Source organism: Malus sylvestris, chromosome 8 (assembly GCF_916048215.2).
Source record: "Malus sylvestris chromosome 8, drMalSylv7.2, whole genome shotgun sequence".
Taxonomy (NCBI): Eukaryota; Viridiplantae; Streptophyta; class Magnoliopsida; order Rosales; family Rosaceae; genus Malus; species Malus sylvestris.
Window position 1 is genome coordinate 3,612,341 of NC_062267.1, and position 54,610 is coordinate 3,666,950.

Sequence of the window (54,610 nt, forward strand, 5' to 3'; positions counted from 1 at the left end):
GCTAATAGCCATATAATATTACAACTTGCTAGAATTATAATATTACAACTTGCTAGAATTATCTAGCTTATAATGCATGCCCACCGACATGCTTGCTAGAACTTTCTAGCAAAATCATGCTTTCATTCATAATTCCAAATGTGCTGGCCCTTAATTATTGGGCTGGTGTTGTATTTTTAACAATATGGCCGGGAGATTCTCTCTCTGTTCCCAAGGGATGTGAGATCCTAACAAATGGTAAGAAGTTGAGAATTGGAGTTCCTAAGAAGGCTGGTTATACTGAGTTTGTTCAGGTAACCAAGAATTCTCGCACTGACACAACGGAAATCACTGGGTTCAGTATTGATGTCTTCAAGGCTGTATTGGGTGTATTGCCATATGATCTTCCTTATGAATTCATTCCCTATGAAAACCCTGATGGGACCAGCGCTGGCAGTTATAACGATTTGCTCTCTCAAGTACATCTCAAGGTAAATTCAGTTGGCATTATAATTTCAGTTAAGATTTCATGCATTATATACTGTTCCTTAATTTAAAATTCTTTCTTTAGCTCAACTATACCTGATTGCATTGTTGGGTATTTGTTTCCCGATTTGATCATCTATCGTTTGCTGGACAGAACTTTGATGCGGTGGTGGGAGATACAACAATTAGAGCCAGTAGATCCTTGTATGTAGACTTCACAATGCCATACACAGAATCTGGTGTAGTGATGGTTGTGCCAACCAGAGACACGAGTAAAAAGGCATGGGTTTTCTTGAAACCTTTGACATGGGAACTATGGCTTACAACTCTTTGTTTCTTCATCTTCATTGGTTTTGTCATTTGGGTGCTTGAACATCGAATTAATGAAGATTTTCGTGGCCCTCCCTCGCATCAAATTGGCACAAGCTTCTGGTTCTCCTTCTCCACCATGGTTTTTTTCACATAGGAATTCTCCATCACCACTTCCTAGTTTCAGTTTATGAATTCCAAAGATTTCGACCGTTAAAATTTCTTCCATCAACCTATGCCTAGGTCGACACTTAATTTTGTTACTTTTTTCAGGGAAGAAAGTTGTGAGCAACTTGGCCAGATTCTTGATGATTATATGGGTATTTGTTGTGCTAGTACGCACACAAAGTTACACAGCTAATTTAGCATCATTATTAACAGTCCAACAGCTCCAACCAACGGTCACCGACGTAAAGGATCTTGTAAAAAATGGGGTTCATGTTGGTTACATGAATGGTTCTTTTGTTTACGAACTCCTGAAAGAAATCGGTTTTGAAGAGTCAAAGCTTAAGGCTGTTAATTCCATGGAAGAATCTGATGAAGCTCTTTCGAAAGGGAGTGGAAAGGGTGGTATTGCTGCTGTTATTGATGAAACCCCCAACATGAAGCTTTTTGTTGCAAAGTATTGTTCCAAATATACGATGATTGGTCCAATCTTCAAGACGGATGGCTTTGGTTTTGTAAGATCTTTCTCTCCTTTTGTACATAAATAAACAGCACGCGCATGCAGGCAAGAAAATGACTTCTTTGGTATGACATCATTGAAATTGAAAGCGAATGGTTTGGTCAAAAAAGCCATTGTGAAGATAATCCAAATGTCTCAAACAACAGTCTTGGGCTTGAAAGCTTTTGGGGTCTAATCCTCATCGCGGGGGCCGCTTCCATTCTTGCTCTCGTCATATTTGCAGTTTCATTTCTTTACAATAATAGGCATATCTTAAAGCATGCTGAACATTCACGAGCTTCGAAATGGGGAAGGGTTCGAGCCATGTTTGAAATTTTCAATGACAAGGATCTCAGCTCCTATAATTTTAAAAGCAATCAACAACGAGATGGAAGTGCTGGTGTTCGAGATGAAGTTAAGGCCTCACCTAATAGCAACTGGCCTGGCAGACCATTCAACTACTTCAACCACACAGATGAGGATTTCGGATTCTACGAAGGGCAACAATCTCCATGTACTACTATTAGTCATGCGTATGTAGAAATGCAGAGATCTAAGCTCCAAGGTCATCAATGGTGACAGTATGATCGAAGAAGTAGAGAGAGGTTTAGAGAGAGAGAGAGAGAGAGAGAGAGTAGAAATGAGATAATGCTTTGATATATTTCTTCACAGTTATGAATACAAGAGTAATCTTTCCTTTTATACTAGTTATGTTCCTTACTCCCTAAGCAACCTATTTCACAACAAACACAACTAACTTAACAGCTACACTGCCTAATCTACTAACACATGGCAGCATCTTGATCCTTGGTTGAAGCTTGATCATTGTCATCCTTACACCCCTCCTCAATCTCATGCTTGTTGGAACTGAGCATGAGATTGGAACAATGTTATTGAAACAACTAAATAGACAAGCCTTTGGTGAGTATATTAGCAAATTGTTCTTTGGAGGACACATGATGCACAACCAAATCACCTCGAATCACCCTCTCTCGAACAAAATGATAATCTATTTCAATATGTTTAATTCTAGAATGGAACACTGGATTGGATGACAAAGCCATTGCACTGATATAATCACAAAACATCAATAGAGGAGCATAAAGAGGCACATGAAGATCACATAGCAGTTGGGATATCAATAGAGGAGCTAAAGCTCGATATTCAGCCTCAGTGGAGGAACGAGAGACTGTATGTTGCTTCTTGGAAGCCCAAGAGATAAGACAAGAGCTAAGATAAACAATGTAACCATTGGGATATCCTGCCCAATCTGCATCACTATAAGCTTGCAGAGATAGTTTTCCAGGTTGAAAATGAATACCATAATGAAGTGTGCCACTCAGATATCTAAGAATTATCTTAACAGCTACAACATGAGAGTTCATAGGGTGATGCATAAGCACTGATTGACTACAAATGCAATATCAGGCCTTGTGAAGGTCAAATATTGCAAGGCGCCAGCTATGCTCCTATATTGATCTGGACTGTGATATGGTGCTCCATCTTCCTTAAACAGTGTGTGATATGGAAGGCAAGGTGTAGCACAGGGTTTGGAGTTGCTCATGTCCACTTTAGCTAACAAATCTCTGATATACTTTTGCTAAGAAACAAATAAGCCATTGTAATGATATGAAATCTGTAATCCCAAAAAATAATTTAACTGGCCCAAATCCTTCATGTCAAATGCTTTGGTCAACTCCAAAATGACTGCAACAATATTAGAAGAGCTATTCCCAGTAAGAATAATATCAACAACATAGAGCAACAGAACTACAATTCCAAGAGAGGTGTGTTTGACAAACAAAGATTGATCTGCAAGTGATGCCTGAAACCCTAAACCTGGTAGAAAACTGGTAAATTTTTCATTCTAGTCTCTTGGAGCCTGTTTAAGGCCATACAAAGACTTATTAAGCTTGCAGACAAAGTGAGAAGGATGGTGAGAACTGACAAAACCAAGTGGCTGTGACATATAGACTTCCTCAGTCAAATCACCATGCAAGAAGGCATTTTTAGCATCAAGTTGCCTTAAGGACCAATTGAATTGAGCTGCAAGGACTAAGATAAGTTTAACAGTAGTTGGCTTTACAACTGGACTGAATGTTTCACTGTAATCAATTCCTTCCTCTTGACTATACCCTTTGGCAACAAGCCTAGCTTTATACCTTTGCTATAGAGCCATCTAGATGCTTCTTGATCCTATAAACCCACTTACAACCAATCAAGTTCTTATCAGGTGGAAGAGGAGCCGAATCCCAAATGTGTTGAGTATGTAAAGCATCAATTTCATCTTGCATAGTTGCTTGCCATTCTGCAACCCTACTAGCAGCTTTGAATGATGTAGGTTCTCCAATTGAATTCTCAGAAATTGAAATAAAAGATGCAAAAGTTTTCTTCTTGATAATGCCACTTTTGGATCTTGTTTGCATTGGATGTAAACTCATAGATGGTACTGGAAGAACAACTATGAGATTTTCTAGTTGAAAATCAGAATCCATAGGGACTGTAGACTCTGTAGGTTCTAAAGAACTGAAGATATTGTTATGTGATGAACTTAAAGACTCTGAGGCACTAGATATAGGGTCTGGGATATGGGAAATGGAATGAGATAACTATGAGGCTCGAATTGGTGAATCCAAAAACTCTGAGGCACTAGTTGGTTCAGAAAAAGACTTTGAAGCTCTAGTGGGTTGAGTGTATATAAAAGATGCATGAGATGCAGGTGTGACATGAGAAAACAATGGCATTTTTGATTTGTGACTAGTGGTGAAACAAATGGTGATGTGACAGATGCAGAAGTAAAAGATTATGTAGATTTTGAAACTAAGACTTTATAAGGAAAATGAGTTTCATAAAAAATAACATGTCTTGAGACATAAAACCTACCTGAAATTGGTTTGAAACAAATATAACCTTTGTATTGACATGCATACCCTAAAAAGACACATTAAACTGTTTTGGACTGAAGTTTATTGGTATTGTAAGGCTTTAACAATGGATAATAGCTACAACCAAACACTTTTAAATGTATCAAAACATGAGGCTTATCAAATAGACAAGTGTATAGAGATTTCATAGACAACGTGTGACAAGGCATTCTATTCATCAAGTACACAGAGCTTGCACATGCGTGAAACCAGAATTGAGAAGGCAATTGTGCACTACTTAGTAGAGTTAATGAAGTTTCAACAATGTGCCTGTGTTTTCTTTCAGCAATATCATTTTGTTCAGGTGTATGGGGACATGATCTTTGATGTAAAATACCTTTCTCTAGCAAAAACTGTTGAAATTTAGTACTACAATATTCACCACCACCATTATTTTGAAGGATTTTAACAGTTGTAGAAAACCGGGTTGACAGAAAAGCATGAAAATGCACAAATGTTTGAAACACCTCACTTTTATTCATTAAAGGAAATATCCAGTTAAACCTGGTACATCCATTAAAATTTATAGCCTTCAACTGATACAACTGGTGATGGTCCCTACACATCACTATGTAAAACCACTAATGGTTGACAGTCTTATTTGCAGGAAAAGGAAATGAAAACTTAGTAAATTTGCCTTCTAGACAAGAGACACGCACATGCTTGGATTAATCAACAGAGAATGGTATATGTGATTGGTGCAATATTGTTGAAACAACAGCATTGGAAGGGTGCCCCAACTTGTTGTGCCACAGACTTGTATTAACTTGATGACCAAGAAAAAAATTGTTGTTTGAATGAGTGAGATGCTTTATATGCTTGAGTAAGTATATGATGAAGTATGTGATGTGAAATTCTGTCCCCAGAGTTCATTATTTAAAATTACATATCTCGTATTTCGTATTCATATTTGTAGTTTCGACGCGTTTATATTACGTTGTATAGTTTTTTTTCGATATGTTAAAATGACGAAATTGCCTCTATTATATTAAACGAGATCCTTCGTGGACATATTTGATCCTTTCATAATTTTATAGATTTCTTTATATATTTGGATAGTACTTGTCGATACGAACTCGTGAGCGCAAACGGATTGTAATTTGGGGGTATAACGAAAGAGTTATTAATAAATGAATTTGAGGGAAAAATGGTCATTTGACCACAAATCTGGAAGGCTCCAGATTTTGTTGGAGCAGTGCGATGGTGCCACGTGTGTGGCCAGGATGGTGGGTAATGAGAATTGGACGGAGGAGAGAAATGAGAAATGAGGGAATGGATGGGGGACTGACCAATCAAAAAGTAGGGAAATGAGGGGAACCTAACCGGTTCCCCCTTCGACCCGTGACCCAGTTATGACTGGTGAGTTTCTCCAATGAAATTCAACATTTTTTCCAACAAATTGGGTGGATCTACCACTCTCAATCATCATCTCGACCCTTCCTCTACCATTTCCACACCAAATTCGAGAAGATTGAGTTTGGGATTGTGGAGAATTGCACCGGTGGGTGCGACGGGCTTCGGTGCGGCGATCCTTCAAATCCGAAGGTAACTCCATCAACAACCACCACCAAAATGCTCCCTTCAACCTCAAGAACAAAGTCCAAGCAGTGGTGGAGGTGTTGGAGCTCGTTTTGAGGTCGAATCGAGCACACTCATTTCAAGGGTTTCTAGTGGATCAATGGTGTTTTCAGACGTTTCCCAGCCGAATTGGACTTCGGCCTAGGTATTAAAGTTCTTCCCCTTGTTGTGCTTTACATTCATACAAAATTTGGTAATTTTTGGAGTTAGGTGAATTTTTGGGTGAGTCGTGGTGGCTGGCCGCCGTTGTGGCCAGTGGGCCGACGATGCCTTTTTAAGTCAAATTCGATATCCTAATTTCAGATTTCATATCTGTTTGATGTGATTTGATTGTTTGTACCTCGTTTCATTAGGGTCTGCCACCTAACTATTGTAGAGAACGACGATCCGACTGTTTGATCGTCACCAAACTTTAATGTGTTATAGCACATAATATTTTAGGACAATAGAAACTTACAGATCGGGAATCCGATGTACGGATCTTCCCGAATTGAATTTCTAAGTTTGTAAAATCAAACGTTGACCGCTACTTAATCTTAGCAATTGGCGGAGATCCAACCGATGAATCGTAATGAAGTTTTAGAAGCATAATGTGGACTTTGGAAAGTTACGGATCAGAAATCTGATAGGCGGATCTTCCAATTTAGATTTCTAGGGTTGTGGTACTCTCAACCTTGATCGACGGTTAGCTTTTAGTTAACTAGCCCAAGTTCTTCTAGCATGTTGCTGATCTTAGAGTGTTGTTGAGATTCCATGGAGCTTACTGAGCATAGCATGATGATGTGTCTTCCTCGATTGACGTGCACCTCGATTTAGGTACTAATGGCATCACATTGGGTTATGCTTGTTTATTTTATGTGATTTGACTTGTGTATTGAACTTGTTGTGGAGTGTGGTTGATTTGTATGTTTGGCCTGATATGATGAAATGTGAAGGTTAGTAGTGGACCATGAACCCATTGTTATGGGGTTTGTTGCTTCGAGACTTGTTTCACATATCGTATCATTATTTCATTTCTCGTTTCGTTGAGCCATTCTAATTGTGTACCTTGTGCTTTGTTCCATTTCTTGTTTCATTGAGCTTTTGTATTTGAGTACTTGTTTCATGTCTTATTCTTCCAGCGTTGCTATATTCCTTGGACTTCCGCTCAGTTCTGTTAAGTGATCCGAAACTAGGTTTTCGCTGGGGTTCCGTTGAATGGTTCGGAATCCCTTATGATCCACGATTCCGTTGAGTGGTCCGGAATCGTATCCAGCTTGGATTTCATTGAGTGGTTCGATATGCATTATACTCTGCGATTCCATTGAGTGGTCCAGAATCATATCCACTCGGATTCTGTTGAGAGGTTCGGAATCCCTTCTACTCCGCGATTCCGTTGAGTGGTTCATAATCGTATCATGGTTTGGATTCCGTTAAGTGGTCTGGAATCCCACTTGGTGGTTTGGATTCCATTAATTTGATGCGAAAATTAACTTAACACACAAGTTAAACCCTCTTGTTGTCAATTGTAGTAAAGAATGTAAGAAGGGATCGCTCTAGGCCGGGGATTAGGAGGGATTGTTAAAACACTTGAAACTGACTTAAAAATGTAAAATTAAGTTTAAAACACCAAACTAGACTCAAAAGATGCAATACAAACTAAAAAGACTCAAAACTAGTTTAAAAGACTCAAAACAGCTTAAAACAATGAATTAGACTCTAAATTGACTCTAGGGATGGTTTTGAACGAAATTAGGTTCTAACTTGACTCAAGACACTTAAAAACACAAATCAAAACATATTTTGACTAATAAAACACTTTAAAGTAAATGGGGATTTGATTTTGACGAATTTGAAAACAAAACAAACAGATTGTAAACTAAAACAGATTTTGGACGAATTTGGGTAAACTATGGATGATGGGCTAGCTAGAGGGTTCTCTCCACACATGACACACTTGCACATAAACCAATTTTCAGTTGTTCTTTCGATAAATCATGAAACTCAACACCCCAGATTAATTAGGTTCGCTTAAATTAACCTTCAAGTTCTCCTTAAGTTATTGAATTGGATGGGAAAGCGCATACAACAATTCAAAGCATTCTTCAAAAGTCCTTTATGTGAACAACACAATAAAGATACAATCAAAGATCTTTAAGCATCATGAAAACTATAAGTATTGACGAGGCATTCGTTACTATAATGAGCATGAAACTCCTGCCAAAAATTCATTTAACGCGATCGTTTATAAGCGACCTCCACTACTTGTGAATATAAGTTTGTAACTATTAGGTGAAACTCCCTTATACTCTAGCATCATATTCATGCATGCAAACTAAGTGTGCACTCTTAATAAACATACATGAATAAGTTACCAATCAAGCAGTTAAACAAATTGAATTCACAACTTATGAAATCACAACTGAAGGTAATCAATTCATATTGTAAGTATGTTTATGGATTTGAATTCCCCCTAACTAAATAGGGGTTTAGCTACTCATAAATGCAACAAAATCAGAAAATAACAAAGTAGACATTGAAAGCAAGAATGAAGTACACCTAAAACGCTCCAAAGTTTCAAGCTTGAAACGCCAAGTACCTTCTTTTTCACCACCTTGTTGCAGCACAAGTATTAAGGATGTGTATGGATATATGGAAAGGTTATGAATGTATTTAGGTTGGATGGATGCCACGGCAAGGGGAAGGGAATGTATAGAATTGTGTTTGATTTTTGGTTGGATGAGTGCCACGGTAAGGGAATGGAATTGTATGTGTTTTTGGGATGTGGGAATATATGGATGAATGTAAGGTCTTTGGATGGATCCCCTTCGTTTTGGTGAAGGGTGGATGTATTTATAGGATAGGGAGAGGACCACCATCTAATTAAGGTGGTAGTTGTTTATGTTGTGGTAATAAGTGGATGTAATGGGTGTAGTGGATGAATGTTGTGGTAATGAGTGGATGTAATGGGTGTAGTGGGTGAATGTTATGGTAATGAGTGGATGTAATGAGTGTAGTGGATGGATGTTTAGGTAATGAGTGGATGTAATGGGTGTAGTGGGTGAGTGTTGTGGTAATGAGTGGATGTAATGGGTGTAGTGGGTGAGTGTTTAGGAAATGAGTGGATGTAATGGTAGGTGAATGTGTTGGGTGAAATGAGTGTGCTAAAATGGTTATTTATAGGGAGAAGATGATGCACAAACTTCAAATTTCGTCCATTCCTTTTGCTCCAAGCATATGCTATCAATTCCATGCCAAAAAATGCTCCAAAATGCACTTCTTTGCCACATTAACCCTTTGGACCTATAAACACACGAAAATAGCTTAAAATACTAAAATAACTACGAACTAACAGCATAAATGTCAAGAAACAAGCTAACTAAGTCACATAAATACGCTTCTATCAAATTCCCCCACACTTAGTTTTTGCTAGTCCTCGAGCAAAACAAAACAAACAAAACAAAACACAACCTAGACCTTCCAACAATTGCCTCAGGGATTTTTAATGAAACATGACATGTTAAAAATCATCATTCCCATAGATTTTGGTCATCCTTACATTTGAGTACTTAATTATAGTTACCACTTAAATGGTTCACATTTAACCAATTAAAACGATGTTTTGAAAGTAGTAACATGCCTTACAAGATACTCTCTATTTTCATACACATTTTCTGACTACACACCCTACACTACTTATATGTGAGAAGATTGATGTAAACATGAAAACGAACACTCACATATATGTATAATGAAGAAGGCAATTTTCTGGAGTTATTCAACATGTTTAGATATGATCTCATGAATGGAACGCTACTACTTAGATGCGAGAATCAGTGACACTATATACTCATACCAATTCCAAACTCCACATATTAAAACACATAACACTCAAGATGAAGTTAAGGGTTGTAATGGGGCTTGGGGGTAATAGCTAACAAAGAAAGGATAGGGATAACAAACGTTCTTCAAGTGATAGCAAGCAAAGTAATGAAATCGACACTTGGAATTCACTTTAGAATGCAAAAATCAACTTTTAAACACAAAGGGAAGATTCATGCAACACTTATGGTCGAATTCAATGCTTTGGACCATTTCTTCAACAATCAACACTTTAGAGCTCTTTCTCATATATTTTTCAACTCTTTTTCACTCTTTTCACAACTTTTTTTATTTTTTTATTTATTTTTATCCGTGCCTTATTACGGATTTTGGCACACACACACACACAAGAATTACTTCCCCCACACTTGCTTTATGTAATACATTGATAAAAAAGGAGTTCATTTTAAGTCATGTTTTACTATGCTTCAAGAACAAAGGTATGGATGGTCCTAAAACTAGGCTAGGTGAGGATAGTGTGGGTAACAAAGAACATAGGCTACACAAGGCTCAACGGGGTTAAACTTAAACTCATAATGAATGGGATAGGCTTTTTGGCTCTTGGCTCACTAAACAACTTCATCTTGAATATGTGTTATGCAAATCAATAACATGCTTTGAATAAAGTACGCATGAGTTCTAGCATTTTGAACTAAATGATGAAACGCCTTCTAAGTAGCAACCAAGCAAAGAATAATGAGATCATGCAACGACTTTAGAAAACAACAATGCATAGATTATTATCTCTCCAAATAAACGTTTTAGGCTCAAGTCTCACAAGGTTATAGCGTTACTTTGAGTTCCTTTCTTCAAGCATGTTACAAAAACTGATTTTTCCTTTATGATTGCATGTGAATTCATAAATTATAACCATAACCAAGCATAAACCAAAGAGTAAATCAAACTTCCATCCATGTTTATAATTCTCTTTAACATTCATGTAATTAAAAACCAAATCCTCATCATTGTGTTGGAAGGTACCCTAAGACACAAACAAACACACAAAAACAGCTCTTCTTGGGTTTTTCAAAACAATTTTTCAAATTTTTATGAGATTTTCGGATTTTTATGTCAAAACACACGAAAACACTCCAAAACAACATAAAAACACTTAAAAACAGCAAGGAACAACACTAGCAGTAATGGGTGGTAAACTCCCACGAATTTCATGCAAAACAACTTGGTTACCCCCATACTTAAATCAAACATTGTCCTCAATGTTTTAGGCATAAACTCACACAAAAACAAGCAAACAAGCAAACAGCGAATAAACATGACAACTATGGCAAAGTAAAAACCAGATAGAGTAGAGTTTAAGAACGCAAATCTGGTTATGAAGAGATGATCTTGTTGACTTTCCACAGCTTTGATCTCGAATTGGGCTAGGGAACTTCTTAGAAAGGAAAATGAGACTTGATTGGTGGTGGTGATTTGATGGCCTTATACGGCGAGGCTTTGCTCTTTGGCAATTGATGTGTCCATATGTTGTTGAAGCTTCTCAAGCTCTTGGTTTCAACTCGGACTCCTTCTGCTGGGTTGATTGAGTATGCAGGCTGCATTCTTCTCTGCTTGTTTCTTCTGCACGGCAGGTAGGCACGAGGTAGAGGTGATGGTATGTTTCTTTGTTCAATTTGTCCAAGTGCTGACCGATTGCTTTCTTTCTCCTTGTCCCGCAGGTAAGAGCAAGGGTAAAGGAAACATGCCATGAGATATCTTTGCCTGCGACTATGATGATATGAGATACTTTTGCTTTTGAAGAAGTATCTTTCCACAGATTTATTCTTGAACTGGGCTGGGGAACTTCTTAGCAAGGAAAATGAGACTTGATCTTGAAGATGAATTAGCACGTTATCTCCACATGCTTTAAGGTATCATTTTCACTTGCCTTATCTGTTCTCCAGGCAGATGTGGCATCTTCTTCAGAAGTACATCAGCAGTTGAAGATGATCACTCGAGAGCAATGTTAGGTAAGCAATCAGGAAGGAGTTCCAGGTAGTCAGTTCTTAGATCGGAAGATTGACACCAAGTGCTGGCTGATTGCCCCCTTTCTCCTTGTCACAAGGACAAGGAAAAGGACATGGAGAAAGCATGATATGAGATACTCTTGCTTTCAACCTTCATGATATGAAATACTTTTGCTTTTGATAACTTGTTTGCAGAGGTACCCCAAGGGATGAGGAACATTGAGTGACTCGAGAGGCTTCGTTGGGAATGCATTTTCGAAGATGAAGAAAGGTTGAGTATGTCTGACTTGCTATGAAGGTTGACATTTATATGGATTTCTTCATAACTGGTAGCGACACTGTTCTTTTATTCGTGTGGGCAATCGTTGGATGATTAAACAGTATGGCTTCACGTGTTTTCTTCTTCATCAGAAATCTTCAACAAATTGCCCGTAATTCCTGCAAAGGTGAGTGTGCATGTGACAAGTGCTGACGAGGCTGAAAAAAACTGGCGCCTCTTAGATATCTGAGATCGGCGCATCGACAAATTGACCGTGATTTCCGCAAAGCTGAATTTGTGTGTGACAGGTGTTGACGAGGCTGAAAAAGACTGGCGCCTCTTCAATATCTTAGATCGACGCTTCGACAAATTGACCGTGATTTTCACAAAGCTGAGTGTGCATGTGACAGGTGATGACACGTCTGAAAAAGTAAGTGCCTCTTCGATTTCTGAGATTGGCGCTTGGTTTCTGAGCAGCCCAACTTTTGAGAAAGCAAACGTCTCTTCGATTTATGAGCTCGCCTCTTTGATTTCTAAAGCTCCGTCGAGTGCTGATTTTTATAGAAAGGCACGCATCACATTCCAAAGCACACTTGAATTTATGCCTGTAGAAGCTCCATTCTTGTACTTCTAAAATCTTGATTTGTCCGACCTCTTTTTTTTCTTCACACATTCGAATATGTCTTGCCCTTCTAACTGTCACCTTAACTTGAATGTCGAGGAAGATAGTGACATATCTTCTCCAAACAACATTTGGCAGCCGTCCTTCGTATCTCCCAATGATCCTCTTACAGTTGGGGATTCTATGATGATGAACGATACAATCGCTTCGGTGGTGGCCAAAAATCTTCTCACTCCTAGAGACACTAGGATGCTTTCCAGGCGGTCCGACGAGCTGGCTGTTCAGGACTCTCTGGCCTACAGCGTCCGATGTGCAGGCTCAGTTTCAAACATGGGCCAACACCTTCTTGCTAATCTCGTCAGGTTGAGTCGTTGATGGCTGAGGTGGCCAGTCTTCGGCAAGAGGTCAGAGTGCTTAGGTACGAGAATAAAGAGTTGCACATGCTCGCAACTAATTACTCAACAAGCATGAAGAAGAAGCTTGACCAGCTGTAGGAATCCGAAGTTCGGATTCAGAGTGATCATCAGAGGTTTGTGGCAATACTCCAGCGGCAACTTCTGCCTTCGTCCTCTGGCGCTTCACCAAGTGTTGAGGCTTCGGATAATCAATCTCTGGTGCTTTGTCTTTCTGGAGCTCCGTCGAATGTTGAGGCACCTCCTGACCAATGAAGACTCCTTACTGTTTATTTGCACTTTCTTGTACTTTTCTACCTTTCTACCTAATGTTCCTCTTCCACAAAAATTAATGTAAAAATACTTTGTTTACTTGTCAAAGTTTCAAACATAAACCCACACCAAAAAACAATTAAACAAGCAACAAATAAACATGACAAACATGGCAAAATAAAACTGCAGAAAAGGGAAGGTTTTTAGGAACGCAAAACCAATCGTGGAGCAATTAAAAAATCTTCCTTATTTGAATACATGGGTTGCCTCCCAAGAAGCGCTTGCTTTAACGTCTTCCAGCCGAACGAAGAACACATTCACTCCCCATTGGAGCCCACGGCATGCAGGGATATGTCCTCCACGACATGCTCCTCAAAATACTCATACATTGGCTCTCTGAATAGAAGGGAATAGTAATCCTTCCTGATTGGGGCGTTGAGCATCCTAAAGTCAATGTATTCATTCCCACCAGCTTGGATTCGATTGGGGACCTGCAACATACAAGGTAACAACCTATTAGTTGAAATGGGAATCAAAATTGGAATAGGTGGCTTACCAATGTGTTACAATGAAGTGGCAGCACTATCAACAGATTTTCCAAATGTGCTTTCGGCCAAATTATGCATTTGGAGGTTAGTGGTGTGTTCTTTGTGCTCCACTCCAATTCCCTCTTCGTTGGTGGTTGGAAATTCATCCTTCTTGGTTGGTGCTGAAGGTTCTTGCCCTATATCTTTAATTACATCAATAGCAAAACAAGAACGAACATCAGTAAGATTCACATTAGATTCAGGAATTTTAAAGTGAATCATATCACCACCAAATGCCATTGTCAATGCTCCCTTAGCCACATCAATCTTGGTTTGAGCTGTTTTCATGAAAGGTCATCCAAGCAAGATTGATGATGGTGGAGAGTGGGCTGCATCCTCCTTGTCAAGTACATAGAAATCTGCAGGAAAAATTAAGTGGTCTATCTGCACCAACACATCTTCCAAAACTCCTTTCGGGTAGGCATTAGATCTATTGGCTAGTTGAATAACAACACCATCATGTTTAAGCTCTCCTTGATTCATAGATGCATAAACAGAATATGGCATGACATTAATTGATGCACCTAGATCTAGCATAGCATGTTCAAACCTTGTATTACCAATTACACAAGGAATTGTGAAACTACCCGGATCTTTGCATTTGGGTGGCAACTTTCTTTGTAACATTGCAGAGACATTCTCGCTTACATGTACCACTTCTTTCTCCCGAATACGTTTCCTTGTTGTACAAAGCTTCTTAAAAAACTTGGCGTACTTCGGGATTTGCTTTATAGCATCAAGGAGTGGGATATTGACATGCACATTTATAAACGTCTCCAGAACATCTTTTTCCTCCTCTTCATTCTTGGCTTGCAAAAATCTGTTAGGAAATGGTACATTGGGTGGAATATGGTTAGTATTAACCAAAATTGGAACTTCCTTACCTTTGTTGGCCCAATTGGATGGTTTAGGAGCATTTGGGGCCTGCGACAAAGGTGTTTCCACCCTTTTCGTGGGGGTGCTTTGTTCCTTCTCTTCAATTATCAACTTTTCAACCTTATTAGAACGTGATTTGGAAGGTTGGGGATCAGATCTAACTTGTTTTCCACTTCGCAAACTCATGGCTTTGGCAGATTCGAATCCTCCCTTTGGGTTGACAATGGTTGAACTAGGCAACTTACCTTGCTCTTTGAATTGTCCTACAAACTCCGCAATCTGCCCAATTTGCTTCTCCATTTGGTCCACCCTTTTGTCTTGGTTTTGCATTGTTTTGGCTTGATTTTCTTACCCCTGAGACAAATTGGTGAGTAACTTAAGAAGTGTCTCATTATCTAAAGATATACCTGAGGTGTTTTGGGCAGGTTGTTGTGGGGCTTGTGTTGGTGCGTATTGCTTGGTATAGAAGCCCGGAGGTTGCTGCCTAAAGCCTCCTTGTTGTTGGGGTTATTGGGGCTCCTTCCACCTGAAATTTGGATGGTCTCTCCAACTTGGATTGTACGTATTAGAATATGGATTGTTCCTTGGCTAGTTTTGGCCTTGAAATCCAATTGCATTGGCGTTTTCCCATCCACCATTTTCAATCAATTGAGGGCACTTTTCAGAGGCATGTCCTTGGATAGAACACACACCACATACACTTGGTTCTTTCATCCTCATTCCTTCGGCCATCTGAGACACAATGGAAGTAAGATTAGCTAATTGCGATTGAATGTCGGATGTGAAACTTACCTCATTCACTTGCTGCCGTGGGGTGTCCCTTTGACCAACGCCTTCATATTGTTGAGCATTCAATGCTCGGTTAGCAATTAAGGTATTGGCAGCCATGGGTGTTTTGTCCACCAAAGCTCCTCTCGCTAAGGTGTCTAGCATTTGGCGTTCAATTGGTAGAGCCCTTCGTAGAAATATTGAAGAAGAAGCTCCTCTTTCATCTGGTGCTGTGGACATGAAGCAACAAGGGTTTTAAAACGCTCATTGTAAGTGGGAAAGGATTCACCTTGGTTTTCCTGAATGCCACTAATCCTTTTGCGTAGTAGAATGACTCGAGAAGTTAGGAAAAACTTCTCCAAAAAAGCCCATTTCATACTCTCACATGATGTGACAACTAGCTCATACAACCAATCTTTAGCCTTTTCTAAGAGACAAGGGAAAGGCCTTCATCTTCAAAATGGTCCCATCAACATTCACGGGAGTCATACTCGAACAAACAACCTCAAACTCCTTCAAGTGTTTATTAGGATCTTCCATGGACATCCCGTGGAACTTAGGAATGTGATGCAACAAACTTGATTTCAATTCGAACTCGTCCGTCTTCCCTAAGGTAGCCATGGGGTATTGGATGCAAAGTGGTGCGGCATTGTCTAATCCCGAAGCAGAAAGCTCCTTGATTGTTCCATTGTCTGTTGCCATGTCTTGTACTTCTTAAAAAATCTGAGCCGGTTGAGGTCGTTGGGGTTCTGTTGATTCCTTGCTCGTCTCAAAATTTCAAAATCGTCGTCAAAGTCAAGGATGTGCTTATGAACAGGTTGAGAACTTCGAGTCATAAAATACCTAAAACAAGAAAACAAGTAAAGTCATCAACTAGGAACAAAAACACATGAAAATAAACAAAAAGAAATAACAAGGGATTAGCAAAATTGCTAATCCCCGGGAACGGCGCCAAAAATTTAATGCCATGGCAAGGGGAAGGGAATGTATAGAATTGTGTTTGATTTTTAGTTGGATGAGTGCCACGGCAAGGGAATAGAATTGTATGTGTTTTTGGGATGTGGGAATATATGGATGAATGTAAGGTCTTTGGATGGATCTCCCTCGTTATGGTGAAGGGTTGATGTATTTATAGGCTAGGGAGAGGACCACCATCTAATTAAGGTGGTAGTGGTCTATGTTGTGGTAATGAGTGGATGGATGTTGTGGTAATGAGTGGATGTAATGGGTGTATTGAGTGAATGTTGTGGTAATGAGTGGATGTAATAGGTGTAGTGGATGACTGTTGTGATAATGAGTGGATGTAATGGGTGTAGTGGGTGAATGTTGTGGTAATGAGTGGATGTAATGAATGTAGTGGATGAATGTTTAGGTAATGAGTGGATGTAATGGGTGTAGTGGGTGAATGTTGTGGTAATGAGTGGATGTAATGGGTGTAGTGGGTGAATGTTTAGGAAATGAGTGGATGTAGTGGTAGGTGTATGTGTTGGGTGAAATAAGTGTGCTAAAATGGTTATTTATAGGGAGAGGATGATGCACAAACTTCAAATTTTGTCCATTCCTTTTGCTCCAAGCATATGCTATCCATTCCATGCCAAAAAATGCTCCAAAATGCACTTCTTTGCCACATTAACCCTTTGGACCTACAAACATACGAAAATAGCTTAAAATACTAAAATAACTACGAACTAACAACATAAATGCCAAGAAACAAGCTAACTAAGTCGCATAAATACGCTCATATCAACTCACGATGCCTTTTTAAGTCAAATTCGATATCCTAATTTCATATTTCATATCTGTTTGATGTGATTTGATTGTTTGTAACTCATTTCATTAGGGTCCGCCACCTGACTATTGTAGGGAATGACGATCCGACTGTTTGATCGTCACCAAACTTTAATGTGTTATAGCACATAATATTTTAAGACAATAGAAACTTACAAATTGGGAATCCGATGTACGAATCTTCTCGAATTGAATTTATAAGTTTGTAAAATCAAACGTTGACCGCCACTTAATCTTAACAATTGGCGGAGATCCAACCGATGAATCGTAATGAAGTTTTAGAAGCATAATGTGGACTTTGGAAAGTTACGGATCAGAAATCTGATAGGCGGATCTTCCGGTTTAGATTTCTAGGGTTGTGGTACTCTCAACCTTGATCGACGGTTAGCTTTTAGTCAACTAGCCCAAATTCTTCTACCATGTTGCTGATTTTAGAGTGTTGTTGAGATTCCATGGAGCTTATTGAGCATAGCATTATGATGTGTCTTCCTCGATTGACGTGCACCTCGATTTACGTACTAATGGCATCACATTGGGTTATGCTTGTTTATTTTATGTGATTTGACTTGTGTATTGAACTTGTTGTGGAGTGTGTTTGATTTGTATGTTTGGCCTGATGTGATGAAATGTGAGGGTTAGTAGTGGACCATGAACCCATTGTTATGGGGTTTGTTGCTTCGAGGCTTGTTTCACATATCGTATCATTATTTCATTTCTCGTTTCGTTGAGCCATTCTAATTGTGTACCTTGTGCTTTGTTCCATTTCTTGTTTCATTGAGCTTTTGTATTTTAGTACTTGTTTCATGTCTTATTCTTCCAACGTTGCTATGTTCCTTGGACTTCTGCTCAGTTCTGTTAAGTGATCCGGAACTGGGTTTTTGCTGGGGTTCCGTTGAATGGTTCGGAATCCCTTATGATCCACGATTCTGTTGAGTGGTCCGGAATCGTATCCAGCTTGGATTTCATTGAGTGGTTCGATTTGCATTATACTCTGCGATTCCATTGAGTGGTCCAGAATCATATCCACTCGGATTCTGTTGAGAGGTTCGGAATCCCTTCTACTCCGCGATTCCGTTGAGTGGTTCATAATCGTATCATGGTTTGGATTTTGTTAAGTGGTCTGGAATCCCACTTGGTGTTTTGGTTCCGTTGAGTGGTCTGAAACCTGATGTTAATAGATTTCGTTGAGTGGTCCGAAATCCCGTTCTTCAGAGATGTAGGCTTTGACCGAACTATGTCGCTCTAACCCTGCATTTCAGTGTATAATATGTGTTATTGATTAATGTGATTGTGGAATGATGTTGGTTGTGTTTGTTGTCATTATGATTAGACTCATTGACCAATATGGATAGAGATTTATGTTGTGCTTAGTCGAATGTTCCTCATGCCTGTTGTGTGGTATTTTGTTGAGACCAAGGAAGAAAATATCGGTAATATCGGAAATATCGGTAGTCCGAAAACACGGAAATATCGATAGAAATATCGGTAAAATATCGATATCGATAAAAATTACATGGAAACCACGGAAATTGTAAGAAAAACTTGGAAATTTTTATTGAAACTTTGTAGGATGTTTATTTAGTCAATTATCTATTAGTTTATCACAAAAAATTGGAAGGAAATGCATTGCATGATGGATTTAACATTATCAAGTTGATTATATAGCGATCTGACAAATATTGTGAGTGTAGAAAATATGTAATAATTAATGAAAGAAGTCTAAACACACCATAATCATTTATATATAATGAATTAGTACAATATTTTACACTTTAGTACCACATAGAGTTCCTATGAGGTTCAAATTTTTCACTATCTTCATCATCTCTATGTGTAGAATGAGTGTATTGTGAAGAGTAGTTATCAAATGATAAATCCCCAAAATAGTTTTGCATGTAATTGTTAATATGCCACCCATATGGATCCGAGATTGGTTGAGGTTGTCCATAAGAAAAATCATTTGAAGATTGAGGCTGGGATTGTTTCCATGAGTCGCTCGATTCCATCCCAACAGGAATGGGATATGAAGGGTAGGGAAATGGTTGGTTATGAGTATAACCATAGTTACTACTTCCCAATCCAACAGAGTCTGAAGTTCTAGATAACGAGTCATCTTCTTGACTTGACAAAATCCCCTTGCCTCTTTCTCTGCGAGTATAGTCCTTCCCTATGGCACCAATTCCTGGTCCTGCCCGCCTACTGCCATGGTCATCATCCTGTGTTGCATGCGTGAAGTTTGCCTCACCAGTGAAGGGGCTCATATATCCGGGAGGTGGTGGTCCATAATAGTTTCCATATCCACCACCACTACCTCCAACTCCACTACCTCCAGCTCCACTATGTCCTTCATCATTCCCACCTCCGGTGGTAGGTGAGTCTCCTGATCTTGTACTAGAGCTATCATTAGTATCAGCACGATGTTGTGGTTGTGTAGGATTGGAAGAAGGTGGAATTCCAGTGTTTCTTGGTCTTGGGTGTAAAAGTTCTTCGAAAGAGTCAGAGCTGCTAGATCTCACCTCTTCCTCTAATACTCTTTCTACATTTATCCCTTCATTACGTGCTTCTTCAGCAACTCTGGGAGCTGGGTTGCCTTCATCATCATCTAAATGAAGAGGTCTAATCCATTGAAAAAGTTGGTTACCCTCCGTATTATCATCTTCACCAACAATATCAAACACATCTAGTGGGTCACCACGGTCGACATGATCGATTTCTGCTTCCTTATCTCGAATTTGAAGCTTCATGTTGTAGTAGCAATAAACTAATTTTTCCAAGCTACTATGAGCCAACTTATTTCTTTGCTTTGTGTGTATGAGTGCAAATGTGCTCCAATTTCTTTCACAAGCAGATGAGGAAGCTGTTTGTGATAATACTTTTATTGCTAACTTTCTCACAGTTGGTGCATCGGTCCCATACATGATCCACCATTCAGCTACAATGAAAAATAATGTTGATAAGCCTAATAACTCCAACAAATTCTATTATAAACTTATAATGAAATATGTTTATACTCACTAGGAGACATATTTGTTCGAGCAGCAACTGATGTTGGTTCTCCAAATGTTCTTCTTGCATCTTTAAACCATGTTAGCTGAATACAATAAATTGTGTTAGTTTAATCCAACAAAGTAATTATTATAATTTAAGTAATTGTGTACCTCATTTCCAAATTGGCCAACTGCTGGTGATGCAGGGTCTAACTTAGAGTATACATTATGTACAGCACGTATAAGGTCACCATCATCTCCAACACCGGGTCTGTATTGGTATCGGGGATTCAAATAATATGCTGTTCAAAGAAACACATACTCTAATAAGAGAAATAATACTTATGCAACTAAAGAAATGAATTGCAAATTATGACATAATTTATACCTGCTGCATGCAAATCGTGGTATAATGTTTTATACTATCGGTCTTCAATTATTTTTATGACCCACCTTGCACCATGTTTTCTTTCCAATTCATCCTTCACTACACGCATCAACTCATATACTGCCCCCATAGTAGGATACACTTCTGTGTCAACGATCCGTAAAACTTTGTAAAGAGGTTCAAACACTTGACACACATGTTCTGTTTGAGTCCAAAAAGCATGATCAAGCACTATACTTTCCACCATACGACCTGTATTTGAGCGGCTGAAATTGTGGTTGGCCCAATCGTCACTAGTGAATAGTTGCTTCAACCCTGCTTTCTTCTTGAGTAGGCTGTTTAATGCAATATAGTTGGTGGCGAATCGAGTGGTAGCTGGACGAATAATTTCTCCTTTGCAAAATTCACGCATCTTTGCCAACAACCAACCGTGATTGTAAATATAATTTGTGATCGTTCTAGCTCTTTTGACCACAGTAGCAACATTCTCTCTCTTCCCCATTGCCTCAAACATGAGATCAATACAATGTGCTGCACATGATGTCCAAAACACATTATGATGCTTCATTAACTTTTTTCTAGCTTTGACAAATGCAGAACTGTTGTCGGTCACGACTTGGACAACATTATGCTCTCCCACCTCCATGATTACATCCCTCAATAATTTGTAAATATACTTGTAATTCTTTATATGGTCAGAAGCATCAATAGACTTCAAAAAAATTGTCTTTCCCTTGGAGTATACCATGAAGTTGATGATAGATAATCTGGTCGGGCCGGTCCATCCGTCACACATGATTGTGCAACCATTAGTTTCCCACTTTGACCTCAACTTGTTAACATACTCGCCAATGTCTTTATACTCCATATCCAAATATTTGTTTCTTATCTCATAGGGAGTGGGAGGTTGTACTCTAACACCGGCCTGTTGACATCCCACTACCATATTTTTGAAATGATGTGATGATGCCTTCGCAGCAGGGACATTTTCATAGATAAAGAACTTGCTAATTAGACGCCCAATTCCCTCCTTCACATTACCTCCCTTGAAATAACTCTAAACACTCTTTTGACGTGCGTTGGATGACTTATATAAACTTGGGGCTATTGGTGGTGTTGGTTGTGATTCTCTAAGACTGCCTCCCCGTCTCATTTGTGCACCACCACTTGTCCCGGAACCTTGTCCCCTATTAGGAATTTTATGAAGGTGTTCTCTTTCCCAGGGTTCAACATGGCCAAAGAAATTCAAAATTCAAAATTCAAACCATGAGAAAACCCTACATGGAAAGTCTTTAAACTTCCACACAAGCTAGGGAGTTTTCAAATTTCAAACTTACAGCGCCCCCTCTCCCGTTCAAAAAGAAAAAAGAAAAAAAAAAGAGGAGATGAACACATTAGCTTCATCAAAATAGTTCAACCACAATTCTCAAAAGCTTCACACACTCTTGATCAAGACAATGTGAAGCAAAAACAAATTTATGGTGCCAACAAGAGCTTCATCAATGGAGAGCAACTACAATTCTCAAAAGCTTCACACACTCTTGATCAAGACAGTGTGAAGCAAAACCAATTTATGGTGCCAACAAGAGCTTCATCAATGGAGAGCAACTACAATTCTCAAAAGCTTCACACACTCTTGATCAAGACAGTGTGAAGCAAAACCAATTTATGGTGCCAACAAGAGCTTCATCAATGGAGGGCAACCACAATTCTCAAAAGCTTCACACATTCTTGATCAAGACAGTGTGAAGCAAAACCAATTTATAGTGCCAACAAGAGCTTCATCAATGGAGGGCAACCACAATTCTCAAAAGCTTCACATACTCTTGATCAAGACAATGTGAAGCAAAACCAATTTATAATGCCAACAAAAGCTTCATCAATGGAGGGCAACTACAATTCTCAAAAGCTTCACACACTTTTGATCAAGACAGTGTGAAGCAAAACCAATTTATGGTGCCAAAAAGAGCTTCATCAAAGGAGTTCAACCATAATTCTCAAAAGCTTCACACACTCTTGATCAAGACAGTGTGAAACAAAAACCAATTTATGGTGCCAACAAGAGCTTCATCAATAGAGGGCAACCACAATTCTCAAAAGCTTCACACACTCTTGATCAAGACAGTGTGAAGCAAAACTAATTTATAGTGCCAACAAAAGCTTCATCAATGGAGGGTAACTACAATTCTCAAAAGCTTCACACACTCTTGATCAAGACAGTGTGAAGCAAAATCAATTTATGGTGCCAACAAAAGCCTCATCAAAGGAGTTCAACCACAATTCTCAAAAGCTTCACTCTTGATCAAGACAGTGTGAAGCAATACCAATTTATGGTGCCAACAAAAGCTTCATCAATAGAGGGTAACTACAATTCTTAAAAGCTTCACACACTCTTGATTAAGACAGTGTGAAGTAAAACCAATTTATGGTGCCAACAAAAGCTTCACCTACAAAGCTTCAACACAAAAGTTTCATCTACAAAACTTCAACACAAAAGCTTCACCTACAAAGCTTCAACTCCAAAGCTTCACCTACAAAGCTTCACCTACAAAAGCTTCAACTCCAAAGCTTCACCTACAAAGCTTCAACACAAAAGCTTCACCTACAAAGCTTCAATACAAAAGCTTCATCTACAAAACTTCAACTCCAAAGTTTCACCTACAAAGCTTTAACTCCAAAACTTCACCTACAAAAGCTTCAACTCCAAAGCTTCACCTACAAAAGCTTCAACTCCAAAGCTTCACCTACAAAATCTTCAACTCCAAAGCTTCACCTACAAAGCTTCAACTCCAAAGTTTTACTTACAAAGCTTAACCCACAAAAGCTTCACCTACAAAAGCGTCACCCACAAAAGCTTCACACACTCTTGATCAAGATAGTGTGAAGCAAAATCAATTTATGGTTCCCAACAAAGCTTCAACACCAAAGCTTAAAAAATATATATATATATATATATTTTTTTTTTTTTCGAAAATTCGAAGAAAAAAAATTGCCTAGGCCTCATCTTCTGTGGGCCTAACAACTTTCATAACAAATATATATGAATGAGGAGTTTTGGGCTACCACTTAGAAAGGAAAATGGTGAAGTTTTGTTACTTTGAAAACTTGGCTACTAGCATGACACCTCCTTCGTCAACTCTCTCGACCGGAGACTTGAGGGACTCCTACAATATGCTACTGCACCTTGATACTCGGAAGTCTCACGACCACTCAATGACTTGGATTTTTCAAGTCTCCAACCGAGAAGTTTTCCTCATGCAGGAAATTAAGGGAGCACTACCTCAACATACATGCTTCACTCACAAAGCTTCAACATACAAGCTTCAATAAAAGAAAAAATTCAAAGAACTTAGTGAAAAAGGTGTTGGAGTGAGATTTCCTACAAGAAGAAATACCTCCACAGATTTGTTGACCGTAATCCTCACGTTCGCCGAATCCTTCTTCAAGATGTCCCAAAATAATCTTCCTCCGCAGTTTGGCGAGCGGGTACCTGCAAAAGATCCTCCGACACTCAAGTTAGTCGATTGATTTCTATTCTTTGGATTCTTTCGGGTTCTCCTCACGTACCTTGTTCTTTGGCTCCACTCCATCTTTATAGGATTGCATGCCTGGAGAACAAGTACCACGATCTCTCTCTCATTCCCACTTCCTTAGTGGTCCTCCGTAATATGACTACATGCTTCGGGAACAAGCACCACGTCATACTTTCCTTTCCCACTTCCTCGGTGATCCTCCGTAATGGAGGCGGTTACCTGGACACGAGCGCCTGCTTGTTCCTCGTGGGCTTTCCTTACAGTTTACCTTGCATAACACCATCCTTAGGTGACTTGGATTGGCCCATGAGTCGAAACCCGGATTTTATCCTCCCACAATGCCCCATTTTTCCCTTTTTTACGTATGTAAAATAGGGGAAAACTAAGTTTTTCGATCACACGTGGCCTTGAAACTATGCTTTTTGAACCTAGCTAAACTTTTAGCATTTCTTACTAAGACCAACATTTGTGGGAGTTGCTTTTTCTACAGGTAAACCTACCTTCAGTAAGTTTACCAAAGTCATTGTTTCGTGTTCTTGACTCTCGAAAGCCAAACAGGCTGCTTTGCTTACTTTACGAAAGTCATGTCACACTTTCACATAAAATATGGGCTGACACCTTCCACGAAAGCATACTGACATTTACAAACGAGGATTTACGAAGACCTTACGAAGGTGGACTGAGGACTGACATTACGAAGGACTGACATTAGGAAAGTGGAATGACACAATGGAAGAGACTGACATTACGACAGTGGACTGACATTACGGAAGAGGACTGACATTACGAAAGTGGATGACAAAAGACGACTGACATTACGAACGTGGACTAACGGAAGAGGACTGACATTACGAAAGTAGACTGACATGGCGAAAATGGATGACGAAAGATGACTGACATTACGAACGTGGACTAACATTACGGAAGAGGACTGACATTACGAAAGTGGACTGACATGGCGAAAGAGGACTGACGAAATTTAACTGTGCAGTCTGACATGTCACACTTATGCGTATCTATTATATAACTCATTGTCCTGTTCCGTCTTACCTTTATACATACATACATATATATATATATATGCATACTTTTGAGGACCTCACATTCTTGCCAGACTTTTGCACGTTTCCCTATATGTACTTTTGTGGACATCATGTCCCGACCAGATTTTTGCATGCTTTCGCATGCCTTTTCTATATGTATATTCGCCTATATATATATATATATGTACCCATGTGGACATCACGTCCTGTCTAGATTCTTGCATGCTTTTCTCTCTCTCCACACACATATATATATATATATATATATATATCTTCAGTTGTTCGAAAGCTCCCCTTTGCTCATGCCCCCACACATCTCCTTTCTGGTTTCGTATGGCTTGAAAAAAAGGTTTGCATTGATCGGATGATCGTGAGATGAAACGACTAAGGGCAGCGATTCGCCCGGTTAACACTTGAATGTCTCTGGGTGTTACCGAATCTGGCATGTTACACAAGGCTTCAACTTTGCTGGGTTCGGTTCGATACCTCGTTTGTTCACTATGTGCCCTAAGAACTGCCCAGATGATACACCGAATGCGCATTTTGCCAGGTTTAGCCGCATGTGATATCTTCTCAATATGTCAAAGGTGTTGCGTAGATGATCAATGTGTTGGCACCTTTCTCGGCTTTTGACGACCATATCATCAATGTAAACCTCCATTGTATTTCCGATTTGATTTTTAAACATCTTGTTCACTAACCTTTGATAAGTCGAGCCGGCATTCTTAAGTCCGAAAGGCATAACGGTGTAACAATACAATCCACGCTCAGTGATAAAAGCAGTCTTCTCTTGATCTTCAACAGCCATAGGAATTTGGTTATAACCAGAATAAGCATCTAAGAAAGACAATAGTGCATACCCAGCCGTAGCATCCACCGTCTGGTCAATCTTTGGAATTGGAAAACAATCTTTCCGACATGCTCTGTTCAGGTTGGTATAATCCACACACACACGCCATTTTCCTTTTTCTTTCTTGCCCACCACCACGACATTCGAAACCCAAGTTGGGCACCAGACATCACGAATGAACCCAACTTCGATGAGCCTATCAACTTCTTTACTGATACTCTGATATCGTTCTGGCGGAAATCTCCTTTACTTTTGTCTGTGTGGAGGATAACTCGGATCAACATTTAACTGATGGCATGCCACTTCCGGATCAATTCCTAGCATGTTCCTATGAGACCATGCAAAAACATCAACGTTGCTCCTTAGAAATTTCATCAACTCTTCGACTTCCGCATCAGATAAGAGGGAGCCCACCCATATTCGTTTCTCAGGATCGGTTGGATCCAAAACCTCTTCCCTCAATGGTTCTATAGTTGGGGGTTCTTGATCGCCGTTTTCCTGATCCTGTTGTGGTGGGTCCTCCGTTAATTGCTATAATGGTTTATTCTCATGAAGGTCCGTGCTCTGTTGTACTTCCTTGTTTGTCTTGATGTCTGTTGCCATGCTGTAGCATTTTCTGGCCTCCAGCTGATCCCCTTTGATATCGATGGTCGTTTGACCATCCGTCGACAAACACCTCATTACTTGGCATCTGGTTGACGCTTCCCCATCCATTCGATGGATCCAATCCCTTCCCATAATGGCATTATATGCACTTGGTGCATCGATGATGACAAAAGTGACGAAATGATGACAAAAGTGACGAAAAGAGTCTTACCTGCTGCTGTGACAAGAAGGGTCACGTCTCCAATGGGCCGGGCCTTAGTTCCTTCAAATGCATAGATATGAGTTGGGTTTGGCCTTATCTCTTTCTCGTCTAATTTCATTCTTCTAAATGTGCTCCAAAATAGAACGTATGTGCTGCTTCCCCCATCTATCATTACCCTTTTCACTCTTGAATTGGCAACACATAGCATTACGACCAACGCATCATTGTGAGGGAATTGAATTCCTTCGAGGTCTTTTTGGCTAAAGGAGATGACTCTGAAATTATCCAACGCTTTAGACGTTTCAGGGGCTGATGTTATGTTGTGTACGTGTCTGGACTTCTCGGCCTCTCGTCTTTGTGACCGATAGCGCACTTCACGTCCCTCAGAGGGTTCGGGCCCACCATGTATGATGTTGATATCCAACAACCTCTTATCTGCTCCAATGTTTCCTGTTACTGCTTGAAGTCTTCCATCGTTCTTGTGTTCGTCTCTTGATTCTATGTGGTACTGTGACAACATCCCCTTCTTCAGCATAGCTTCCACTTGGTTTCTTAGGCTTTGACAATTATTAGTGGTATGACCAAAGTCGTTGTGATGAGCGCACATCTTGTTCCTGTCTTGCTTCTCTAGTGGCGTTCGAATTGGGATTTGTGCACGAAAGATTCCTTTTCCTTTGTTCTCGTAAAAATTTTTACCCATGCTCACTGTCAGCTTAGTGTTTGGGCGATCAAGTCTAGATCTTTCTTGCCTCGGTTGAGCCGTGGGTTTTAAGGTAAGTGCGGTAGTGTCCGCTAGAGATGCAGCAATAGTCGCGGTGGCCCGCTTTGATTGGATAAGTTCCTTTTCCTCTAATCTGATGATTCCATCAGCTCGGGCCATCACCTCCCTCATGTCCAGTGGTGGTGTCTCGATTAACGACCTACGCATCTTCGTTCCAGGTAACACCCCTTCTCGGAATGCCAAAGTGGCGGTGTGAGAGTCACACTCTTCTAGGGTAGACATCTCTTCCGTGAACCTAGTCATGTAGCTCTTGAGGCTCTCGCCAACATTTTGTTTGGTGCTGAACAAGATCGTAACATCTTTTCTTGACCTCCGATTACAGACATATTGAGATATGAACGCTTCACAGAGATCTGTGAAACTTTCGATAGACCTCGATTTCAGTTGTCTAAACCACGTTAAAGATGATCGCGAAAGACTTGAGGAGAACAACTTGTACATGAGGGCCTTATCGTCTCCTTCAAGTGCCATCTGTTATTGAAAGTGGTAAATGCGTTCGACAGGATCAGTCGTGCCTTCAAATAGCCTAAACTTTGGTTGGGTGAACTTGGCAGGTTTTTTAGCTTTCAGGATGTCCTCTGTGAACGGCGATTTGTGAATTCCTCTGGCCGCTTCTAAGGCAAGCTCCACTGGGGTTTGTGGCTTGTATCCCTTCACAATCTTCTTAATTTGTTCTCGCAAATCAACATCTTTTACCTTTTTCGATCCTTTTCCCCTGTAACCCCCTTCGCCCTGATTTTTTGTCACTTCAACACGGTTACTAGATGGCACGCTACTAAAGCTACCTTCCTTATCCTCCTCTTCTGCACGTTGTCTCTTGGTGCCTGTTACATCTTCTACGACATTTCTCGCTTCAGCCTTCTTCAATGCCTCATCTGCTGTCTTTTTTGTTTCACGCAATTCCCTTGTTAACCTTCTAAATTGTTCCATGGCAAGACTGGGTTCACTATTTTGTGATTGAGACCTAACATGTACCGATCGAGTCCCTACGCCTTCAGAGGGATTCAGAACTTCTTGTGCGGATCCAGTCATGTTTGTAGTTTGATTTTGATATCCCACAAACGGCGCCAACTGTTGGAGTGAGATTTCCTACAAAAAGAAATACCTCCACAGATTTGTTGACCGCAATCCTCACGTTCGCCGAATCCTTCTTTGAGATGTCCCAAAATAATCTTCCTCCGCAGTTTGGCGAGCGGGTACCTACAAAAGATCCTTCAACGCTCAAGTTAGTCAATTGATTTCTATTCTTTGGATTATCTCGGGTTCTCCTCACGTACCTTGTTCTTTGGCTCCACTTCATCTTTATAAGATTGCATGCCTGGAGAACAAGTACCATGATCTCTCTCTCCTTCCCACTTCCTTAGTGGTCCTCCGTAATATGATTGCATGCTTCGGGAACAAACACCACGTCATACTTTCCTTTCCCACTTCCTCGGTGATCCTCCGTAATGGAGGCGGTTACGTGGACACGTGCGCTTGCTTGTTCCTCGTGGGCTTTCCTTACGGTTTACCTTGCATAACATCATCCTTAGGTGACTTGGATTGGCCCATGAGTCGAAACCCAGATTTTATCCTCCCACAGAAGGCTTTGGTGTATTTAACACAATACGTTGAAATGAAGCAAAGCTTATTTATTGATATCTCCGATAAGGTACAAATATGTACATATACATGTATCAAAATAAACAAACAAGAGGGAGCCTTCACAAAGGTTGCTTAGGAGAAGTCTCAGCAGTCGGCAGAGCCCCAGAAAGAGTAGGCACTGGAGGATGATCATTCGGAGCCTCAGTACTGAGCAGAACCCTAGAAGGAGGAGGCACCGAAGGTTAATCATTTGAAGTTTCATTATGCGGTACAGCCTCAAAAGATGAAGGCAATAAATGCCTTTGGAACGAACCCACAAACCTCTGATGATCAAGTAAAATCTAACCATCAGATTTCTACAGCTGGTCAAGCTTCATCTTCATGTTTGTAGCATAGTCATGTGTGAGCCTGTGCAATTGTTTATTCTCATGTTTGAGCCCTTTAATCTCCTGTTTAAGACTTATCACTTCAGCCGCCAATGATTCAACTTGGCGGGTTCGAGCAAATAGGCGTTGGGCCATATTAGACACAGAACATGCACACTGAACACTGAAAGCTAGAGAATCCTTAACAGCCAACTCATCAGACCATTTGGAAATTAGTCTGTTATCTTTGGGAGTGAGAAGGTTCCTGGCCACCACCGCAGCGGTCATATCATTTTTCATCACAGAGTCCCCAACGGTAAAAGGACTAGTAGAGGATAAGAAGGATGGGCGCCATATATTGTCTTGAGGAGACATAGCTGCCTCTTCACCAAAAGTCAAAATGACGGTTGAATGGGCCAGACATTTTAAGAAATGATAACGGAGAAATGAGGTCCAATAAATCTCTGAAGTACAAAAATAAGGGGAAAATTCCTACAAGCACTAACTCTCTAAATGTACTTCTTGCACACAATTGGTGCCTCTATAAAAGAAAGGGCAACAGAGCCGTTGGTTCAAAAATCGAAGAGGCACCACTCTCCGGATTTCAAGAAACGGATTTTCCTGAGTAAAATATGTCGACAATCTCCACACGCAACATCAGCTCCTCAGGTACCACAGATAACTTTGCCAAAGATCTCTGACAAAGTTTAGACACATAAATTTTGAAAGTCCAGCTACCTTACCATTACCCACAAGGGTAAAGGAACAGCACCACTGCTTGATAATTGGAAAGTCCTTATGTGTGTCAACCTCTGTGCTCCGTGGCAAGGCAGACTGGTAGAAATGCCCAACCTTTACTCACATTCAAGAAAACACTTACAACAAGATTGCTTGCTCAAAAATCGAAGAGGCACCGCTCTCCGAATCTCGAAAGCCAGACTTCCAATAGGATTGCTTTCTCAAAAATCGAAGAGACACTGCTATCCGAATCTTGAAAGCCAGACTCCCAACAGGATTGCTTTCTCAAAAATCGAAGAGGCACCGCTCTCCAAATCTCGAAAGTCAGACTTCTAACTGGATTACTTTCTCAAAAAATCGAAGAGCCACCGTTCTCCGAATCTCGAAAGTCAGACTTCCAACAGGATTGCTTTCTCAAAAATCGAAGAGGCACCATTCTCAAAAATCTCAAGAGCCAGATCCCCGACAGGATTGGTTGTTCGAAAATCGAAGAGGCACCGCTCTCCGAACTTTGAGAGCCATATTTCTTTGGATAAAGATTGTCTGCAATCTTCACACGCAACATCAGCTTTCCAGATACCACAGACCACTTTTTCAAAGTGCTCTGACAAAGTTAAAACACGTGAAGCTTGCAGCTCCCACTACATTGCTATGACCGAGAAGGGTAAAGGAACAGCGTTATTACTTGCTGTTGGGACAATTCCTATATATGTCGACATTCATCCTCCACAGCCAGGCAGACTTGCAAATAAAAAAAAAGCTCAACTTTTCTTCACATCCGAGAAGGCACTCTCAGCAGAGTCTCTCGAAATACTCATTTTCTTTTCCCCCAGATAATACCTTTGCAAACAAGCCACACCAGAGCAAGAGTATCTCATATCATCAGGGTTAAAAGCAAGAGTATCCCATATCATATTTTTTCCCTGTCTTTTCCTTTGCCATTGTTCTTACCTGCAAGATAAGGAAAAAGAGGGCAATCAGTCATCACTTGGAATCAAGCTTCCAGTCAGGAACTGACTGCCTGGAACTCCTTGCCTGATTACTTACCTGGCATTGCTCTTGAGTACTCATCTTCAACATCTTATGCTTCCAGAAAAGATATCACATCTGCCTGGGAAACAGATAGGGCAAGTGAAAAGGATACAAGGAAGCATGTGGAGACAAGCGCAACAGAATACGTGCCGATTCATCTATTACTTTGTTAACAGCAAAATTATCCCATATCATCAAGGTTGAACGCACTCTTGATTTGATGGACTTGTTTTGACCTTCAAATTCTTGAGTCGGCCTTATACTCTAGAGGAAACCAGAAAACCCTCCAGCCCAGTTCAAGAATAAGCCTGTGGAAAGTTAATTCTTCAAAAGCAAAAGTATCTCATATCATCTCTTCTCCTTTTTCTTCTCTTTATCCTTCTTGCTGCCTACAAGATAGGGAGAATGAGAACAATCAACCGGAAGTCGAAATCAAACTTCTGATCTGGGACTGATTGCTGGAAGCTCTGATTGCTTACCTTGTATGTCACCTCTTTCAGTAAATCTCTTAGCTCGGTGACTTGGGGGACTTCTACTACATGGTTTGTATCGCGCTTGACCAAGCCTGAAACTACAAGTAAGCTTCAAGTGAAATTGATACATTACCTTGTACATCTCTACCGGTTAAAGATACCACCCTTGGATGGAGGAAAAGTACTTCCAGAGAAGATGCTACATCTACCTATGAGACAGTTAAGGCAAGTGAAAACGATACCACACTTCGGTACTTAGAAGTTTCGTGATTACTCATCAGCTTGGATCTTGTAAGTCCCCAACCGAGGAGATTCCCTAACTCAGGAACTTAGGGGAGCACTGTTTGTACCATACTTGACGAATCCCGAAACTACTGAGCATCGGTCAACGTTATACCGTCAAGGACCCAGAAGAGTTTCCCTCCAACCAGGAGACCAATCACAGTGCAACACCTGTCGACATCAGAAGCCAATCATAGCGCGACACGTGTCAACACCAAAAGCCAATCACAACACGACACGTGTCAATGTCAGAACAAAGCTAGAAACTCTCTTCTATAAAAGGAGATCATTCTCCCACAATATTTTCTAATGTCATTTGTACTAAATCATTCACTAGTACTCATTAAATGAGAGCTTGAACATATGTACTTGTGTAAACCCTTCACAATTAATGAGAACTCCTTTACTCTGTAGACGTAGCCAATCTGGGTGAACCACGTACATCTTGTGTTTGCTTCCCTGTCTCTATCAATTTACATACTTATCCACACTAGTGACCGGAGCAATCTAGCGAAGGTCACAACTTAACACTTTCTGTTGTACCAAAGTCCTCACTGATTTTGTACATCAACAACTAATATATAACTCACAACACTCCCCCTCAAGTTGGTGCAAAGATGTTACGCATGCCCAACTTGTCAAGCGAGTTGGAAAACACACTATTAGACACAACCTTAGTAAGAGCATCAGCAAGTTGATCTTCAGATCCCACAAACGGAAACATAATAATTCCAGCATCCAATTTTTCCTTAATGAAATGTCGATCAATCTCCATATGTTTTGTTCGATTATGTTGCACTGGATTATAAGCAATCTCAATAGCATCGTTATTATCACAATGAAGTTTCATAACACCTTTGGGTTTAAACCCAAGATCTCTCAACAATTTTTTCAACCACAACAACTCACATACACCATGAGACATACCACGAAACTCAGCTTCTGCACTTGACCTAGCCACCACTTTTTGTTTCTTGCTTCTCCAAGTAACTAAATTACCACCCACAAACGTAAAGTATCCAGATGTAGATCGCCGATCAGTGATAGAACCTGGCCAATCTGCATTTGTATACCCTTTGACATTCAAATAACCATTCTTGGAGAAAAACATGTCTCCGCCAGGAGTCATCTTCAAGTACCTCAAAATACAGGTTACTGCATCCATATGAGCTTCAATAGGTAAGTGCATAAACTGACTTACCACACTAACTGCATAAGCAATGTCAGGGCGAGTGTGAGACAAATAAATTAATCTCCCAACAAGCCTCTGATACCGTTCCTTATGAGTAGGAACTTGATCTGGAAATAACCCATACGATAATTCTGCTCAATCGGTGTATCAACAAGTTTGCAATCTAACATACATGTTTTAGCTAACAAATCAAGAACATACTTCCGTTGAGACAGAAAAATATTATTCTTGGATCATGCAACCTCGATTCCAAGAAAATACTTCAATTCACCCAATTCTTTCATCTCAAACTCAGTAGCTAGGTACATTTGAAGGCGTTGTATCTCCTTCTGATCATCACTAGTCACTATCATGTCATCAACATAAATAATCAATGTAGTTAGCATACCATTTTGTCACTTTAGAAACAAAGTATGATCTGAATGACTCTAGATATACCCAAACTTCTTCATTGAACTTGTAAACCTCCCAAACCACGCTCTAGGAGATTGTTTCAAACCATACAAGACCTTTCGTAACCTGCATACAACACCTTTTCCGGGAGATGTTCCAATACCAGGTGGGAGATCCATATACACTTCCTCCTTAAGATCACCATGAAGGAAAACATTCTTAACATCAAACTGCAACAGAGGCCAATCCTGGTTTGCTGCTAAGGACAGACGAACGCGCACAATATTAAGTTTGGCAACAGGAGTAAAGGTCTCCTGATAGTCCACCCCATAAGTTTGAGTATAATCCTTAGCAACTAATCTGACTTTATACCGGTCAATAGAACCATCTACTTTGTGCTTAATAGTAAACACCCATCTACATCCAACGACTTTCTTCCCGTTTGGTAAAGGAACCAAATCCCAAGTAGAATTTTTTTCCAAAGCTTCCATCTCAATATTCATGGCATTAACCCACTTAGGGTCAGACAAAGCATTTTACAATTTTGTTGGAATTGATACACTAGATAGCTGACATATGTAAGATGCATATGGTTTGGACAAACGGTGAGTAGACACATAATTGTTGATAGGATATTTGGCTTTGGCATGCATATCAGGCTCATATTGTACTTTAGGTTTTCCATGATTATCTCGTGGAGGCAAATGATAAGTAGAAGAATCGTCAGAATTTACCTTATGTATGCCACCATCTTGTACCAAACTGTTAGAAGAATCATCACTGGACGAACCATCATCAAGCAACTCATTAGACATATCATCAGCAGGCAACCGATCATTAAAAGGTAATTCGTTAGACATACTAACAGGCAATTCGCTGGGCACATCTGATCTGTCGTCAGTATAAATAGTTTCAGGAATGACAGGTGACTGATCACTATCTGTAGCTGATTGATTAGTATCACGCAACATAATAGGTTATGTTCCCAACTCTGCTTGTAACACATCATCCATACCATCTCTTCAAATATGCACTTCACTCCCCCTCTCCCCCTGAAGTGGAGAGTCGGAAAAGAGCTTCACAAAATACGAAACTTCCTCATGGAAGGTGACATCCATGGTAATATAAATTTTTTGAGTCGGAGGATGATAACACTTATAGCCTTTTTTATTGTTAGCATACCCAATAAAGACACACATGAGAGCACATGCATCAAGTTTACTCCGCTAATGAGAGTAGACATGCACATACGCAATACACCCAAACACTTTCGGAGGAAGCTTTGATACAGAAACAAGAGAAACATGTTTTTGTAGCACATCAAACGGTGTTTGAAAATCAAGAACCTACTTGGAACACGATTGATCAAATACACAACAGCCAAAACAGCATGACCCCACAAATGATTAGGAACATATTTATCCAACATCAAGGAGTGAGCAACCTCCATTATTTGACGATTCTTCTGTTTGGACACATTATTTTGTTAGGGTGTAAATGGAGTAGTCGTCTGGTGAATAATACCATGATCACAAAAAAAACATGCCAAAGTGTGATTTACATATTCTCCTCCGTTATCAGACCTGAAGACCTTAACTTTGGTCTGAAACTGAGTAGACACCATTGTACAAAATTCTTGAAGAAGTAACGGAACATCACTCTTATTCTTCATCAAGAACACCCAAGTTAACCGAGTACAATCATCAATAAAAGTAACAAACCAACGGAATCCATTAAAAGTAACTTTGGCCGGATCCCACACATCAAAATGTATCAAATCAAATGGCAAAGTAGCTTTAGAATCACTTACGGGAAAGGAAGCATGATGACTCTTAGCCTTGACACATGTTTCACACTTAAACTCTGAATCACTGTAAGTGCGAAACAAAGAAGGAAATAGATGCTTCATATAACTAAATGATGGATGTCCCAATCGTTGATGCCACAACCAAATTTGATGTCTGTCATCCATTTTAGCACTTAAAACTTAATGATTATTTGAACTGGAAACAACAGTATCCTCCATAGTCAAGATGTACAAACCTCCTATTCTTTTACCATGACCAATTATCTTCTGAGTTTGAATGTCTTGAAAATAACAATACGTAGGGTAGAAATGAGAAGAACAATATAAGGTATCAAGAAGTTTTTCTTCCAACAAAAGATTGCACTTAACATTAGGAACAAGTAAAGCATGGACCAGTGATAAGGTTGGAGTCAGAGAGATAGTGCATTCACCTTTCATAGGAGAAAGTGCTCCATTTGCACTAGTAATATACGGATCACGAATATAGTCACATAACTCATCAAACACTCTAGGGTCACTAGTCACATGATCAGTGGTCCCAGTATCAATTATCCATTTATTTGTTCCACCAAGATGCATAACAACACTATGATTATATTGAGTCATTGAACAAAAACACGAACAATAAAGGCACAAAAGATACGCAGCGGAATGAAAACAACTTACCAGAACACTGTACCAATCACTGTTCATGGCACTGTAGCAGAGACTAGTTATGGCATTGTAGCAATCACTGTTCACGGCATTGTAGACGACCATTGTTCACACACTGTAGCAAAGCGTTGTACTGTAGCACGACACTATTCACTTTTTTTTCTTCCTCATGTAGGAAATCACGAAAAATGTGGGCACAAAATTAAAGCACACATGTCACCAAGAGTGAACTGCTCTGATGCCATATTAAACTAAATATGGTAAATACCAATATTAAACTAAACATGGTAAATACCAAAAATATATATGACAATATTTGGGAATTTCTTATATATTCATTAATTTCCAAAGTTGAGTATATATAGGAGTTACAATTGGTATTACATATGTACTTCACCAATGTGGGACAATAAACTACTATTTACACTTTAACTAATATATAACTCGTAACAGAAACTGGGTGGGGGCTTTGCCGTGGAAGGAGGCGCAAAGGCATCGAGGCTTTTGTTTTCTTTTATTTTTTTCATTTTTTTATGGGAATTGTTATTAACACTCTAAAAGTATTATTTGACATTCCAAACTTTTTATAATTAGAAAAAAAAATACATTTATAAGAAGTGTAAAATAAAAATTTTAAAGTCTTAATAACAATTTATAAAGAGTGAAATTGAGATTCAATTCCAAATGTATAAAAGTAGTCGAACTTGGCAAACTTTGAATGGAAGTACCACGGATGACGTGCTACTACTGTACTACACTATAATTTTTCGTCAATTACGATGAACTTGGATTAAACAGAGCAAGGGTCAAAGTCCTACGAATGAAATTATTAATTTTCCATTTGTAGCATAGATACATGTATCTATTGTACTACATAAATGTTTTGTACCTAATGGTTTGATTAACGAATAATATTTATCTGCCTAACTAGGGCCTAGTTTGTCTGACCAACGCTTCCCAATCCCTTCTCGGTCTAGGTTTTTCCTGTTTTCCATTTTGTCTCTTCTCTCACCTGTCTTCCACTTCTTCTCCTTCTTTACCCGGCCCCAACACCAAACTTACCAAATCCAATTACGTTGTCTGACTTCGTCAGATGAAGCATTTTTTTTTTTTCTGTCATGACCTATGGAAATTTGTTGATGGTTTTCATCCCATTCGCCCTGCTACGACCCCCGACCCCCGACCCCAAACACATAAAAAATAAAGATGGCAACCATGCTCAACCATGCCTCCCTTATTCCTATTGAGTAACTGAATCTTTCTCATTACCTCAGATGAAGCATTTTCTTATTAGATTAGTCAGTTTTTTTAGAAACGGTGATACTGTTTTTAGAAATAGGGGTAGAGATGCACTTGAACAGTTACTGTTCGGTAAGGGCAGGTCTAGAGCTGTGTCCCAATAAAAAAAAAGTGATTAGTGTGATTGACGAATTTGATGATATTAGACATTCTTTTTTGAGTTAAAATAGTTAAATCTTTATGAATGGCATAGTTAATTATGATCAAATGACATACAAAACGATTGTTGGGTAATAATCAACAATCAATGACAAATTTATATACATAGAAATAAATTCGAATATGCTAATAAGTGATAAATGCAACTCAATAAATTGAAAGATTATGAATAGAAGAAATCAATATCAAACAAATAAAACAGCGATCGAGGCTTGCGTACCGTAATCTCTTTGATACAAAATTTCATCTCTACTCAGTGCTTGTAGTTCGATGGACATCTGCTTCACCATATTTCAACACTCAAACTAGGATTCTAGCACCGAAAAACTTGGTTTATGACGAATGACTTGTTTGAAGGATGCTTTTTCTACATTCCAAATGCAATGCAGATTGATGTATATCCAACTTAGAGGGGTATACATCCACCATCTATATATGCTTGTTCGCAACATGTAATGCAGCTGCTCAGAGGGGTGCGTTGCTCTTTGGCGTTTTGTCGTCATCTCATATTTCGATGAAGTCTTTGATTAATTATTTATTTTATTAATCATAAATTATTTAACAAATTATTATTTTTAATTATATTATATTTATTAATTATTACACTACAAAGCCAAAGCCAAACCCAAGGTTTGAGCCTAATTTTGTTTTCCATGGTTCATCTCTCAAATCATTTTGTTAGAGGGACAAAATGTTATAAAGTGTGGGAAACTTTTGATGATAACTAATATTGATGCACAAAACCGGGAGGTCTTGGAACAACGTAAATCCGACCATGAATCTGCAAGAAAGTAAAGAACACAAGATGTATCGTGGTTCACCCCCAATGTTTGGGCTACGTCCAAACTGATGTTGATTGTATTTCTCTGTAACTGTATGTATGGATTACAAGTGTGAGGGGGAGTCCCCCAGAGAAAGAGAGAGTTTGAGAGAGCTTTGTTCTGAATATAAGAGCCTCTGTTTGGGGATGTGAGGCTTGAGGATTATGAGGGTCCTTGATTGTGAAGGTGAGGATTCCCTTTTATAGACTAAGGGCTCCTCTCCTTTTACATAGATCATGGGCTCAATGTTTGGAAGCCCAAGTAATAAGGCCCAATATAATATGGTACTAACAGTAGTCCCCCAAATCTTCAGTCAAGAGAGTCTTTTGGTTGGAAACTTGAAATTTAGTCCATGTGTGGGCCGAAGTAACTAGATGTCGTCTAGAGCTGATACTCGATATGGGGCGGTGCTCAATGTGAAATGATGCTCAACTAAAAGTAGCATATGTTGCAAGGCTGCTCGGCATGTGGCTTATGTTGCCTTGGTTGGCTCGTCTTGCGGCTTTAAAGGTGAGAGAGTCATTTTTATAGAATAAGGGCTCGCTCCTCAATACATAAATGATGGGCTATAGTTGATGCTCGCGGTGAGGTGGTTACTGAGTAGACGGCGATGCTCTCTAATGATGGTGAGGGAGTCCCTTTTATAGAATAAGGGCTTGCTCCTCAATACATAAATGATGGGCTAGAGTTGATGCTCGCGGCGAGGCGGTTGCTCAGCAGGCTGCGATGCTCTCTGATGATGGTGAGGGAGTCCCTTTTATAGAATAAGAGTTCGCTCCTCAATACATGAATAATGGGTGCTCTCTAATGAAAATGAGGGAGTCCCTTTTATAAAATAAGGGTTCGCTCCTCAATACATGAATAATGGGCTAAGTCCCCTAAGTATTTTTCATGAGGCTCAGTTGCAGAAGCCCAATATATGGTACATAGTGTAGTCCCCCAAGTCTTCAGTCAATAGAGTCTATTGGCTGGAGACTTCAAATTGAATCCATGTATGGGTCAAAGTGACGGTTGTTCGGAGGCTGTCTTTGTATACCCTGCACTAAAGCTTTGTAGGTGAAGCTTCGTAAGTGAAGCTTTGAAGCTGGAGCTTTTGTAAATGAAGCTTTTGAAGCTAGAGCTCTCGAAGCTGGAGCTCTGTAAATGAAGCTTTCGAAGCTGATTGACATGAGTGATGCTCATAAATGTTTATGTTGATTGACATGAGTGATGCTCATAGATGTTGACATGAGTGATGCACATAAATGTTGACATGAATGATGGTCATGAATGTTTATGTATGATTAACATGAGTGATGCTCATGAATGTTTATGTATGATTGACATGAGTGATGTTCATGTATAATTTTGGAGTACTGGACATACTTTTGATCACTTAGTGGGTGATAATAGCGGCAGGCTGCCGAATAATTTTGGAGTACTGGACGTACTTTTGATCACCTAGTGGGTGATAATAGTGGCAGGCTGCCGAATAATTTTAGAGTACTGGACGTACTTTTAATCACCTGGTTGGTGATAATAGCGGCAAGCTACCGAATAATTTTGGAGTACTGGGCGTACTTTTTCCCCGATAAGCTACAAATATGTACATATACATGAGTCAAAATAAACACACAAGAGGGAGCCTTCACAAAGGTTGCTTAGGAGAAGTCTCAGCAGTCGGTAGAGCCCCAGAAAGAGAAGGCACCGGAGGGGGATCATTTGGAGCCTCAGTACTGGACAGAACCCTAGAAGGAGGAGGCATCAGAGGTTGATCATTTGGAGCTTCATTACGCGGTATAGCCCCAGAAGACGAAGGCAATAAATGCCTTTGGAACAAACCCACAAATCTCTGATGATCAAGTAAAACCTGACCATCAGTTTCCTTCATCTGGTCAAGCTTCCTCTTCATGTTTGTAGCATAGTCATGTGCGAGCCGGTGCAACTGTTTATTCTCATGCTTGAGCCCTCTAATCTCCTATTTGAGACTCATCACTTCAGCCGCCAATGATTCAACTTGGCGGGTTCGAGCAAATAGGCGTTGGGCCATATTAGACACAGAACCTGCACACTGAACACTGAGAGCCAGCGAATCCTTAACAGCTAACTCATCAGACCGTTTGGAAAGTAGTCTGTTATCTTTGGGAGTGAGAAGGTTCCTGGCCACCACCGCAGCGGTCATATCATTCTTCATCACGGAATCCCCAACGGTAAGAGGACCAGTAGGGGAGACGAAGGATGGGCGCCATATGTTGTCTGGAGAAGGCGGGGCTGCCTCTTCAACAAGGTTCAAGTCAAAACGACGGTCGGAGGGGCCAGACATTTTCAAAGGTGTTGAAGAGAGAAGAGGTCGGACAAATCAAGATCTTAGAAGTGCAAGAATGAAGCTTCTACTGGTGGAGATTAAAGTGTGCTTTGGAACTTAATGCCAACCCTTATAAAAATCTGCACTCGACGGAGCTTCAGAAATCGAAGAGGCGCCTGCTCAGAAATCGAAGAGGCGTTTGCTTTCTCAAAAGCTGGGCTGCTTAGAGATCACGAGGGTTGATCTCAGAAATCGAAGAGGCGTTTGCTTTCTCAAAAGTTGGGCTGCTCAAAGACCACGAAGGCTGATCTCAGAAATCGAAGAGGCGCTCGCTTTCTCAAAAGCTGGGCTCCCCAGAGACCACGAGGGCCGATCTCAGAAATCGAAGAGGCACCTACTTTTCCAGCCTTGTCAGCACCTGTCACACGCACACTCAGCTTTGCGGAAATTATGGGCATTCTGTCGAAGACTTCTGGGGAAGTAGAAAACACATGAATCTTACTGTTCAATCACCCACTTCCCACACGCAACAATAGCTCATGGGTACCACAGAAAACTTTGCCAAAGTTCTCTGCCAAAGTTGAGCACGTGAAGCTTGCAGCTCCCACTACATCGCTCTGACCAAGAAGGGTAAAAGAATAGCAAAGAAACAGCAATAACAAAGTTTAGACCCATAAATTTTGAAGGTCTAGCTACCATATTATTACCCACAAGGGTAAAGGAACAGTACCACTGCTGGATAATTGGAAAGTCCCTGTGTGTCAACCTCTGTGCTTCGTGGCAAGGTAGACTAGCAAACATGCCCAACCTTTACTCATATTCGAGAAAACACTCCCAATAAGATTGCTTGCTCCAAAATCGAAGAGGCACCGTCCTCTGAATCTCGAGAGCCAGACTCCCAACATGACTACTTTCTTAAAAATCGAAGAGAGGGTAAAGGAATAGTACCATTGCTGGATAATTGGAAAGTCCCTGTGTGTCAACCTCTGTGCTTCGTGGCAAGGTAGACTAGCAAACATGCCCAACTTTTACTCACATTCGAGAAAACACTCCCAACAAGATTGCTTGCTCCAAAATCGAAGAGGCACCGCCCTCCGAATCTCGAGAGCCAGACTCCCAACATGATTACTTTCTCAAAAATCGAAGAGACAGTGCTCCCTGAATCTTCGAGAGCCAGACCCCCAGCATGATTGCTTTCTCAAAAATCGATGAGGCATCGTTCTCCGAATCAATCGAAGAGGCGCTCGCTTTCTCAAAAGCTGGGCTGCTCAGAGACCACGAGGGCCGATCTCAGAAATCGAAGAGGCACCTACTTTTCTAGCCTTGTCAGCACCTGTCACACGCACACTCAGCTTTGCAGAAATTATGGGCATTCTGTCAAAGACTTCTGGTGAAGTAGAAAGCACATGAATCTTATTGTTCAATCACCCACTTCCCACACGCAACAATAGCTCATGGGTACCACAGATAACTTTGCCAAAGTTCTCTGCCAAAGTTGAGCACGTGAAGCTTGCAGCTCCCACTACATCGCTCTGACCAAGAAAGGTGAAAGAATAGCAAAGAAACAGCACTAACAAAGTTTAGACACATAAATTTTGAAGGTCTAGCTACCATATTATTACCCACAAGGGTAAAGGAACAGTACCACTGCTGGATAATTGGAAAGTCCCTGTGTGTCAACCTCTGTGCTTCGTGGCAAGGTAGACTAGCAAACATGCCCAACCTTTACTCACATTCGAGAAAACACTCCCAACAAGATTGCTTGCTCCAAAATCGAAGAGGCACCGTCCTCCGAATCTCGAGAGCCAGACTCCCAACATGACTACTTTCTCAAAATCGAAGAGAGGGTAAAGGAACAGTACCATTGCTGGATAATTGGAAAGTCCATGTGTGTCAACCTTTGTGCTTCGTGGCAAGGTAGACTAGCAAACATGCCCAACCTTTACTCACATTCGAGACAACACTCCCAACAAGATTGCTTGCTCCAAAATCGAAGAGGCACCGCCCTCCGAATCTCGAGAGCCAGACTCCCAACATGATTACTTCCTCAAAAAGCGAAGAGACACTGCTCTCCGAATCTCGAGAGCCAGACCCCCAGCATGATTGCTTTCTCAAAAATCGAAGAGGCATCGTTCTCCGAATCTCGAGAGCCAGATACCACAGACCACTTTTTCAAAGTGCTCTGACAGAGTTAAAACATGTGAAACTGGCAGCTCCCACTACCGTGCTATGACCAAGCAGGGTAAAGGAATAGCATTACTACTTGTTAGGGAGACTCCTATATATGTCGACCCCCATCCCCAACAGACAGGCAGACCTGCAAAAATGCTCAACCCTTCATCATATCTGAGAGGGCACTCCCAACGAAGCCTTTCGAAATATTCAGCTTTCTTTCCCCCCGATAATACCTCTGCAAACAAGCTATACTAGAGCAAGAATATCTCATATCATCAGGGTTAAAAGCAAGAGTATCCCATATCATGCTTTTTCCCTGTCTTTTCCTTTGGCCTTGTTTTTACCTGCAAGACAAGGAGAAAGAGAGCAATCAGTCAGCACTTGGAATCAAGCTTCCAGCCAGGATCTGACTGCCTGGAACCCCTTACCTGATTACTTACCTGGCATTGCTCTCGAGTACTCATCTTCAACATCTTATGTTTCCAGGAAAGATTCCGCATTTGCTTGAGGAACAGATAGGGCAAGTGCGAAGGATACAAGGAAGCATGTGGAGACAAGCGTAACAGCACACGTGCCGATACATCCATTACTCTGTCAAAAGCAAAAGTATCCCATATCAGCAGGGTGGAACGTACTCTAGATTTGATGGACTTGTTTTGACCCTCAAATTCTTCAGTCGGCCTTATACTCTGGAGGAAACCAGAAAACCCTCCAGCTCAGTTCAAGAATAAGCCTGTGGAAAGTTACTTCTTCAAAAGCAAAAGTATCTCATATCATCTCTTCTCATTTTTCTTCTCTTTATCCTTCATGCTGCTGCAAGATGGGGAGAAGGTGAACAATCAGTCGGAGCTCTGATTGCTTACCTTGTCTGTCACCTCTTTCAGCAGACCCCCTAGCTCGGCGACTTGGGGGACTCCTACTACATGGTTTGTATCGCACTTGACCAAGCCTGAAACTACAAGTAAGCTTCAAGTGAAATTGATACATTACCTTGTGCATCTCCACCAGTTAAAGATACCACCCCTGGATGGAGGAAGAGTACTTCCAGAGAAGATGCCACATCTACCTATGAGACAGATAAGGCAAGTCAAGACGACTCCACACTCCGATACTTAGAAGTTTCGTGATTACGAGATCATTCTCCCGCAATATTTCCTAATGTCATTTGTACTAAATCATTCACTTGTACTCACTAAAGGAGAGCTTGAACCTATGTACTTGTGTAAACCCTTCACAATTAATGAGAACTCTTCTATTCCGTGGACGTAGCCAATATGGGTGAACCACGCACATCTTGTGTTTGCTTTCCTATCTCTATCCATTTATATACTTATCCACACTAATGACCGGAGCAATCTAGCGAAAATCACAAAAAGCGACCGTTTTCGCTACCTAGGATCTATCTTGCAAGAGAACGGAGAATTAGATGGAGATCTCAACCATAGAATACGAGCTGGATGGATGAAGTGTAAGAATGCATCCGGCGTGTTGTGTGACCGTCGTAGGCCACTGAAGCTCAAGGGAAAATTTTATAGGACGGCAATAAGGCCAGCGATGTTGTATGGCACAGAATGTTGGGCGGTGAAGCATCAACACGTACACAAAATGGGTGTAGCGGAGATGCGGATGCTTCGTGGGATGTGTGGGCACACGAGAAAGGATAAGATTGGGAATGAGGATATCCGAGGTAAAGTAGGAGTAGCCGAAATTGTAGGAAAGATGAGAGAAAATCGGCTCCGGTGATTTGGACATGTGCAAAGAAGGCCGAATGACGCTCCGGTTCAAAGATGTGACTACGGGACAGAGGTTCAGGGCCGAAGGGGTAGAGGAAGACCTAGGAAAACTTTGGAAGAGACTCTAAGAAAAGACTTAGAGTACTTGGATCTAACGGAGGACATGACACAAAACCGAGCGCAATGGCGTTCTAGGATTCATATAGCCGACCCCACTTAGTGGGAAAAGGCTTTGTTGTTGTTGTTGTTGTTGTTGGGCGTACTTTTGACCACCTGGTTAGTGATAATAGCAGCAGGCTGCCGAATAATTTTAGAGTACTGAACGTACATTTGATCACCTGGTTAGTGATAATAGAGGTTGAACCTTAAGTGGAGGGATGGAGTTTGGAATTTGAAGCTATAGGGTCTGGCTCTTTTGGGCATATGGGTCTTCGCCCTCCACATAACAATCTAGCCCATTATTTTGGGCTTGCCGTTTTCTTTTTTCCTTTTTTTTTTTGGCATGGTGCCTTCTTTCTTTATTTATGATTACCCTCTGGTGGGGTTATACAGATGTCTCCGAAAGATAAGAAAAATAATTCACATCATTCAAAAATAAATCCGACCCTCTGCTCAATGGGTTACGCCCATAATTCCCTTTTCTGCATGCCATCACCACCGCAATTATGTCTGCTTCTTTTTTTCTTCTTTTGCTTATTGCTTTTGCTTTCTGCTTTTCTCCAGACATCCTTTTTCTTTTTCTTTTGTGGGAGTCGTTGAGTTGTCTGATGGTTTGCAATGATCTCTGAGACTAATCGATTGGTGGGTTGTATCATGAAAGTTTCATCATTCTCTGGTAGCTAGGGAAGTAATAATGATAAAGTAAAATAATAAAGAAAAAAGAAAAAGGTCTCATCTTTTTCAGATTCTTTTGCAGAGGTTGTTTTTCAGGGAGCATCTGCCACTGAGTCAACCCACTCACCGAGTCACGAACCGTTTTCACCCAGCACCGCAGTCCACGGCCGCAAAATGCTAGCCATTTCTCCAGATCCGGCTCTCTGAGTCACACTCGAACGCTAGCCATTCCAAACCAGCATAAAATAGAGTCTCATTGGTCCTGAACGGAGGCAACATCTATGGCGGATTATACCTAGCCAGCAGATGATCCCCAATAATCTTATACCCATCTTTCTCCAACCTCTCCTTCAACTTCTCCACCTTCTCCGTCTCCACTCCCGTGAATCGCACCACCGACAGTTTGATTTGGTTGCAGAGAGAGAGGACTCGAATGAGGATTTGATGATAACGAACTGGAGGCTGACCCAACCACCAAGTTTTAGCTTTTCTAGAGAGAGAAAGTGAGAGTCAGAGAGAATAAGAAGGTGAAAAACGACTGAGGAACAGATACGCAGTGTGAGATAGAGAAGCCACTGAAGCGATCCCCACCGAGAACTCGAAGTTGTCCCCACTTCGGATGACCTCAACGATGTCGAGCCACAGGAACAGGACCTTGACGCTGACCCCGGTCAGCAAAGAGAGCTTGTTCGGGGAGATTGTGATTGACTTGATGCTGGTTGCTGTTGCTGCTGTATGTCTCGTCCTTCTTCGAGCCCCTCCATGAGTTCCCAGGCGTTGATAACCTCCAGATCTTGGTTTTGGACAGGGCTTTGAGGATGTCCAGATCGACATCGTAAAGGCGGACGTGGTTGATCTGCTGGAGTTGCAGAAACAAAACGAGGTCCGACGGAGACAGAAGATTCAAAACGTCGGTGCCAATGTTCACTCCGACGAACGGCTCTTTTTCTTGGTCTTGATTTTGCAGCTTGGTGGTTTTCAATGTCGGTGGAGAAGATGCGGCTTTGGATGAAAAGACGAAGAAGAAAATGAGGGTTGAGAGTGAGAGAAACTTAGTGACCGCCATTGGAGAGCTTAAGCTTTGCTGCTTCCTCATCCTCTGCTTCCGGGATGCTTCCTTCTAAGCTGTTGTTTCGCATGGAGATTTGGAGCAAAGATGGCGGAAAATTTATTGGGACGCCACCAGATATGGCGTTGTTGCTGACGTCCAAGTAGTAGAGGTTCTGGAGAGAATCCAATTTGGGAAACTCACCGCCAAGCTGGTTCCCCTGAAGCTCAAGCCGTTTCAACTGCGCCAGGCCGTGCAAGCTCTGTGGGATTGCACCGTCAAGGCGGTTGTTGTCGAGAAAAAGCTCATCAAGGTTCGAAAAGGATCCAATTGAGTCGGGAATAGCGCCGAAGAACGAGTTACCGGAGAGACCGAGTCGACTCAGCCGTGTTAAGTTAGAGAGCGAGTCCGGGATCGATCCAGAGAAAAAGTTGTTAGAGAGGTCAAGCGTTTGTAAATATGGGAAGTTCCAGGATAGGGAAGAGAGCGAGCCGAAGTAACCGGCCTGGTCAAGGGTGAGCTCGGTGAGCCGGCTGGCGGACGAGAAGTTGTTGACCGGGTCGCAGCGGAAGCCACAGGTGAACCGGTTGTTGAAAAGGTTGCCGCAGGGGTTGAGGGTGAAGTCCCAGGAGTTGACGCACGAGCCAGGACTCACTGAGTCGGGGTTAAGTGAGTTCTTGAACTCTTTGAGAGCTTCAATGTCGGCCCAGAAAGTCTTGGATTCTGCTAAAAGTTGCAGACTTGCAGCTGAAATTATCAAAATAATCAGGGAGGATAGAGACAAATTGTGTATTTGAACACCCATTTGGTGTTTTGTGCAGATCCACAGTGGAGGTGAAAAAATGAAAGAAAACCGACACAACTTTTCGTATCGTTTCCCACAGACGGCGCCAAATGTTGATGCACAAAACCGGAGGGGTCTTGGGACAACGTAAATCCGACCGTGAATTTGCAAGAAAGTAAAGAACATAAGATGTATCGTGGTTCACCCCAATATTTGGGATACGTCCACACTAATGTTGATTGTATTTCTCTGTAACTGTATGTATGGATTACAAGTGTGAGGGGGAGTCCCCCAGAGAAAGAGAGAGTTTGAGAGAGCTTTGCTCTGAATATGAGAGCCTCTGTTTGGGGATGTGAGGCTTGAGGATTGTGAGGGTGAAGAGTCATTTTTATAGACTAAGGGCTCCTCCCCTTTTACATAGATCATGGGCTCAATGTCTAGAAGCCCAAGTAACGAGGCCCAATATAATATGGTACTAACAACTAATGTGGGACAATGAGCTAGAATGATGTCAATGGTCACTAATACCCCGAATCTATAAAGAGACAACATTTTGGTTGGTCATTAAAGAATATACAAAGCTTGACGGGACCAGCTACCTAACATGCTTTGAAGAATATCATTAAAAGACAAAACTGAAAAACGTACCATTTTTTCTAACAAAATCTATGGTTTGACTCAAAAAAAAAAAAGGGTACCGTTTTCCTCTTTTGGTTTCAAAATGAGAGAGAAGCCGACAACCCCGTTGGTTTCAATTGAACAGAAAAAGAAAAAGAAAAGGAAAACAAAAGAAGAGAACTCTAGGGTCTTTTTACAATTTTCAATTGAATTCGGCATACATATTGTCCTTTTGTGGTGATTAATCAAATAATGGTTATGTTAATGGAATTTGAAAGACTAATCAACTAATCAAACAACTTAATTATATGTTTATAGAAAGGACTCCTAGAATACACCCACCATTATCTTGTCATGTGTGTATGGTCGGTAGTATGGAAGATGCTTTGCAAATGATGCCAAAAAGATAGTCATCTACAAGGAATGGAGTATTCGTTTGAAATTGAAACTTTCAAAGATTTCAAATGAGGTATAAACTTACTTTTTTTATTAAATCTAATTAATCCGCCACTTGATTCAAAGTTCAAGGATGTACCGTCATATATGTCACACGTGTGTGGATTTTCTATATAGAAAAACTAAAATTTCACAACTGTTTAATTGAAAAATATGGTGGAGGGAGGGAATACTAATATTTTCCTTCAAAATAATGTGGAACTTTAAAGAAGAAGAAAAGGCAACCCAGCCATGGTGGCTTTAATGGGGCGTCATTTTCCTCTAAAACAACGAACCTACACTACTAGAATTATGGCTATAAGCCACCCTTTCATTTGGTGGCTATTGTCAAGTGTTGCCACTCACATTGGTGGCAAACCTTTATGGCCACCAATCACCCACTAAACTAGAAGTGTGGCCTATGTAGAGGACTCCATTGTAACAATGGCCACCAATATTGCATTGGTGGGTATGTGAATAGTACACCATTTTTATATTTTATAATTAATTGTAAAATGCAAAATATGTCATTGTCTCTCTTATTGGTGGCTAGATTTGAGACTAACATTGGTGGCTTTCATACTCATACACCCACCAATCCTATGTGTCTCTATTAGGATGAGTGGCTTTTAAAGTATAGGCACCAACAATGGTGTGAATCTATAGCATTCCAAATGACCTTTATGTTCGAATTGTATTACATGGCTGTTAAATCATTGCTTTGTACTACATTAAAACTCATCTTCTTAATATAAACTTCACAACTATATTAAATTTGCAAAAGGCATCACATTGACAACCAACCACACTTTATATCCCATACGGAATAATAACAAGGTTTGTCCCTTTTCAAGGAAGCATATTACATTCAAGTTTGTTGTCCAACACATCCAACTACCCAAGGGTGAGGAGATTACATTTTATAAAACCAACAGTACATATGCACATCCACCAACAGCAACTGAACTAACAAAATCCGCCCCAGTGGATCTATGCCTTCCCTACGGCATTTGTACTATTTACATCAAGCAAAAATCACAGGAATGATCACAATTAGCTTATCACTTACTGAACCTAGTGACATTCACCATGCATGGACGATAGACCATCTCATCCGCTGTGCCGTTATTGTGCAGCACAACAAAGCCGTCATCTTCAACTTCTCCACTTGCCTGGATCTCTAAACTAGTCCCTTGTTCAGTTCTAGTCACACAAGCTTCACTCACATCAACTCGGTTTGGTTCCACAATGCCTGCATCAGCAACCCTCATCGGCGCGAACATTATTGCAGCCCTCAGTTCACGCTTCATGTTCTCCACTTCCAACTCCATCCGTCTGTTATGTACCACCATTGAATCAGTTTGCTCTTTCCTCAATTGTGCAACCACATTTGCCTGCTCAATCCTTTGCCTTTCCTCTCTCTCACTTGCCTCCATCTTAAGTCTCTCCATTTCAATATTAGCAGCTTTTATTTGTTCCTCATATGCTACTGTAATTGCTTCAACTTCTCTACAAATCCCTCTTTTCTCAGTTCTAATGCCCGGCACGTCAGACCACACAACCCCTGTCCCAAATCCTCTTACACGGTTGTATTTCTCAGGCCCCAATACATCAGCGTACACATTATGGCAAACCTGTTCAGTTATGATCTCATTCCTATCTGCGTACAGTTTCAACTTTGTATTGAATTCATCCTGCAAGTAGTTGGGAAGATTAATCACATATACATATGAACTCTATATCGATTTCATAGCCTTCTAAATCAAATATATTCCAACCATGTTTCTCAACAATACTAGTTCTATTAGTGATTGTTCTGTTGTTCAAACAAACATTATACCAATAAACTCATATGCACCCTTATCTCTTTCATTACTTCAGTGTATTCACTAATGCAGCCGGTTGCTGCATTATGTTCTTTGTCTCACTGAGTTTGCGTATAAAATATTACAAACCACCTGATTGTTCACATTCCACAAACCTTTTATATATATCGCCTCCTATAGGACACCATGGCATACTAACAATTTTTGATGGCATACTTACAAACCGGAAACATATATATCACCTACATCGAATATCAACATTGTATCAGTTGCTAATTGATGGCATACTTACAATTATTGCAGCTGACCGAGCATCCACTGGTTCCCCATTTTTCCGAGTATGTGTTAGTGTAAAGAATGTAATGCAGTCCGGTTTGCTTCCATTCACTTGTTCCTGTTAACATAAAATGTCAAATAACCAATAGACCAGATATTTCATGAGATTGTTTTCATCCAGCACCTTCATTCCATGTGCACTAAACTGTACTTAAGTTAGCATAACACAAAACTGAAGGAAAATCCTTACATGTTCGTGTCTGATTTGCGCAAAAGACTTGGTTCCAGTCGTGTGATATATTTGTAGTGCCTTCATGTTCTTTCTAGATGCCGTAGCACGCTTCTACATATGTCAATTGTATCATGCATTAGTAGGGCTATGTGAAAACATAATTCATCCTAATTTCCAATACATATAATCCATACATTTATCATTCACATAATTTCCCAACTAAATCAACCATATATGGTGTATAAACAAGCAAGAACATTTGATCACTGTGTGTGGTACCTGAGCATGTCCAGTGTCCCATAGTTGTACTAACAATTTCCATTGCCCTTGGTTGACCCGGCCATCTTGACAATGGAACCTCTCCGCTGATGGTGAGTGCAAGCATGGAGTATAGTATGCCTTCTTGAGGTTTGCCTTGTAATCCTTCCATCTATCATTCATCTTCATCTCACAAACCCGCCGAATTTTTGGCTCCAATTCTAATGTGATTTCATCTGTCCAATCAAGAGTCCCCTGCCCATTTAGATATATATATATGTTGTTGTTAATTATGCCCCATTACGTTATATATGAAATATGAAACAAAACATTTACTTTGTAATACCCCTGTAGTAGGTTTCAATTTTTTTTTATAATCGTACATTTTAGCCTTACATGAAACAGTTAAAAGCAGGCTCATTACACATCACCAATCTACAAGGATACTGCCTTTTAGTGCTGCATTATGTGCAGTGGACCCTATTGTAATCGTATATGGTGCCTATTACGACGTAATTGGTGCGTCTTATTTCAAATATATCACATTCAAGCATAATTTATTCTAGTTCTACTTTGTAACTGACCACCTGCAGAATATTTGACATAACCAATGACGAGTATTAACTGGTGTATGGATAACAGTAGTTAAGGTCAATTAGTTTTGGAATGAAGGCATACTGTGTATTGATGGCATACTTATGGCTAACAGCAGTTAAACTTGTGTATTTATGACATACTTATGCATGTATAACAACAGTTAATGTAATGTATTGATGGCATACTTATGGCTTCAACGTGTGTGTTGAGTAATCAAACAAAAGGCCATGTGATGGCATTTTGTGGGTTTTATTTATTCCAGGTTTAAATCTAATTGACAGTGACATAACTATCTATCCATACAGCAAAACCAACCAACCATATAACCAATATCCTTATGTTGATTTACCTTAATCCTCTGCCAAGCACGATCCATGTTTGAACCCCTGTAGAAATGCCTCCAATCAACTACGTTAATCGGAAAATATGATGCTTCCTGAGATAGCATTCCTAAAAACCTAGAAAATCTAGCAACAGTGTGAGGAGGCTCTACCGGCTGCCCTTTCTCATTAAATTGCATCACCTCCTTCGTACCATTGGGTGCCCAATGTGGCCTATTTATGCCCCTAGGTGCCTGTGCTCTACAAGTCATACGTGGACGTTCATCCACGCTACCTTCGACATTATTTGGAATCGGGAAATGATGTATGTGGTTGTGTTCCATCAGGTTGAATGCTGGTGGTTCAGTTTCGATGCCTTCGTCAATCAACATTGATGCAACTGAGTTATTGATGCTGACCCACAGTACCTTCAAAATTACATTTCATGTAAACAGAACACAAGTGCGTCCAATGAACAGCAATACACAAAAGCATTTACATTTAACACCTCAATTAATTATCTGGTAAGCAGAGAACAATAGTACATACCTCCTGAAATGGCTTCAATGTAACCTCTGTGCCCTCCAGATATTTTCGTCTTTGCGTTGATAGCTTGATGCAATTAAACAAGTCAAGTGATATCTATGAAGCCAGACACGTTCCGTATTTGAAATACAAACTTCAAATATTTGCAGACACATTTAAGTCGAGCGGCAACTCCTCCCGCCTACTAACAATAGTAAAACCATTATTTAATTGATATACACTGATGGAGTTCGCCCCTAGCCACACATAATGGCCAGCTGTTGCTATTAACGAATAAAAAAATATAGGAACCCATTAAATAATTTATCAGTCTGTGAGGTGGCATATTTGGAATTCATGGTTGATGAGATTGGCATATGCCATGTGCGGTCAAATATCCCTGCTTTTGTAAGGAGAATCCCGGGACTTAATTGTTGACACCCTAATTAATTATTTTTTCAACTCAGTGGGTGTGAACTTACAAGTGCCTTGCCCTCCATTCTAATCTCATTTATAAATATCAACGTTGAAGAGGTTGTTGAACTTACAGCAGTTTCAACTTCATCTCAAATTTACACCAAATCACCAATGTCCCATTTATTCCCAAATGTTCGCAGACAGTTATTTTGTAACACGACTGAACCCCTTCTTCCTGCGGTGGATTATGAAGTGCTTGGTCCCATGATGCCTGCCCCAACCAATAACACTGCAACCCCGATTCCTACCCAAGAAAACCTTCTCCCTGTGCTCACTGCCAATCATGAAGATCCTGATTTTTGGCATTACCTACAGGCTAACTTTCACGTCGAATTCGAGTTCGAGCAAAACCCCACATTCGACTCAGGTGCCAACCAGCAGTTCGAATCCTCTGCAAAGACAACTACTGCCTGGCGTGAATGGAAAGACTTTTCGCATGGCTCTAACATGCCCGTTTACCCTCATCCATCACCCAATCCCTTGATCAATATTTATTGTCCTCGTTATGATGAGGCAGCGAAAAATGTGATCTTAAAAGATGAGCACTTTCCATCTGATCTTCCAGGTTTTGGTGTGAACGTGGTTCCACCCTGGTCCAACGAAATCGGCTACGTGAAGCATGGTAGCCGTGGAAAACAACCTTGCATCAGTGCTGATACTGAGAAATTAATGACCAGTGGAAAGCAACCTTCCATCAGTGGTGACACAGTGAAAATAATTTCATCTTTTTTCCCCGGTGATTCATACCGCTTTGATCCTATTGAGATTTGCAATGCTGTACACTTCGATTCTGATTCTGATTGTACCAGTACTGCAAGGACTCGTCATCCTCAAAAAAGGTACAAGGCTGTTAAGGAGTGTGCTGCGTGCGAATATGTGGGAGGTCAAGAACGTTGTGATTGGATGAATCGTGCTATAGGTCAAACAAAACAGGAAGCCATCCCCAAAGATATTCAGAATGCAAAATCACCATCCGATGACGCTTATGGTAAGAAGAGTTGAACCTAGCTGGGAATGGATGTTATATTCTAGTATTAGTATGCACGTATGTCCATTGCAGTTCAAGTTGTCAACGTTTAAAAACATTTCTATAGTCTTTTGCTCTATGTAAACATTCCTGCTCAGTTTGTACCACCGCAGAAGATATGGATGTTTATATTTTGAACCTAGGCATTTGGTAACTATATAGACTGCTATGTTATCTAAGTTTTTGTATGGATGGTTTATGGAATCAATATCATGTATGACTACGCTGTGTATTTTGCACTTTTACTAATGTGTACCAGTTTGATTTATATGTATTCAGCAACAGTTGCGCTAATTAAATATCATGACAGAAAAACAAAGAAATCTGAAGACAAAATATATATTGAACTAATGCTTACATCTTCCAGAGCAGAAGAATGGTTCGACACTTCAGAGTTTAGATGAGAAAACATTGATTGTGAATTTCCTTCAAGATCCCCAGCTATACCATCTAAAGCTTTATTACCAGAACCATACATGTTTTTAAGCTTTCCTAATCTTCGTCGTTGTTCTTTAGTATCCTTCAAAATTAAGCCAAAAAATGAAGTTGTATATAGACTGACAATTCAATCTCTGGAATGCATGCAAATACAATCATCTTCTTGTTTAGGCCTTACCTCCGCCTTTGTTGATACAAAGGACT

The 54,610-nt window shown here is 40.4% G+C and overlaps 4 protein-coding genes and 1 long non-coding RNA gene across 5 annotated transcripts; 2 read left to right on the plus strand and 3 right to left on the minus strand.

The window, feature by feature from the left end:
• The first annotated feature begins 97 nt into the window (after positions 1 to 97).
• LOC126631096 (glutamate receptor 2.2-like) lies at positions 98 to 2,145 on the plus strand. Its single transcript, XM_050301260.1, has 3 exons — positions 98 to 470; positions 620 to 897; positions 1,048 to 2,145. The coding sequence occupies exons 1-3, from the start codon at positions 117 to 119 to the stop codon at positions 1,133 to 1,135; spliced, it is 720 nt and encodes a 239-aa protein (XP_050157217.1). The 5' UTR covers positions 98 to 116; the 3' UTR covers positions 1,136 to 2,145.
• A 16,427-nt stretch (positions 2,146 to 18,572) lies between these two features.
• On the minus strand, positions 18,573 to 20,524 carry LOC126632533 (uncharacterized). The gene is made up of 4 exons (XM_050302954.1): positions 20,489 to 20,524; positions 20,346 to 20,421; positions 19,847 to 20,262; positions 18,573 to 18,578 (listed from the first exon to the last, which is right to left on the minus strand). Exons 2-4 carry the CDS (start codon positions 20,353 to 20,355, stop codon positions 18,573 to 18,575), a joined length of 432 nt encoding a protein of 143 aa, XP_050158911.1. The 5' UTR covers positions 20,356 to 20,421; positions 20,489 to 20,524.
• A 7-nt stretch (positions 20,525 to 20,531) lies between these two features.
• LOC126633487 (uncharacterized) lies at positions 20,532 to 21,920 on the minus strand. Its single transcript, XM_050304103.1, has 2 exons — positions 20,706 to 21,920; positions 20,532 to 20,619 (listed from the first exon to the last, which is right to left on the minus strand). Exon 1 carries the CDS (start codon positions 21,649 to 21,651, stop codon positions 20,740 to 20,742), a length of 912 nt encoding a protein of 303 aa, XP_050160060.1. The 5' UTR covers positions 21,652 to 21,920; the 3' UTR covers positions 20,532 to 20,619; positions 20,706 to 20,739.
• Positions 21,921 to 29,299: 7,379 nt separating this feature from the next.
• On the plus strand, positions 29,300 to 42,297 carry LOC126633488 (uncharacterized). The gene is made up of 2 exons (XR_007627075.1): positions 29,300 to 29,371; positions 40,095 to 42,297. It is a non-coding gene; the product is annotated as an uncharacterized LOC126633488 (long non-coding RNA).
• Positions 42,298 to 46,597: 4,300 nt separating this feature from the next.
• On the minus strand, positions 46,598 to 47,398 carry LOC126632534 (receptor-like protein 53). Its single transcript, XM_050302956.1, has one exon. The coding sequence runs from the start codon at positions 47,396 to 47,398 to the stop codon at positions 46,598 to 46,600; it is 801 nt and encodes a 266-aa protein (XP_050158913.1).
• Between the last annotated feature and the right edge of the window lie 7,212 nt (positions 47,399 to 54,610).

Coding starts and splice junctions, on each gene's coding strand:
- LOC126631096 (XM_050301260.1), top strand. CDS start 117: ATGCTTTCATTCATAATTCCAAATGTGCTGGCCCTTAATTATTGGGCT. Junction 471..619: donor TCTCTCAAGTACATCTCAAG/GTAAATTCAGTT, acceptor TTTGCTGGACAG/AACTTTGATGCGGTGGTGGG. Junction 898..1,047: donor CAAATTGGCACAAGCTTCTG/GTTCTCCTTCTC, acceptor TACTTTTTTCAG/GGAAGAAAGTTGTGAGCAAC.
- LOC126633487 (XM_050304103.1), bottom strand. CDS start 21,651: ATGGTAGTGGGATGTCAACAGGCCGGTGTTAGAGTACAACCTCCCACT.
- LOC126632534 (XM_050302956.1), bottom strand. CDS start 47,398: ATGGGTGTTCAAATACACAATTTGTCTCTATCCTCCCTGATTATTTTG.